The sequence below is a fragment of the Electrona antarctica genome (genome assembly GCF_951216825.1).
Source record: "Electrona antarctica genome assembly, chromosome: 14".
Lineage (NCBI taxonomy): Eukaryota > Metazoa > Chordata > Actinopteri > Myctophiformes > Myctophidae > Electrona > Electrona antarctica.
In genome coordinates this window covers 41,361,250-41,433,338 of record NC_136795.1, presented here as the reverse complement: position 1 = coordinate 41,433,338, position 72,089 = coordinate 41,361,250, and the positions used below count along the sequence as shown (strand labels likewise).

The 72,089-nt window shown below is 41.0% G+C and overlaps 3 protein-coding genes across 5 annotated transcripts; 1 reads left to right on the top strand and 2 right to left on the bottom strand.

Moving 5' to 3' along the window:
* Positions 1-25,317: 25,317 nt before the first annotated feature.
* ubfd1 (ubiquitin family domain containing 1) lies at positions 25,318-32,357 on the bottom strand. 2 transcript variants are annotated; one of them, XM_079520133.1, is made up of 7 exons: positions 32,227-32,357; positions 29,078-29,350; positions 28,753-28,961; positions 28,591-28,656; positions 28,298-28,403; positions 28,119-28,201; positions 25,318-25,737 (listed from the first exon to the last, which is right to left on the bottom strand). In XM_079520133.1, the coding sequence occupies exons 1-7, from the start codon at positions 32,240-32,242 to the stop codon at positions 25,627-25,629; spliced, it is 864 nt and encodes a 287-aa protein (XP_079376259.1). In that variant the 5' UTR covers positions 32,243-32,357; the 3' UTR covers positions 25,318-25,626. The 2 variants fall into 2 exon arrangements, 1 of the variants encoding a protein (XP_079376259.1); XR_013791509.1 differs by having other exon boundaries at positions 25,721-25,737; positions 28,287-28,403.
* A 3,955-nt stretch (positions 32,358-36,312) lies between these two features.
* Positions 36,313-49,051, top strand: LOC306936783 (UNC93-like protein MFSD11). Its single transcript, XM_079520399.1, has 13 exons — positions 36,313-36,814; positions 37,352-37,407; positions 40,123-40,230; positions 40,327-40,406; positions 43,182-43,278; positions 44,085-44,143; positions 45,247-45,391; positions 46,210-46,259; positions 46,482-46,547; positions 46,644-46,769; positions 47,345-47,519; positions 47,627-47,762; positions 48,041-49,051. Exons 1-13 carry the CDS (start codon positions 36,725-36,727, stop codon positions 48,191-48,193), a joined length of 1,341 nt encoding a protein of 446 aa, XP_079376525.1. The 5' UTR covers positions 36,313-36,724; the 3' UTR covers positions 48,194-49,051.
* A 786-nt stretch (positions 49,052-49,837) lies between these two features.
* kdm8 (lysine (K)-specific demethylase 8) lies at positions 49,838-56,300 on the bottom strand. Of its 2 annotated transcripts, none has more exons than XM_079519842.1 (8): positions 56,273-56,300; positions 53,528-54,016; positions 53,146-53,318; positions 52,763-52,895; positions 52,609-52,659; positions 50,971-51,120; positions 50,772-50,864; positions 49,838-50,501 (listed from the first exon to the last, which is right to left on the bottom strand). In XM_079519842.1, the coding sequence occupies exons 2-8, from the start codon at positions 53,990-53,992 to the stop codon at positions 50,337-50,339; spliced, it is 1,230 nt and encodes a 409-aa protein (XP_079375968.1). In that variant the 5' UTR covers positions 53,993-54,016; positions 56,273-56,300; the 3' UTR covers positions 49,838-50,336. The 2 variants fall into 2 exon arrangements, with proteins under 2 accessions (XP_079375968.1, XP_079375967.1); XM_079519841.1 differs by lacking the exon at positions 56,273-56,300 and adding an exon at positions 56,096-56,262.
* Between the last annotated feature and the right edge of the window lie 15,789 nt (positions 56,301-72,089).

The window sequence follows — 72,089 nt, the reverse complement described above, 5'->3', positions numbered from 1 at the left end:
CAAGCAAAAAAAAATTTTTTTCCGGAACAGAAGGGGGGGGGGGGGGGGGGGGGCTTTACAGAGTAAAAGCGGCCATGTCTTCCCGGCACCCCAGAGCTCCTATTTTGAAGGAATCCCGGGGCTGATTGTGTTAACAGGAAATAAGTGTAACTTAACATTGTGGGAGAGAGCAAGGCAGCGAGTGAGCGAGAGAGAGAGGGCCAAGGGTGGCGGGGGTTGACTGACACCTGACGGTCAGTCGGAGCTTGGAGGTTGGAGGCCCGTTTAAATTGAAACTGGTGAAACATAGCAATGGCCTCATATGCGTGCGTGCACGTGCGTGCACGTGCGTGCGTGCGTGGATATACATACATGGCCTGGAAGGCATCACAGCTAAATCTCTGAGTGCTGAGGCAAGACAGGTATGCCTTAGATACAAAGGGCAGGGAAGGTCTCAGTTTGATTAGGAACCAGAATTTTAAATAATCAGAATTCCCAAGGTCCTCTGGTCTGAAGCTGATTACAGGTAACGGTCCAACCAGGTTTGTAAGGTTTGACTGTCCTGTTGTGCCATTCTACGGAGATTGAAAAACATGGTTATGAATGCAGTGATCCTTTGAGAAGATCGAAAACTATCTACATTCTTTGTGCATTATGCTTCCCATTGAGAGGATTGGGTTTCTTACGGTCATTGGATGCTGCTGTGTTGAAAGGTTATGTGTCCTCGATAGTTCTAGGGTCAATAATCGCAGATTTTCTGGCGTGAAGTCCATATTAGAATGTGCCACACATTTTAGCACTCCAAGCAGGTCATCTGCATGGGACGGCTACGAAAAGGGAAATATGTTTAAAGCAAATATATAGTAGGGTTTATTTGTAAAGAAAAAAACAAAAAAAACACCCTCAATCCCCTTTCTTTAGCGTACCAGATGGGACACATAAAGCACAGGTGTTATCAACCTCATAATAGTCAACCTGGGACAACAAATTCACACAAATCAATTAAGTTAAATAACAAAACAATAATGAATTAAGAAAAAAGAAAAGAAAAAAAAGAATGACAACTGCTCAAGGTTGTTTTCTTCCTAATATATAAGACGTGTACAGACGTCTTGGGCACACCATGGGATAATTCCCAGGACGTCTGGAGACGTCTTGGGCACAAATTGAGTCGTACTGACAAAAGAGAAGTTTTAATGATTTTCAACGTTTTAGCTTCCAGTTTAAGATAAAACATTTGCCAAATGTACTGTAAGTGTATTGTTTACACAAAATTGGGATATATTGCACCATTGCTTCCTACAAAATAGACCACCACTTTACTATACCTTTTCACCCAATTTAGTCATTATGCTATTCCCTGTCACTTCTTGCTGCCACACCGGCTGGTCTCAGTTAGGGAGGGTGTGCAGACATTACAACCACCCACATGTCTCCTCTGATACACGTCACATTGCCCCACGTAATTACACTAAACATGTAAGCAATTTAAAACCTAGTAGGAATGTGATTAACCTGTTGCGCCAGGTTTTAATGCACCGGTGAAATATGTGCTCCACCCCAACAGAAACGCCTGCTGTTATTATAACAAAGGTGCCTTTCTTTTCTCTTCAAGTCAAACACTTCTCGGCTACAATAATACATGACTGATGAGGGACGTCCTGAGGCTTACATGGCATGTCTGATGAGTAACATCACAGGCAATCCCAGTAGCAGCTGCGGTGGAGAACGAATCAACGTTTACTGACCTGCAAAATGACAGAAAACAAAGTGGCAAACATCTTTGATTAGAAGATAAACACGCCCGGGCGGTTAGCTCAACCGTTTGGGCACCTCGGGCTGCCAAGCCAGTCGGACGGTGTGCCGTGGCGTGGGTTCGACTCCCGAGCGTGTGTCACTCACTCCCCATCTCTCTCCCTCTTTCTTGTCTATCTACTGTTTGCTATCAATAAAGGCATAAAAAGCCCCAAAAACAAATATTTAAAAGAAAGAAGATAAATGCAGTGCAACGGTTCCCAAACGTTTCAGCTCGGGGCCAAAAGATACATTTGGTGTCTCCCTGTGACCCACGTGTACCCAAAATGGGTCTGTTTGGGAGCCACTCCACATACTCCAAACCGCCCCCTAAGGTCTACCACTGCTGGCCTGCTCGCTTTGCCTAAAAAAATGACAACTAAAAAATACGGGGAAGCAGCTTTTTGCTTCTACGGGCCGACGGCGTGGAACAAACTCCCACTGTACCTTCGACAGGCAGCCTCTGTAGACATTTTTAAAGCTCAGCTCAAGACCCACTTCTACACCCTTGCTTTTAATTGATTTGTCTTTTAAAAAAAATAAATATTTATGTCCTCACTGTATTGTTTATGCCCTGCCTTTCTTTTCTTTTTTTGTGTAAAGCACTTTGAGCTGCATTTCATGTCATGAAAGGTGCTATACAAATAAAGTTTTATTATTATTATTATTATTATACTGTATCATGGCATGCACTGTATGGGGAAACTCACAAGATTTGGTGGAATACAGCTGTGACATTGTGAGGCATCTCCATGTTGTTTGGCATGAAGCACCTGACAGCCGGCAGAACAACGTACTGGAACCAGTCATCCATGCTGGAGATGTTGAAAGTGCTGACAGAGGGCGCTTGGCCCACCACGGTTTCATTTCCCAAGGAGTTGTTGTTAGATAAATGACCAGCCAGTTCTACCAAGGTCAAGTTCACTGTGGCCTCCGTCAGGTGATTCTAACGAGACAGAAAAATGAAAATAATGTCACCTTTTTTTCCCCCGTTTCACTTGGATATCCAACGAACAGAAGTGTAAACTCCTTTTAACTGCTCAAAGTACCTGATTGATGATGGAAACTACAGTATTGATAAAGCTCCACAGTGGCTTAAAAAAAGCCAGGAAGTCTTTGAAATCCTGTAACCACAATAGATATGAAACAGTCAGGGTCACAGCAAGTCTTACAAGTAATTATCAACATTGAAAAGACTCAAACAGATACTCACCCTCTCCCGTTCAAGTGTTTGTGTAGCATTATTTCCCGTCATGTTGGAGGCAGTTGCATTTGATGGTACGGTGGTAAGGTTATGGGTGGATTCGCGCACATGTTCATTGTTCATTAGAGGCGTAAGCAGGCTGAGAACAATGTGGCTGAGGGTGCAGTTGTTCATGTCTCCCATACCAGGGTGAAAGATCAACTCAGCCTTCTGCTCTGGACTGAGCAAAGGCAGGGCTTCCAACTGTGAGAGAGCATATTACCATTATGTTATACATAGTTGCACGGCGCGGCTGGCGCCTCACACCGGAAATAACAGATCTACAAGCTTGTAGATCAGCTAATTTCCATGCGTGACACAACCAAATATAAATTGGACATGGACCGTCACAATTATAACAATCGATAAGATATGAATCATTGTGACCTTTCCTTCATACATTGTACTTTCGTATAGTCCTTAGTTTGCACACTTACACCACTGAAATTCCTGTTCAGTGAAGAGAGTTCTCTTAGGTGGGCAAAGATGGAGAAACCTCTGAAGTTCTGCATTAGCCAATCCATACTGTTGGTTCCAGGACTGACACAACCTTTTAAAAGATCAACATCACTAACATTACTCACAAAGCAATATCACCATCTGTATCCAATATCCAGCCAACATGCAAAATTATATTTACCTGTGGTATCATTTCTTGCAAGAAAGCCACGTATGAAATGCATGTAGATCATTTTTTGCTGAGGTGGTTTCATTTCCTTCATGTGAGCACTCAATTCATTAACCCTGCAAATGTTCCAAAATAAAATGAGTGCAATTCCAAATTGTCATAGAGTTAGACTGTTGTATGTTTCTGTGATATCACACAACTGTATGATGCTGCTGTGTTTCACCCACATAATCTGGTAGGTTTGGCAGTTGAATTTGTCTGCGCTCAGACAGGAGAGGAACCGGTGGGATACAGATGCGAGGTGTGGTCTAAGCATGACATGAAACCACACTCTTGTGAAGTTGGCATCATGGAACCCCTCCCCTGTCCTGTTGAAGTCGAGCCCTTGAATTAACTCCAAGAGCTGCAAATCCTTGTCAGATCTCTGCACGGGTGAACAGGACAAATGTCTTCAAAGAGCAGCTCAAGGAGATACATTTGCAGCAGTTGATGTATGAAATTGTTTAATACAGTGGTTCCCAAAGATTTTAGCTCAAGGCCCAAAAGAGGAATTAGATTAGTTAGCCCGGGGCCCAAACTAGTGAAATTAATACAAAATACAATTATTTTGCTACAACCACCCACCCACCCAACATTGAAACATATCTAAACTAGAAAAAGTGCCCTTCCGGGCACAGGTCTCCACCAGTGTGTGTGATGTTTGGCAAAATGTGTAGGAGTAATATATAAACGTGTGTGTGTGTGTGTGTGTGTGTGTGTGTGTGAGAGACGCGGCTTGGCCTGTTGTAGCGCCACCATGAGGCTGATTCGAAAACTGTCAAGTGGCATTTCTTCCTCAGCCTAGTGGGAATATGCATGCAGTTTCAACGCAATCGGACGCTGCGTTGAGTAGTTGTGGCGATTTGTACAAAACGGGTACAAAGCGGGCTACTCCTGAAAAGTTTAGAAGCCAATCGTAGCCAATGAGGGTGGATTATGAGAAATCAAACAAACCCGTCTTGATCACATGACTATGGAGAACATGTGTACTGATTTGCGTGAAATTTGGATAAAATCTGAAGGAGTAATATTAGAAAATGTGTTTTACATATGTCGGCCTCCTGGTGGCGCTATAAAGAGCAGATGTGAAAAATTCCAGGCAAAGGTTTTTCCTTGGCCTCTAGGGAGTTGGCATACAAAGTTATCCACAGATCCATGCAGTTAGAGGTAAAAACACTTTTCGGCCAGTTATAGCGCCACCATGAGGCTGAGTTGAAAATGTTCATGTGGCATTTCTTCCTCGGCCTAGTGGGAATGTGCGTGCACAATTTCACGGAAATCACACGATGTGTTCATGATTTGCAGCATTTTGTTTGAAACTGAGCACTCCTGCGAACTTTGGAAGCCAATCTTAGCCAATCAGGATGGAGTCTGAGAAATTTGAAAGACCTGTTTCGTTGAATGGCTCTAGAGAGACTGTGTACCAATTTGTGTGATGTTTGGACAAAATCTGTAGGTGTACTGTCCAAAAACTTGTTTTGCACAAAGCGGCCTCCTGGTGGCGCTATAACAGGCCGTTCTGGAAAATGTGGGGCATGAGGTTCATCGTTGGCATCCAGGGAGTGTGTGTGCAAAGTTTGGCATCGACCGGGTTAACGGTGCCGGAGATTAGCTGGTAACAGACGGACGGAAGGACACACACACACACGGACACACACACACACACACGGACGGAGTGCAAAACATACTCTCTCCCCATGCCTTCGGCCTGGTGGAGACAATTACTTCACCATCAACAGCCTATCTAATAATCCAGTCTATCTAATAATCCATCTAAGAATTTAGCTAAAGCATGTGAGAGGAATTTGAGAGGTTTCAAGAGAGTATGAAGTAGTACGGCTATACTGTACCATAAAGGAGTATAAATCAAAGGCCTGGTGCATGACAACCATTAGCCTCTGTTGCTGTTCCACGTTGCTCTCAGACAGCCCTGAGCAATTCAGGAACTTGGCAAAGGTGGCCTAAAACACACAATTACATATTTTATTCAAAAAGTTGAATTCCAAACAGAACAAGACATGCAACTTATAGCACCATAATACCTACCTGATTCATACTTGTGCGATATGCCATGCACCGAAAATAACAGATCTACAAGCTCGTAGCCTACAGTAGATCTGTGAGCTTATAGAGCTGCTATTTTCGGTGTATATGACACTTGCACTCAACTATAAAAGTATAAATAACCCTGATGCCGATGACTTACGGGATCATACATTCCTGCAGCAGTACTTACGATAGTTGTAGTAGTATACGTTCCTGCAGAAGTACTTCCGATAGTTGTAGTAGTACTAGTAGTACTATACAATCCTGTAGAAGTACTTCCAATAGTTGTACTAGTAGTAGTATACATTCCTGCAGAAGTACTTCCGATAGTTGTTGTAGTAGTAGTAGTACAGTTAGAAGTAGTAGTTCCGTTATCAGTGCTATAAAATTGAAACACATCAATGCATTAATCCTTTGAATGCTAAATTAAAATAGAATTCTAGTAGCAACATATGGGAAATATTTGACAGTGGGTGCATGTGTTTGGTCCGACGTACTAACAGTCCTACAGTCATGAGTCCGACGAACCCAACCCTAAACCTAATTTCACAGGAAGCCACGGGTTAGTTAACCTGCCACGCATTTCGGGAGCCACGGGTGAGTTTTAACCCGCAGCACATGTCAGGAGCGACGGTGTTGTCAAAATAATGCCTGTCAGACTGTTAGTATGTCTAACCAACGTATATGCTCCCCTTTGACGGTGACGGGCATGTGGCATATGTCATTTAGTGACATACTGTACCTGCAGCCGATTCCCCCAGGTCCACATTTTTCTGAGACCTTAATTGAAAGGGAAAAAGCTCATATGAGGATATACTGTATGGTATTTGTTGTTGTAATGACTGCATTTTGTTGTATCTCTATAGTTTAACTTGTTGTGCTTTTTTTCTTTCATAAATTAATGCCCTACTTCATCAAATTAATACAGTATTACACAAAAGCAGCATTGCAACACATTTTGAGTCTAGATTGCTTGTTTTTGCTACTTTTGAATTTGAATCCTGAAAAGTAACAGTTTTGGATATGTGAGGTTTCCACCCGACAGCAACTTGTGTACAGCCGAGCATATGCTTCAAGGTGTGGCTCATGTGTCATTTTAATTGATGGTTTGCTTGTTTTTGTTTTTTTCTCCAATGAATGCGTCTGGGTGTGTACTGAAAACGCATTGTCACATTCTCTTTGTGTCTTGAGATGCATTGCCAGGGCTTATTCCGCAAGCAGCTACATTGACCAGCAGCAAATCTATTATGCATAATGCCACTCGGTGGCGCGCTATGAGCTTGTAGATCTGCTATTTTTCAATAGCTAAATTATAACATAATGTTTAAAACGCCAAAAGGGGTTCCCGCCCAAAATTGGTTAACTGTCCTTTTGTGCAGATCACGCAAAACTCAGCAAAAAGAAAAGGACAATATCGATGGCCTCCAACTGTATAAGGCATCAGATGAAGTACACAATAAAATATCACAGCCTACCTGTTGTGCTCTATAGACGATTAAACCTAGAGAAGATACAACATGAAATATTCAGTAAGTACATTTACTCAGTACTGCACTTAAGGTGGCCTTACACTAGCCGATAATCGGGCATTTTTGACGCTCGGGGGGTGCCCGACGGCTCAAAGCGCGATCGGGATCGGCCCGATCAACATCAAGAATGTTTGATATTTGCTCTGCCCCGCTCCGATTATCCTGTAGTGTGTGGTGCTATCAGATTTCAGATTGAAAAAAATCGGCTAGTGTAAGGCCACCTTTACAGTGTAGTATAATCAGTACATTTACTTCTACTCCATTACATCTCAGAGGCAAATATTGTACTTTTTACTCAACAACACTGTTACTGCAACATGTGGTGATACCATTTGAATAAACAATCACATTTCAATCAATCAATGAATACAAAATTAGGCAAAGAAATAGCCGATCTACACTACAAGTTAAAGTGAAAGTGGTTAAGTCTGTGTGTAAGTTTTATAAATATTGAGCCAATGAAAAGTATTAACAATAAATAGCTTGTGACTAAATAACACTGGCTCCATTGGAACACAGGTTATTTTGTCTTAAAAAAGCACCGGTTTTACAAGGTTTCTGCCCAACAGCGACGATATGCAACAACAATCAATAACTATAGTTAATTGCTTAATGTTTTGTGACACACCCATAGTGTTGCTTGCGACAGTGGCGTGCACAGACATTTAGAGGGGCAGGTGCTCAAGTGAAAAAAGGGCACCTTGTGCAGTGCGTGGAACCGGCCGGTTGCCTTAATAGAGCGTCGCCATGACGACGCCAGGCCCAGGAAATAGTTTCCAATGCATTTTTCCCATAGACATTTCAAAACGTATTTATTTAAAGACCTTATAAGCGTCGTACAAAGCCAACTCTTGTCGTGACAAATCATGACAACAAACACAATATTTTGGACCAAACAAATAATTACAAAGAAGAAAAACAACAAAATAAGTGTTGTAACCTGCCGTTTTCTTCTTCTTTCTAATTATTTGTTCAGCCCGAAAAAATGTGTTTGTTGTCATGATTTGTCACGACAAGAGTTGGCTTTGTCCGTGGCGTAAACGTCTTTAAATAAATACTTTCTGAAAAGTCTATGAGGAAAATGAACAGGGATTTATTTTCCGGGTCTCTCGAGGGGGCGGGACTGCGACGCTCTATAGTGTGAGATTTATAGATTGTGGGGCCTAAATAATATATTAGAAGCTTTTTTTTTTTTTTCAAAAGGGCACATTGCTGTCCAGAGGGCAAGGGCAGGTGGAGCTCTAGCACTCCCTAGTGCAGTGGTGTCAAACTGGCGATCCGCGGGCATTTTGCGGCCCGCGGAGCCGCCCAATGCGGCCCGCCGGCCATTTATATAAAAATTTAAAAAAATGAATGTAAAACGTGGGCACTCTGGGTTTTTTTTTTCTTTTCTTTTAAGTGGTGTGTGAGCACACAAAGTGTTAATTGCTTAACAATGAACAGCTGAGTACCAGGAATGTGTGTGTGTGTGTGTGTGTGTGTGTCTCCCTCTCTCTCTCCCTCTCATAGCAGAAAAAAAGAAAGCGTTCTCGTGAAACTATAAAGAAAAGTGTGTGTGAGTGTGTGTGGTGGGTCCTCCCTCTCTCTCTCTCTCTCTCCGAGTCTCTCTCAGACAATTTAACTCTCACATGGCAAGTGTCTGGAAACAGCATGAAGTAAAGTATTTTTGTGATGTTTTGAGCTGAGCCTTTTCTGTTGGGTTATTATTTTCCCCCCTTTTTTAAATTGATTATGCATGCATGAAGCATTGAGTGTTTTTATTGACATTTTCTGAATATTTCATTATTCTGTGAAATTCAATAAAAAGACTATCCTTTCCCCTCCATCAGGCTCCCCGGCTGGCCAGGGGGAGGTAGTTTTAGAGACCAGGATTACTGCATGTTTTTGTGATATATATATATATATATATATATATATATATATATATATATATATACAATGCTGTATGAGTGAATATGTGTGAGTGCGGGTCCGCAACTGGTTCTGGCCCACATCAAGTGACCTTTTGACCAATGCGGCCCTCACCCCAAAATGGGTTCGACAGGCCTGCCCTAGTGTCTACTGTCTACCTGTGCACGCCACTGGCTTGCGATTATATGCCTGCAGCCTTATATCCATCCAACCATAACACTTTTACTCACCTAATCTCACCATAGCTGTAGCGAGGGTGAGACAATTTAGATGTCCCATTTTGGCCCCCGGAGTAGCTCAACAGCCTCCCTCTAAATGAAGACACAAGCATACGCACACATGCTTATCATTCCACATTTTCACATAAATTTGGGTTCAAGTGGATCTTGAAATGAATATGTCTTATGACGCGTGTCGTAAAACATATTCACACACTCAAGTAGAACAGTGACTTCACGATTTTTCAAAAAAAATAGCAGATCTACAAGCTCATAACTACTATACTATAGTACTATAGTATAATAATTATCTTGTCCGGACGAGATAATATCTCGTCCGTACAAGATAATAATTATCTTGTCCGGACGAGATAATATCTTGTACGGACGAGATAATATCTTGTACGGACGAGATAATATCTTGTACGGACGAGATATTATCTTGTACGGACAAGATAAAATATATTTTGAATGCATGGCCATTCAGGGGCTCCGTACTAAGCACAACACATGAGCTTGAATGTATCTGCTATTTTTGAATAGCCATAAAATAATGCTTTTTAGCTCAAATCTAAAATGACACAGATACTTTCCCGGTCTTAATAGTTTAAAGAAACAAATTAAAAGAAAGAACTCAATCATCCTCATATTTGCCCTGATGAAGACCAGTTGCTAGTCAAAACATGTTGACTTTTAAAACTTTTTGTAAACATGATTAAATTAAAGTACCTTGATTTTACACCCTCTCCTCCGTTAATGAATGAATGCTCGGATCTCTCCTCTTCTTCAAAGAACACAAATAAATTGCACTACTGTTGCTGGAATGAAATAATTACAGTGATGTCAATAGTGATTTAAGGTGTTTGCATTATAAATACATATAGGCCTACAGTACATGCATTTACATTTGTTTTTCAACTGTATAATATAGAATATGTCTTCTGTGGAAAACAAATAACTGTATCTTAATGTCACCCAAATAACATATTCTAATGTATAGCATAGCCCCACGTAGTGAAGATTAAATTAATCATAGAGGACATCGTTTACCACAATAATTTGTCTTAAATTGTATCATAAATCGTAACTTGGATTCATGAGTTCATTCTATCCATTAAGCTTTAGAAAGATGGTCTTACCTGTCTCTACTCTCTATGCAACTGTGCTCTCACCAAAGTGAGCTGATGCTGAGGAGATGATGAATTAGGTTGGGTGTGGCATCACCACCACATTCATTCATGGCTGTGTGAAACTGTCACTCAAATCGTTAATATAATAGGAGGGATTACAATATTGCAACGCCTCCATCTCCCTGACATTGATTTACACAACAGGAATAACACAGCACATTCTGACCTCCTTAACAGTTCTGAACTTCTGGTGCCCAATTCATCATTTAGGTGGAGCCAGAGCCATATAGTGCGGCGGTTAAGCTCATATATGGAAGGTATTGTGCATTGTATGACTAAAGCATGAAACTTTCAGCATATCATCTACACACCCCAAGGTTTGATTTCAGACGTGGAACCACTTTCAGACTGACCTCTGGTGACCTTGAGGGGTCATTGACCTCAGAATTGCATTTTTGCACGTTTTGCTCCATTATTTTCCACTATAATAATTTATTATGTTTGTTAAATGGAAGTTTTGTTCTAATGAAAGACAACTTAAACCCCAATAGTCGGGTGAATGGTGAATCATGTTAACTTTTATGATATAAATGTTATGATATTGTTATAACATTAAAAACATCTAGGAGAGAGATTGTGCGGAGAGAGAGAGTGCGGCGGTTAAAGATGGAGTGTCACGATTGTTTGTGTCACGAATAGAGTAAGACAGAGTTACGACTAGAATCAGAGAAGTCACGATACTGTATCGGTATCGGGAAAAGTATCGGATCGGCCCTTATTTGTCATATCGGGTCATATCGGTATCGGCGAATATGCCAGTCTAACCACAGATCCGACACAGGGGTAAGGGGTTGACAGTGTCAACCCCTTACCCCTACACTTTTTTCATTTTATTTACCTGCCATAGTGTCAAGTTGACACTATGGCAGGTAAATAAAATGTTGGGACATGTGGAGTTTCGGATCGGAAGTGAAAAAAGTGTATCGGGACATCCCTAGTTACGACATTGAGGGGGCAGAAAACAGCCTGCTCACGTGGGTTCATGTACTCGTGCGAGCCCATAGACTCCCAATGCATTGAGTAAACTTCCGGTTGTCCCTTTTCAATAGACGTCTACAGTATGTAGAAGAGACTGGCCCCATGAAGTGAACGGAGTTGTCGTAACTCTGTCTTACTCTATGGCTCTGGGTGGAGCTAAGTATGACATGAAAATTATACAGGTTAGACTCAGAAGATTTGTGCCTTGCCAAATGCTGTTATAATTGTCATATTGCTGTAATTATGATTGATATACTGTATTGGAACTTCCAGGCACTATTGCAAATGCGCGCGCACACACACACACACACACACACACACACACACACACACACACACACACACACACACACACACACACACACACACACACACACACACACACACACACACACACACACACACACACACACACACCTGCTACTAGGTTGAACCAGTTTTCATACTGCAGATTCTACAGGACTACAGGCTTTGCAGATTTGTAATTTGAAAATGTGATTTTACTTTGTTTTATTATCACTGTTTTGTGCATTTTTACAATGACTTTTTTTAGGGCTGTCAAACGATTACAATTTTCAATCAGATTAATCACATTTTAAAAATGAATTAATGTGAACTATGTCCAAAATATGTCCCGTTTATATTGTTGTGGGAACCAAAATATAAGTGATGTGTCTCCATGTCTCTCACCCCGTTGTCGTGCTATGAGATTTGAGAAGCTGCCTATGTAAATTGTGCAGCCTTTTATGGAAATAACCGGACTTGTGTTGTTTCTCCATCCAGATAGGGCTTTCCAACTCGTTTGGATCTATCAGTAATCAGATACCAGAGCGATGACTAGTGCAGAGTGTATGGGATTATAGGATGTAGTATGGGGCTGGTCATCTAAGCATGCATTAATTGCATGCTTTTCGCCGCGAAAAATCCTGCTTGGGGCGCCAGATTGCTCAGGACCGGCCCTGATTGGCTGCCTTCTAAGCTGACACGCGCACCGCGGAAGTCAGCTTGACAACAGCGGCTAATGTTATGAGCTAACTGTAGAGCAGGAAAGCCATAACAAAACACAGTGATTTAACCAACAAAAGAACATTGCAAACGAACGAAAACAACGGCCGCGAAAAAAAAAGGGGCAGATGCTCAAGGGAGCGCTTAATTGTTTCACCTGTCATCATACCCTGAAGAAGGCAACTTGTTGCCGAAACGTTGGGAAATACTTTTTTATGGCATCGTGACTAAGAGCTGTGCGGCCTCTTTCCTTTCTTAATTAATTACTTAAGAAAGGAATTTTATCTCCTGCGGTTAGCACCTCCCCACTACTGGTATGCGCTCCTACCTTGTTGTTTGTTCGATCACCTGCCATCATGTCATCATTTTGTGTTTGTCTTTTCATTGTGATTTATTGTTGTGCCACTGTTGAGGAGGCACTATAAGAACAATAATGTTCTGAATGCATTGGATGTGCATGGCATGCATGTGCCAATAAAACATTGTTGGTATTAAAGGACTGGAGCAGCAGCATTCTGAATGTTTAGGGACACCTGTAAAAACGTTACAGTAGGTTCTTAGAGGCCAGGGTGCTTTGAAAGTGTATTTGGTGTAGAAAGGCAGTGAGAATTCAATATGCTAGAACAAAAAAGCATCGCATGGATGCACCTGGGACGTATCCTCAGTATCCCGACCCAGCCGTTGTGATCAAGTCCCGACTTACGTCCCAGTAGCTACCCTCGATCAGTCCCATTAGGGAAACACCAGGGCCACACAATCCGTTGCTCTCACCAGGTCCACTCCTGCTCTCACCATGGGGTCCACTCCTACGTCTCACCAGGTCCACTCCTGCTCTCACCAGGTCCACTCCTGCTCTCACCAGGTCCACTCCTACGTCTCACCAGGTCCACTCCTGCTCTCACCAGGTCCACTCCTACGTCTCACCAGGTCCACTCCTGCTCTCACCAGGTCCACTCCTGTTCTCCCCAGGTCCACTCCTGCTCTCACCAGGTCCACTCCTACGTCTCACCAGGTCCACTCCTGCTCTCACCAGGTCCACTCCTACGTCTCACCAGGTCCACTCCTGCTCTCACCAGGTCCACTCCTGCTCTCACCAGGTCCACTCCTGCTCTCCCCAGGTCCACTCCTACGTCTCACCAGGTCGACTCCTGCTCTCACCAGGTCCACTCCTGCTCTCCCCAGGTCCACTCCTGCTCTCACCAGGTCCAGGACCTGTGCGTTGCACCAGACTCCCTAAAACTCTACTTATATACACATTTCATATAATTATTTTTATTCTAGCATCAACCTGAATCATTCATCAAGAGATACTGGCCACACACTGGCCAGTGCCAGTGCATGGCCAAGAAAGAAAGAAAGAAAGAAAGAAACAAACAAACAAACAAACAAACCCACCCTAATGAATGGTAGGGCGAAATTCCAGTTGCGCCGTTGCTCTGTTCGATCTGCACCAAAACTGGCACAAATACGGTTCAGGGGTCTGGCATGAGGATAGTCACACTAGCGTGCATGTGTGGCGCCCAGTGGCACCATCAGGGGCCCACAGCACAGGTGCACTGTGGCTCTGATCTGCACCAAACTTGCTACAAAGTACAAACACTATATTCATTGGTCTGCCATGCAGAAGTCATACCAGTCAGGGGCCTCCGGGGGCCCAGGTGCACCACTGCTCTGATACACACCAAACTAGGCACAAACACCGTTCGGGTGTGGTGTCTGCCATGAGAATAGTCACACCAGGAGACACATTGTAATACCAAGCTAAACTTCTCAGGGGCTCAGCCTATGTCTTACAATTATTTGTCAAAAGAGCATATGTAGGTCCTACATAGTCAAAAGTGTAAAAAATAACTACTTGAAAAATGGAAAGGCCATCAAACAGTACTGTTGTGTTAAAATGACACTATACAAGAAAGACAATTGTTTATCCCATAAATGTAATCTCTAACGACCAAATGAAAATATGATACAATCACAGCTCAAACTAAATCCATTTCAGTTTTTTTGTTTGGAAGGACTAATACATTGTACGACCTATAACTTCAATGAAAGAAATGCCACTTAACTTACTCACTGTAGAGTAGTGGTTCTCAAAGTGGCGTCCGTGGATCCCCAGGGGTCTTTGGGGGGGTTCCAGGGGTCCCCCAGCAACATTTGTTAATACTCACAATCATTTTAACTAATATCCATATTTAATATGTTGACTATTAAAAAACTGCAGATATACATGTATTAAGAATATTTTAACACAAATCTTCTCTTCTGGGGGTCACTGGTATGCTCAGATGGGGGTACGTGGCCAAATACATATCAATGTGGGTGTCCTTGACATGAAAACGTTTGAGAACACTAAGAGTGTGAAACATTCTGATTTTTTGAAATGCGCAAATAATTTGTTTTACTACAGCGTGCAATGAAAGGGAGCGGTGCGGAATGTTGTTTATGATGCTCCCTCTCAAAGCCAAAATAAAGGGTGCGGAGATACATTGTCACCAGTATGAAACACAATAGCAAGCGCATCTCCTTTTGTGACAATACAATACCGTCTCAAAATTGTATGCCCGAATGACACCAAATAATAATGGGATTAATATTTTTCAACATTTAGTAAACAACGTGGATACATTGCCAGACACCATGGAGATGACTCAGAAGAAGACAACACAAAGTCTCATAGGGGAGCTATATAGAAAAACAAAGAAAAACAAGGAGCAGGCATAAACAAAAATAGTGGGCAGGCCGAGGTCAAATACTGAACATCAGAGATCAGAACGTCATACAGGCAAGGGTTTGGCAATAATAACTTTGTTGCCAAGAACACAGAACAAGGCTTGACAGCTTAATTGGCATGAACACATACGATATGGAAAAGCTTGAGTGACACGCAAAGCCTACTGTAAGGATACTGAATGCCTGGATTGTGCACAGGCTTGATTTGGGAAATATGAAAAATCACACCCGTGTGACTGTGAACTGAGTGGTGCAAATCCCCCCCCCCCCCACTCTCTCTCATTAGCAGGCAACAGTGCAGCACTATCTCTCTCTCTCCGTTTCTGGCACAACAGCGCCACGTTTGGTACTCATTGGTACTGGTGCTCATAGTCACACACAAACATAGTTGAACACGGACATTGCTAGTCACACACAAACATAGTTGAACACGGACATTGCTGTTCCTTGGAGTGGTTGCACCACTCAAAAAACAGGGTGAATGCACATATTACGCATGCACGCGCACGCACGCACGCACACAGTCACACACATCACAATTTAGGCATTCAGCAGACACTCTTAATCCAGAGCGATTTACAGTAAGCAAGAACAATCAGACTTTGAAGATATGGGGGTGCCATACCTTTGGTTGCTTTTGGCCATCATCAGAATTTTTGTTGTACTGTGCGGGCAGTAACCGGAGTAATGGAGGGAGCGGAGAAGGGGGGAGACGTGAGAATTTTGGCTGGTTGAAGACCATGTTGCAGCATTCTGCATCAATTGGAGGCTTAAGTGCACATGCTGGAAGGCCAGTAAGGAGAGTTCTTGGCTGTTGGAACCGAAGTCACCAGGGCGTTGTCTATGGGAAATAGTTAGCTCCTGCATGGGGGAGGACTTAGCTGAGAAGAAGAGAAGCTCAGTCTTATCTGGGTTCAGCTTGAGGGCAGTAGAACATCATTTTGGCCTGTTGATGAAATGGGGATGGGATTTTTTTATGTTTATGGGGGGCCCCATAAGCATTCTTGGAACCAGGGCCCTTGTGACATACTGTACGTATACCAGCTCATTGAAATGTCACCTACTGTACAAATGCCAATCCTAAACACAGCATCAGGTGGGTGTCACTCGCTCACTCCTAACATATTTTAACTCTTAAAGGGGAATTTCTCCCTAAACCTTTTTTTTACAAAAGTAAGTTGATAATTAGGTATATTGACCAAAAAAATAAAATAAAATAAAAATAAAGATATAGGGGAGCTGGGGCTGGGTCTGGAGCTGGGGCTGCTGCTGGGGGGGTCTAACATCAGCTCACGTAGACCAGGAAGAGTGCAGTGTCAACAATGCATGGAGTGTTGCTGTCACATCATCTAGAACAGATGTGAACAAAAAAAAAAAAAAACAATTGCGCGATTGAATAGGAGTTCTAGCGTTAGACCCCTCCAGCCCCAGCTTCATCTCCAGCTGCAGCATCAGCTCCCCTATATCTTTTTTTTTTTTGTCAATATACATAATTATCATCTTACTTTTGTACAAAAAAAAGGTTTAGGGAGAAATTCCCCTTTAACCTGTCCTCACTGTAGTGAGGACAGGCTAAGATGACGGTCCACTTCATGCAGGGAAACTACTATTACAGAGAGAATGCTTTTGGCTCTATATGTTGAACTGACTTTCTTCTAGAGACCTCATTTTACTATGATCTCAAAATCAATCATTGTCACTGTCGGGGTGTGGAAACCTCATCAATCAGGGTTGGGCCACCTTGATGATTCAGAGGGCCACTATGTTTCCAATACTCCAGAGGACCGTGTTACATACTGTCGGGCAGAAACCTCTTATCTCCCCATTTGAACTTTTTCCGTATTTAATGCCATACTTTGTCATTCTATGACACAAAAGTAGCAAAAATAAATCTTACAAGCTCAAAACGCATCATTGAATTATTGTTTTGTTATTTCAAAAGCATTTACTTTACTTATGCCAACTTCATGAACTTAAATACAAATACATTGAACATAAATTAGCTACTAATATAGACTGAAGTAATTAAAGCGGGTCATGCATGTTTGGAATTGTAACATCTGAAAATCAATAATATATCATTCCAATATTAACCTACACAGATTAATTGCAGGTGGCCACATGTGGCCCATGCATGTCATAAATGGACAAAACTGCCATGCAGTATGTCCAAAACGGAACCTGAAACAACATATTTTCAGATGGGGGTCGGCAGCCAAATATACATATTTTTGGGGTCTTTGCCATGAAAATGTTTGAGAAGCACAGACATAGAAACATAGGTTTTTCAGAAAACTGTCATGATTTAGAAGTAATTTGTAGAATCTGGTCTCAGGTCCCAAACAGACATGTTCATGTAATCACCTTTACCTGATGAAGATCAGATGTGGTCACATCTCCATGCTGGATACATTTCTGGACCTCTTTGCCAAATCGGGCATGCATTTGGTTTGATCCATCAATAAACTATCTTGTATATTATAAAATCTTATTAGACAACCTTTTCTGAAAGGAAGAAAACGGAGATACATTGTCACCAGTATGAAACATAATAGCAAGCACATCTCCTTTTGTGACAATACAATACTGTCTCAAAATTGTATGCCCGAATGACACCAAATAATAATGGGATTAATATTTTTCAACATTTAGTAAACAACGTGGATACATTGCCAGACACCATGGAGATGACTCAGAAGAAGACAACACAAAGTCTCATAGGGGAGCTATATAGAAAAACAAAGAAAAACAAGGAGCAGGCATAAACAAAAATAGTGGGCAGGCCGAGGTCAAATACTGAACATCAGAGATCAGAACGTCCTACAGGCAAGGGTTTGGCAATAATAACTTTGTTGGCAAGAAAACAGACCAAAACCCAGAACAAGGCTTGACAGCTTAATTGGCATGAACACATACGATATGGCAAAGCTTGAGTGACACGCAAAGCCTATTGTAAGGATACTGAATGACTGGATTGTGCACAGGCTTGATTTGGGAAATATGAAAAATCACACCAGTGTGAACTGAGTGGTGCAAATCCCCCCCCCCCCTCCTCTCTCATTAGCAGGCAACAGTGGAGCACTATAGGTGGCCTTACACTAGCCGATAATCGGGCATTTTTAATGCTCGGGGGGTGCCCGACCGCTCAAAGCGCGATCGGGATCGGCCCGATCAACATCCAGAATGTTTGATATTTGCTCTGCCCCGCTCCGATTATCCTGTAGTGTGTGGTGCTATCAGATTTCAGATTGAAAAAAATCGGCTAGTGTAAGGCCACCTTATCTCTCTCTCTCCGTTTCTGGCACAACAGCGCCACTTTTGGTACTCATTGGTACTGGTGCTCATTAACGTCACACACAAACATAGTTGAACACGGACATTGCTAGTCACACAAAAACATAGTTGAACACGGACATTGCTGTTCCTTGGAGTGGTTGCACCACTCAAAAAACAGGGTGAATGCACATATTACGCACACACACGCACAGTCACACACACAAACACACAGTCACACACACATCACAATTTAGGCATTCAGCAGACACTCTTAATCCAGAGCGATTTACAGTAAGCAAGAACAATCAGACTTTGAAGATATGGGGGTGCCATACCTTTGGTTGCTTTTGGCCATCATCAGAATTTTTTTGTACTGTGCGGGCAGTAACCGGAGTAATGGAGGGAGCGGAGAAGGGGGGAGACGTGAGAATTTTGGCTGGTTGAAGACCAAGCGTGTTGCAGCATTCTGCATCAATTGGAGGCTTAAATGCACATGCTGGAAGGCCAGTAAGGAGAGTTCTTGGCTGTTGGAACTGAAGTCACCAGGGCGTTGTCTATGGGAAATAGTTAGCTCCTGCATGGGGGAGGACTTAGCTGAGAAGAAGAGAAGCTCAGTCTTATCTGGGTTCAGCTTGAGGGCAGTAGAACATCATTTTGGCCTGTTGATGAAATGGGGATGGGATTTTTTTATGTTTATGGGGGGCCCCATAAGCATTCTTGCAACCAGGGCCCCTGTGACATACTGTACGTATACCAGCTCATTGAAATGTCACCTACAAATGCCAACCCAGATTCGGCACAAACAAGGGACTAAATTCTTTTCGCTCCTACCAACAGTCATTAAGACATGCGAATTCCTTGACTCCTTCAAAACCGCTCTCAAAGGGCACCTACGGATGGCTGCAATTCGAAACTGGCCCCCGTAAAATCTGAATCCCCCCCACCGCCCCCCCCCCCCCATTTTCCCCTCACTGTTTCTTTTCCCTTTTTACCTCCATTATGATGAATTCCTGTTCTGTTCTTTGTCTATATAGAAGTGTCTATTTATACGTCTCTAAATGTTTTGATGAATTGAACATGGTGGACCCTGTTGTAAACAAGTGTAATGCTTAATTGGGTCGTACACTCACAGTTAACAGCCTTTGTATTGAGTTTGTGCTTGAAATGTACTGTAATTCTGCAAACTGTTAATACAATTTTCAATCAATCAATCAATCCTAAACACAGCATCAGGTGGGTGTCACTCGCTCACTCCTAACATATTTTACCTCTTAACCTGTCCTCACTGTAGTGAGCTAAATCCTTGAGATCAAAATTGACATGAATGATGACGGTCCACTTCATGCAGGGAAACTACTATTACAGAGAGAATGCTTTTGGCTCTATATGTTATGTTAACAATATCCACAATGTATTATATTGTCAGTGTAGGCCTGTATTATATTGTCACTGAGGTGTGGAAACCTCATCAATCAGGGTTGGGCAACCTTGATGATTCAGAGGGCCACTATGTTTCCAATACTCCAGAGGGCCGTGTTACATACTGTCGGGCAGAAACCTCTTATCTCCCCATTTGAACTGTTCCCGTATTTAATGCCATACTTTGTCATTCTATGACACAAAAGTAGCAAAAATAGCCAATCTTACAAGCTCAAAACGCATCATTGAATTATTGTTTTGTTATTTCAAAAGCATTTACTTTACTTATGCCAACTTTATGAACTTAAATACAAATACATTGAACATAAATTAGCTACTAATATAGACTGAAGTAATTAAAGCGGGTCATGCATGTTTGCAATTGTAACATCTGAAATCAATAATATATCATTCCAATATTAACCTGCGGGCCAGATTAATTGCAGGTGGGGGCCGCATGTGGCCCCCGGGCCGCCAGTTGCCCATGCATGTCATAAATCAGGGGTGGGCAACTGGCGGCCCGGGGGCCACATGCGGCACCATCATCACTTAATGCGGCCCTCAGGTTAATATCAGAATACTGATATATTATTGATTTCAGCTGCTACAATTCCAAACATGCAAACATGACCCGCTTTTATGTCCAATGTGTTTGGATTTAGTTCATAAAGTTAACATAACTATAACTAAATTCATTTGAAATGAAATAAAAAAGGTAATTTTTCAGGATTTCAATTCAAATATAGCAAAAATAGCCGATCTACAAGCTCAAAACGCGTCGCGATGCGACACGTTTTGAGCTTGTAAATCGGCTATTTTTGCTACGACAGTAATATGCAACGTGGCCCTCTGGAGTGAGTGTGGAAATATAGTGGCCCTCTGGAGTGAGTGTGGAAATATAGTGGCCCTCTGGAGTGAGTGTGGAAATATAGTGGCCCTCTCCATCGTCAAAGTTGCCCACCCCTGTCATAAATGGACCAAACTGCCATGCAGTATGTCCAAAACGGTACCTGAAACAACATATTTTCAGATGGGGGTCGGCAGCCAAATATACATATTTTTGGGGTCTTTGACATGAAAATGTTTGAGAAGCACAGACATAGAAACATAGGTTTTTCAGAAAACTGTCATGATTTAGAAGTAATTTGTAGAATCTGGTCTCAGGTCCCAGACAGACATGTTCATGTAATCACCTTTACCTGATGAAGATCAGCTGTGGTCACATCTCCATGCTGGATACATTTCTGGACCTCTTTGCCAAATCGGGCATGCATTTGGTTTGATCCATCAATAAACTATCTTGTATATTATAAAATCTTATTAGACAACTTTTTCTGAAAGGAAGAAAACGGAGATACATTGTCACCAGTATGAAACATAATAGCAAGCGCATCTCCTTTTGTGACAATACAATACTGTCTCAAAATTGTATGCCCGAATGACACAAATAATAATGGGATTAATATTTTTCAAAATTTAGTAAACAACGTGGATACATTGCCAGACACCATGGAGATGACTCAGAAGAAGACAACACAAAGTCTCATAGGGGAGCTATATAGAAAAACAAAGAAAAACAAGGAGCAGGCATAAACAAAAATAGTGGGCAGGCCGAGGTCAAATACTGAACATCAGAGATCAGAACGTCATACAGGCAAGGGTTTGGCAATAATAACTTTGTTGTCAAGAAAACAGACCAAAACACAGAACAAGGCTTGACAGCTTAATTGGCATGAACACATACGATATGGCAAAGCTTGAGTGACACGCAAAGCCTATTGTAAGGATACTGAATGACTGGATTGTGCACAGGCTTGATTTGGGAAATATGAAAAATCACACCAGTGTGAACTGAGTGGTGCAAATCCCCCCCCCCCCCCCCCCCTCCTCTCTCATTAGCAGGCAACAGTGGAGCACTATAGGTGGCCTTACACTAGCCGATAATCGGGCATTTTTAATGCTCGGGGGGTGCCCGACCGCTCAAAGCGCGATCGGGATCGGCCCGATCAACATCCAGAATGTTTGATATTTGCTCTGCCCCGCTCCGATTATCCTGTAGTGTGTGGTGCTATCAGATTTCAGATTGAAAAAAATCGGCTAGTGTAAGGCCACCTTATCTCTCTCTCTCCGTTTCTGGCACAACAGCGCCACTTTTGGTACTCATTGGTACTGGTGCTCATTAACGTCACACACAAACATAGTTGAACACGGACATTGCTAGTCACACAAAAACATAGTTGAACACGGACATTGCTGTTCCTTGGAGTGGTTGCACCACTCAAAAAACAGGGTGAATGCACATATTACGCACACACACGCACAGTCACACACACAAACACACAGTCACACACACATCACAATTTAGGCATTCAGCAGACACTCTTAATCCAGAGCGATTTACAGTAAGCAAGAACAATCAGACTTTGAAGATATGGGGGTGCCATACCTTTGGTTGCTTTTGGCCATCATCAGAATTTTTTTGTACTGTGCGGGCAGTAACCGGAGTAATGGAGGGAGCGGAGAAGGGGGGAGACGTGAGCATTTTGGCTGGTTGAAGACCAAGCGTGTTGCAGCATTCTGCATCAATTGGAGGCTTAAATGCACATGCTGGAAGGCCAGTAAGGAGAGTTCTTGGCTGTTGGAACTGAAGTCACCAGGGCGTTGTCTATGGGAAATAGTTAGCTTCTGCATGGGGGAGCACTTAGCTGAGAAGAAGAGAAGCTCAGTCTTATCTGGGTTCAGCTTGAGGGCAGTAGAACATCATTTTGGCCTGTTGATGAAATGGGGATGGGATTTTTTTATGTTTATGGGGGGCCCCATAAGCATTCTTGCAACCAGGGCCCCTGTGACATACTGTACGTATACCAGCTCATTGAAATGTCACCTACAAATGCCAACCCAGATTCGGCACAAACAAGGGACTAAATTATTTTCGCTCCTATGCCACCAAAATGTGGAACGCCCTACCAACAGTCATTAAGACATGCGAATTCCTTGACTCCTTCAAAACCGCTCTCAAAGGGCACCTACGGATGGCTGCAATTCGAAACTGGCCCCCGTAAAATCTGAATCCCCCCCCCCCCCCCATTTTCCCCTCACTGTCTGTTTCTTTTCCCTTTTTACCTCCATTATGATGAATTCCTGTTCTGTTCTTTGTCTATATAGAAGTGTCTATTTATACGTCTCTAAATGTTTTGATGAATTTAACATGGTGGACCCTGTTGTAAACAAGTGTAATGCTTAATTGGGTCGTCCACTCACAGTTAACAGCCTTTGTATTGAGTTTGTGCTTGAAATGTACTGTAATTCTGCAAACTGTTAATACAATTTTCAATCAATCAATCAATCCTAAACACAGCATCAGGTGGGTGTCACTCGCTCACTCCTAACATATTTTACCTCTTAACCTGTCCTCACTGTAGTGAGCTAAATCCTTGAGATCAAAATTGACATGAATGATGACGGTCCACTTCATGCAGGGAAACTACTATTACAGAGAGAATGCTTTTGGCTCTATATGTTATGTTAACAATATCCACAATGTATTATATTGTCAGTGTAGGCCTGTATTATATTGTCACTGAGGTGTGGAAACCTCATCAATCAGGGTTGGGCAACCTTGATGATTCAGAGGGCCACTATGTTTCCAATACTCCAGAGGGCCGTGTTACATACTGTCGGGCAGAAACCTCTTATCTCCCCATTTGAACTTTTCCCGTATTTAATGCCATACTTTGTCATTCTATGACACAAAAGTAGCAAAAATAAATCTTACAAGCTCAAAACGCATCATTGAATTATTGTTTTGTTATTTCAAAAGCATTTACTTTACTTATGCCAACTTCATGAACTTAAATACAAATACATTGAACATAAATTAGCTACTAATATAGACTGAAGTAATTAAAGCGGGTCATGCATGTTTGGAATTGTAACATCTGAAATCAATAATATATCATTCCAATATTAACCTGCGGGCCAGATTAATTGCAGGTGGCCGCAATTAATCTGCGGCCCCCACCTTCACTTAATGCGGCCCTCAGGTTAATGTCAGAATACTGATATATTGGTTTCAGCTGTTTACAATTCCACAACACATAGCAAACATGACCCACTTTAATTACTTAGTCTAGATTAGTAGCTCATTGCTCAACACAAGTATAATTAAAGGCATTTGAAATTACATAAAAATGTACATTTTCAGGATTCCAATTCAAAAATAGCATAAATTCAAGATTTAAATTCGAACATAGCAAAAATAGCCGATCTACAAGCTCAAAACGTGTCGCAGCGCGACGCGTTTTGAGCTTGTAGATCGGCTATTTTTGCTACGACAGCAATATTATGGCCCTAGGGAGTGAGTGTGGAAATATAGTGGCCCTCTCCATCGTCAAAGTTGCCCACCCCTGTCATAAATGGACCAAACTGCCATGCAGTATGCCCAAAACGGTACCTGAAACAACATATTTTCAGATGGGGGTCGGCAGCCAAATATACATATTTTTGGGGTCTTTGACATGAAAATGTTTGAGAAGCACAGACATAGGTTTTTCAGAAAACTGTCATGATTTAGAAGTAATTTGTAGAATCTGGTCTCAGGTCCCAAACAGACATGTTCATGTAATCACCTTTACCTGATGAAGATCAGATGTGGTCACATCTCCATGCTGGATACATTTCTGGACCTCTTTGCCAAATCGGGCATGCATTTGGTTTGATCCATCAGTAAACTATCTTGTATATTATAAAATCTAATTAGACAACTTTTTCTGAAAGGAAGAAAACATAGTGTGCATTGCATTAATACATTATATGGGATATAGATTCTCAGAGCTAAAATATATACAACCAAAATACAAAAGGTAGAGCTTTCCAGAATAATAAGTACGTTTTAACACTCAAGGTGACAGGTAACACCATTACATATCCATTTATAAAGCCCTCAATGCAGTACTTTACCACTTTATGTACATATACACCAATATTCCCCATTAGTCACACCTGATGGTAAGAAGTTGAACCAAAAGCATATGCTGCCCTCTTCTGATAAAATAGATGTACTGCAGTAGAACATGTGTTCCAAAATCAATACACCATTCCGAGTTAAACCAACCTTCAAGGCAGAAATTATTAATCAAAATGATTTAATTAATATTGGTGTGGACCAAACATGGGATGGAAATATATATATATATATATATATATATATATATATATATATATATATATATATACACACACACACACACACATGCACACTATTTGCGAGTTGGATGGGTGGCGGGTCATTAAAGAGGCAAACAGGACAAACAAAGGATGTCCTACTGCATAATTTTCTTAAATAAGTTTTATTTCTTTAAGAATAACTGAGGAAACATGTTAGCAATTTCTGTACAATTGGTTTCATTGTTTTCTCTTGCATTTGCTGAAAACCTTGAATGATAAACTGGGTTGAGAAATACGATGTGGCCACATAGTGCACTTAAAAACCCAAAAGAATATTGATTAGTCCACAGGCATCCTTCAGTTTGCTTCTCTAATAAGCAAGAAGTTCCTTTAAGCCTCCTTTATTTCTCCAGTTTCATTTGTCATTGGCTCCTCTTCTCAGTCCCAGTTCTTCATCGTCAAAAATAGAGGCACATTAGAAATACTGCCATTTTCCAAGGACTGTGTCTTTGATTGCATCGACAAACTGTATAGGAACCCAGTAGACCCAATACTGGGAAGCTTCTGTTGGACCCAACTGAAAAGCCTATGAAAAAAATAGAAATGAAAAGAAAGAAAAACAGGAAAGCATATCAAATAGTCATGAATTCATTCAATTATATGCTAATTTAGATTACATTTAAAAGACCAGGCGAGCCTAGTTCAACCGTACCGTATACTGTAGCCGGCCCGACTTCCCTCTTATCTGTTCTGTTGACTTAAGTTAACCCTAACCCACACTGAGGTTTGATGCCGAAACATGTTTGCCCGTGCCTTTAATAAAAAAGTACCAGAAGGACTTCCGAGTGCTGCTGGCTATTCTTTTCATACGGCTCTGGTGCTTGAATTGTAAACTGGAAGTCAAGCGATTATTTCATATATAGAATACATGGATTAAAGACAAAATAAAATCTCACGACTGAAAATATCAGGTGAATAAAATCACAGATTGAGGCTTTAACCTTTTATTTTAAATTAAATATCCTGGGACTATTAAGATGTCATGGAAGATGTTTCTTAACATATTGCTAGTTTGACCACTTCAAATGCTTCAATCTTAAATAACTGAAAATAGCCTTCCATAGAAGACCTGCTGACTTCATGTGGCATTTTAGAGTCCAACCTCTGTTTTTTCTATTATAAAAGATTGACAACTTTCTTTCCAGTTGCTTGATGGGCAATTACATGATTTGAATTTATAAGAACTCACCTAGTAAAAGATATATGAAATGCCTGCATATCAGTGACTTACTGCACTACACACATTCCCGTGTCGGGTTTGTCAAGAGAAGCAAGGAAATGGGATACTGGCCTGGTACACTGCTGGCTGTAATCACTGCATGAGGGAGTGATTGTGGTGGTGCGTGTTTTAACAATGGGGAGTCAGTCAGTAACAGACACTGCCGATTATATGGCAGCTCCCCCTTCTCCCCCAAGGACAGGAAAATAATAATAATTGAGTTACAGCATTTTATGTAAGACCAGTGGCTGACCATCTATCCAAATAACACAGCCAATTATGTCTTTTATCCCTCCGTTTAACTCAGCTGTAAACGATTGTAGTCTCTGTGGTTCACATTACTACATGGGATTGTAAAGAACAATGAACAACTGAGCAGGGAATGAATGCTTGCTCTTTTGCTACAAAAAGTGCACCAGATGATTAACAGTTATGACAAGATTTTGAAAACTTCACACTGTAGCAGAGACAATGATTTGAACACTTCACACTGTAGCAGAGACCAGGGACTAAGAAACAATTTAAGCAAGATAAAACAAGACCTTTGAATAGTAACATTTCTTGTGCACTGAATTTGAATACCAATAACATTTCTAGGGCCCCAGTACTAATTTCATGGCTATACACAAAGCCCATATTTAGACCTGAGGCCAAAAAAGGCCTTCTAAATCCTGAGCTACCTGTAAGTTCTGAAAAACGTTTACAAGAATATTGTATATAGCAACAACTACACTCGGCTTGAAAGGTATAATAGCGTATAGGTGTTCCAGGTCTAAATGGGTTAACACAATACATCCCGTTTCACTAGGCGGGATTGTGAGGCCAGTGCCAGTCAAATGCAAAAAGAAAATATGAAATGTGCGAAATACCAAAGGAGAAGAAGAGCCCCCGGCAGCACCGGCCGGCGGTAGCATCAGCGCTAGCGTAGCTTGCTTTCAGGTATTAGAAGATCCTAAAGACCCCAGATTGTCTCATTTTGAGCAGAAAAAGGACAAATAAGCATGCGTGCGCGGCTGCGCGCGCGTCGGATCCGTATGTAGGCTGTCTAACATGTGAGTAAAGGCAAAATAAAGGGGGGGGGGGGGGGGAATTGCGAGACGAGGTCCCTTGTCTTGGCACAGGTGGGTCATGGAGAGAAAAATGGGGCCTTGCGTTCTTGGCATACTTTCTGTTAACTTAGCAGAGTCATGAAGCAATAGAAAAACAAGGCTTGTATATATCTCCCCAGAATGACTCAATATACTGTATCATCAAATCACGACAGAAGTATACACTTCTTATACTAGACTCAATATCGGACATAATTCAATTTGGTGGTCAAATTATTGATTATCAGACATACATTGTTTGATAAACAACCTATACCCAAAGAAGCCTTTTGGGCAAAACCTTATGTATGCATATGATTCTTCACAGCGCTTTTCCACTTTGCTGTTATATTGTCCCTTGAGCACCTTTGACTTATTTTCCACATATTTTGTTTAACAAGTTGTTGCTGAATTTCTTACTGTAGGATGAGACTGGTTGCATTTAAAATCTGGGTCCAAGCAAGATCATGAATGCCTCAAAAATGCCTGCCCTTATTTATGAATGATTCGGCCATTTAAAACAAATATTCTTACTTGGGTGTTGTTAACTTGTATTTCGCAAAGTATCATTCACATATAGTAAACAGTACGAAACGTTACCATCATGTGATAGTCGTCGTGGTCTTCAATGGGTTCAGTCACTACGTTTTTTATGGAGGCCATCGGCACCTTCTCTGTTCTCTCTGCAGAGAAGAAAACGGAATGATGACAAACACGTTTACGTCAGTATCTTTGCTCTGCAATAAGGTTAAGAAAAATGAGGCTGACCATCACCTCACCCTTAGTTCCAATCCACAACTGATCTTGTTCCAGTTTGAATGTGAGTCTAACTTTTCCACCGGATTTGTTAAACATTCCGGATAAAGGCACTGATGGTAAGCGTTCCTGTTTAACAAAATGAGAGAGCACTTGCTAGTCATTAGAGGACAGACAAAAGGGTTATTCATAGCATCTACTACTACTATATTAGATTTGACAGACTGTAAATATACTTTGTGGTATCAGATATGTGTTACAATGACAACATTATAATACTTAAAAACATACAATTATGGAGAAAAGTTGTTCTCACCTTTGTTCCTTTAACTGCTTGCATTATGTCTTCTGGTTTACCTTTGTCCAAAACCTTCCTGTGTTGCTGAAATAAAAATACAAGTTCAACAACATAACTCCAAAATGACTCCAAAAATCTAATAACTGTATGTTTTTTCCACATCAAGACAAAAAACCTTACCTTTTGTCTGCATAAAGGCTCTTTTTTGTCTTCTTCAGCTTTCTCCTCCTGCTTCATGACTTCTTTGGGTGTATTCACAGCTAATACATCATTTATTGTAGACCCTACCACCATTATTTTTGCACCATTGGTAATTTTAATTTCACGTAGCGTCTTCTCTTCGTGAAGTAATCCTTTGTACATCACTTTCTGCATTGATGGTGGAAGACCTAACGATAGTGAGAGAAAAACAGGTGGCATTGGGTACTTGTCTGCTGGCTAGATACTTCTTCTAACAATTTGTATCCTGTTTAAATGTATTAACATTGTATTAAGCTGCTCATACCAGTGAGTGAATGGATCTTCTCTTTCAGTTGGGCTCCTGTGTTATCGATGGGAATTTTGAGATCATATTTAATCTTGTTCCAAATGATCTTCAGATCCACCATCTCCTGGTTTTCATCTGTGTCATCTCCATTGCTAATACTAGAGTCCTGAGTTGTGGTGTTTTCCCCATCTGTTTGTGATACAGTTTCAGGGTCCACTTGGTCAGCATTTTCCTGTAGTGGTTCATCTTCGTTTGGCTTGGCCTCAGCCTCCATTAAAACTTCTTCGCTTCCTGAAACAGCGTAGAAACTTGTATCATTATAACTGCGTGCCAACCACACCCTAATGCTGCACCAGATAGAATGTGATACACTGCCATTATGTCGCCTGCCTGTGACTCTTTACCTACAATACTACACAGAGCACACAACATTTATATTGTGTTACTATAATTGTATGGTATTCCTTGTGTTATGTAAAACCACTCGACTGCATTTCACAGGCAATAATGATAATCTTCATGGCATTTTAGTTGAGGTACGAATTACTGTTGTGGCATTTTACCAGTCTTTTAGGCTGGCATGAATAGGCCGGTACGAATAGGCCCTTTTAACCCATTTTGAGCGGGAACCCCTTTTGGTTACATACATTATGTTATAATTTAGCTATTGAAAAATAGCAGATCTACAAGCTCATAGCACGCCACCGAGTGGCGCGCTATGAACTTGTGCCTCAAATCTTTCAGAAAATAGTCTGATTTAGAAAACTTTTTTTTTTTAATTTCGACGTCAGGCCTGAATGGGTTAAGTTCAAAAAGGGAAAAATAATACAAAAGGTAAACAAACAGCATGGTCCCAAAACAAACTCATGAAAGACTTAAAGCTGCTATAAGCAACTTTAATGACTTTGTTTTTTATTTATTTTGGTATTCAGACAGCCAGCAATGAGTAAAACGCTCCCAAAAAGAATTTAGTCTCTGTGACACATCTAGGGGCCACAATCAAAGATGTTCCTAGAAGCTTTGTCATTGGTCAAAATAAACCCGGTCGAAATGACTAACCAATCAGGAAGTAGACAGGCAAATCGACCAATGACAGATTGTGGCCCCTAGATGTGTCACAGAGACTACATTATTTTGGGGAGCGTTTTACCCATTGCTGGCCGTCTGAATACCAAAAACAATACAAAATAAAACGGTCATTACATTTTTGACATATTATTGCTTATAGCAGCTTTAAATAGAACAATTTGACAGGACAGAGAGACTGACAAACAGAATGCGGACATTGTAATGGGTTCCGTTGCCTGACAACTCATGTCAGCTTGGCCATGAGCCTAAGACAAAAAAACACCTAACCTAAAGCAGTCAAACACTGCACAACTGATTGTGACTCCTAACATATAGCATTAGGAGGACACAGACAGTATTATAAGTCTCAGGTCTAGTCATGGGACCCCTCTGTGAACTATTTTAAGTTAAAGCCATATCACAGACTCTACATTTTGACCATGTACATATTTAAATTGGGATTCAGTTAAGATATAAAACATCAGTTAAGATACAGCATGTGTTGAACATAATTGCAGAATGAATATATATATATATATATATATATATATGTGTCTGTCTGTCTGTCTGTCTGTCTGTCTGTCTGTCTATCTATCTATATATATATATTTATTACTGTGTCCCTGGGTCTGTCCCTGGCTGTGTCCGAGCACGAAAATAACGTTATAGCATTTGTTCACCACCAAGTGTCACTGTTGCACAGCCTAACACACAAAGACACACAGGCCAGGGAGGAGGGCATGTACAGTACAGTACAACTCACTTCAGACAGGTCTGATTTTTAAATATATCCTTGCTATTCGTGTACCAGACAGACTCAATTTAGAATTAATTTCCTCTGGTCTTGGTCTGGACTGGATAGTTTAGATCAGATGACAGCTTCATATATTAAGCCGCAGCGCCTAGCAAATAAATTAATATTCTTGAATGGTCTTTTGTGTCGCACACTATACACTTATAATCACTGCCGAACAGATGAGTTAATCATGCCACTGCCACCGAACACGATTGTGGGATAATTTAACTGATTTACCCAAAAGGTGATGAGTGCAAAATGTGCAATAGTTGGAACTTAAGCAGGTGAGATGGTTGTCAATAGGCAGCATGAGCTATATTTATCTATAGCAGACTAGCAGTCCACTCAAGTGAATCTAGTCCACCGACAACAGTTACTTGCCAAGATGTAACGTATAGCTTACTTTCCCTTGAGCAAGGTCTGTTCAAGACCAAATTCAAGTAACATAAGTATGTTAGTTATAGTTAAGGTTAGTTAACATAATTGGATATTATTGTATATTTAAATGTCTATGAATTGAATACACAGGACCACAATGTAAATAAGCCCTCAGGGCTTTTTGTGTTATCATTCTAGGACCATTGTATAATCAATACCACTGTACAATTTGCAAACTGTTAATAAAGTACCCATGAATCAATTAAAAGGTAATATTGGATATGGCTTCTTCTGTAAATGACGCAAGACATTACAAAGAAACCGCTGACATCATGATGGAAAACTCGAAAGCGCAAGTAAAGGTGACATATTACAGTCACCAACAACACACTGTTAGTTTAAGATTATTTAGGGTGTGAATGTACACAATATAAAATGTATGCAAGGACCCATACGTGACATGAGTGGACGTACAAAGCTATCTTACAGTTAGCAAGTACACTGTCAACATAACGGCTACATATGGAGCGTTACTGACAACAATGAGGTTCCTTAACACCATTTCACAATGGCTCTGGAAACTGCCACATCGCAACAAACATGCGACTGACTGGATTTATACGTTACGGGACGACATGACAACAGAAAGCAACGGTTGTTTTGTTGTTTTATTTTTTAATTTTCTGCTAACCTAGCTATATGTTGCTAACGATGCCGATCTTTGGTTGCCGTGTGATAGCAGCACGTACGGTGAGAGAATGTGTTCAGAGTGTAGAATTATAACTGGCATTAAACCCTACACGAAATCATTGGACAAAATATGTCGCCGTGTCCATTCTTGTCATTGTTATTTAACGGGAAATGTCTGTCGCGCAGTGTTACGATAGTTAAGAAGGAAATAAAACTATTTTCTCAATATACCCACCATCCTGGGTCGCCATGATGATTGTGTACAATCTGTTGTAGGCTGGCAGCTCAGTCTCGCGTTACCATGGGGTTACGTTTCCATTCCCATTATCTCCAATAAGCATCTGGTTCTGTCCACGCGAGATTAGCCTGCAGGAAAAGGAGTACGTTGAAAAAGGAGAAGTCACACAGAAGGTTCCAGGAGGTACAAGGTTCTAGAGGCACTGGCAAACTGATCAACTATACATGATGAATTCATTTTCATAATACATATTAAATACTACTGAATTATAATTGTAACCTTTGTCAATCGCTCAAGGAAAATATAAGACCACATTCTTTCTGATCGGATGTCTTCTTGTGCACAAACTGCACATTCTGACCTCTCCTTCAATATTCTCCTTGACTGCGCGCAGGCAGTCGCACAGAAGCTTGCGCTCATGTGCTCAAATAACCTCACACTGTACAGTGTAGAATGATGTTTGTTTGTCTGGGCCTATCTGTAGCCAGGCCTAGACCTATACGTTGCTGGAGTATTTGTATTAAATATTGTTGACACTATTTCTAGGAGGCGGCCGGGAGGGGGTGACGGACGGACATATCAATTAATCAATTATTAAGCTCTTCAAATATGATATAATTAAATATCTGATGATCTTGATAAATACAACCTCAACAGCGAAATTATAAATTGACTTGATATAGCATCAATATCACTCAGTTTAACCTGATATGCATCGGCTATTTGAAGATCTAGGCCTACGAGCTGACAAGCAAAGCCAATTTTAGCGCATTTCAGACAAAATTATTCAATGTGCTTTACACAAAACATCAGTGATGCGTTTTGAGCTAGTATCAGTAATTCTTTTGCAGATCTAAAAGTTCACAATGCATCGTCAATGCATATAATCGCATTGTGAGCAATATATATATATATATATATATATATATATATATATATAAAAGGGACACTAGGCAAGTCTATGTGTACAAACACACACACTCCCCCCTCCCTTCTCTGACAGGCATCAAACGGTATAGCTGTCTTTGATGCTTTCATTGATTAGAGAGAGCACTTGTGGCAGCGGTGGCCGAACGGATAGCGGCGCGGTCTAGATACCGGAAGGTTCCCAGTTCGAATCAGCCGTCCGACACGTTAAAATTACCACCGCTGAAATGCCCTTGAACAAGGCATCAACCACTACGATGAAATGTGTTCTATGAGCAGGGCCTGGCTGGAAACAAGTTCTTGAGCTTAGCCCAGATACCCTGGGTAAATATAGATTTCATTTCATTTCATTTCATTTCATTTCAGAAGGAGTTTGGCACTTTTATTGAAGTTCAAAGGATCAATTAAGAGCTCTGGCCAAGCTCCACCCTCCCCCCACAGAAAAAACACACCATGCTAGGGATGTGGACGACCAGTGGAACAAAACCAAAATACAGCCAGAGGGATGAATCTTTTTGCAAGGAAACACACCAGACACCGGCACAATAATATAGTCACAGTGGCTGATAGTGGGAAATTAGGGCTAAAATAGTATTTATATAGGCCTACGTACTATTAAAAAAAAATCACACCCGTGTGAACTGAGTGGTGTAAGGTCTTATATAGACTGATCAGCTGTGGTCTGACGTAATGTCTGACGTAATGAAATCACACCCGTGTGAACTGGGTGACCATAGCAACCATGCTCATTTTTTGGTACGAACAGACAGACAGACAAACTAACAAAGCCAGTTGTAGGAGTGGTTTACACCACTCAAAAAATAGGCTATTGTTAATTGTTTCTCTTTAAAAAAATCACAACTGTGTGAAGTGAGTGGTGCAACTCCGTGTGGGGGTCCCCGGAAGTTCCAGACCCACAGGAACGCGGCCAGGGTGCCAGCCCAGTTCCGGCGAGCCGCCCCGCGTCTGAAACGGTCGAGAAATGAAAGAGTGACCGTGTGGGGGTCCCCGGGCCCGGGGGGTCCCCGGAACATCCAGACCCCTAGGAATGCGCCCAGGGGGGCGGGCCGGTTCCGGCGAGCCGCCCTGCGTCCGAAATGGTTGAGAAATGACAGTTACCGTGTGGGTCCCCAGAGGGTCACTGTATTGTCAGTCTGTCACTGTACTATAGTGTACTGTACTGTATACGGTCACACCCGAAATCATACTACATACAGTTTGTGAACCTAACTAAGACTAAAATCATGATATTTCAAAAAAGATCCAGCCGCCAAAACCATCAATTTTTCCTAAATACAATCCCACTAGAACAAACAAAAAACTATACCTACCTTGGCCTAAACATCAGCAGCACAGGGAACTACAACCAAGCTGTAAAGGACCTGAGAGACAAGGCAAGAAGGGCATTCTATGCTATCAAAAGAAACATCAAAAAAGACATCCCAATAAAAACCTGGCTTAAAATACTGGACTCTGTGATAGAACCAATTTCCCTCTATGGTTGTGAGATCTGGGGACCATTAGCAAACCATGACCTTGAAAAATGGGATAAACACCAAACCGAGACCCTACACACAGAATTCTGCAAATCCATTCTCCGTACCCAGCGAAAAACACCAAATAATGCATGCAGGGCAGAATTAGGACGATACCCACTCATAATCAAAATAAAAAAGAGAGCACTTAAGTTCTACAACCACCTAAAAGAAAGCGACCTAGATGCACTCCATAAAAAGGCACTCACACACAGCGAAACTCTAGAGAGATGCCCCCTCAGCCAGCTGGCCCTGGAACTCCGGGCACAAACGCAAACAGAGCCACGAGATAGAAAACCCATTGGACTAAACCAAATTATAAAACAGCAAAAGGAAAACTACCTGACACATTGGAAAGAAGCAACACAAAAGCAGAGTAAACTAGAATGCTATCTGGCCCTAAACAGAGAATACGCAGTGGCAGAATACCTGAGCACCGTGACCGACCCAAAACAAAGAAAAATCCTAACTAGGTACAGACTCAGTGAGCACAGTCTTGCGATCGAGAAAGGCCGTCATAGGCAGACCTGTATCCCGAGAGAAGACAGACTATGCACCCACTGCACACAAAATGAAGTGGAAACCGAGCTACACTTCCTAACCATCTGTCCATTGTACCAAGACATCAGAGACACATACTTCCCACAGATTACAACCACACACGGAGATTTTGAAAACATGACCAATGACAAAAAACTCCCATATCTGCTGGGCGAAGTACAACAATGTGCAAACACAGCAGCAAGTTTTGTGAGTTGCTGTGATAGGAGAAGGATATCAAACGGAACACAACCACCCTAAAGACTAATCATTGTGTATATTCCTGCACTATACCTGCATCCAGTGATCTTGGTATAATATAGAAATTGATCTATTGAAGATTCTGACGTTCAAATGTACATATTTTTTGTTTTGATTGTATTGATGTATTGTGCTTTCTGCTTTGGCAATGTAAACGTATGTTTTCTCATGCCAATAAAGCCCTTTGAATTGAATTGAATTGAATTGTGTGTGTGTGTGTGTGTGTGTGTGTGTGTGTGTGTGTGTGTGTGTGTGTGTGTGTGTGTGTGTGTGTGTGTGTGTGTGTGTGTGTGTGTGTGTGTTAGGCTGCACAACAGTAACACTTCAGTGAAAACCAACCAAACGCTATTTTCGTGGGACACAGCCAGGGACACAGGCAGGAGTGGTTGCACCACTCAAAAACAATTTAATAGGCAAGGAACTAATTTGATAGGCCTATAGTTGCAGCCTTAATTTAAACAGTAAAGAATTCAATTTCTTAGGAGTCGCCACTGCTCACCAGCTTGTATAGGCCTGCCCTACACCACTGGCTCCAGCCCTTGAATCAAAAATCTGTCAGGCTGCACACACAGGCAATATTTTCAAGCATTCAATTTAGGTAGACCAATGAAGTCATCATTGTGTGAGCTTGCAGATGCTATTTTTAAAACATCTATTTTTAAACATCAATCTTGTAGGCTATGGGGTCCCTGTCCCTCGGTCAGATACATTTAGTTCACTGCAACATTACAAAAAAAAAAAAAGATTTACATTCCCTTGCATCACCTCTGGCAGGCAGCAACGCCCACTGTCCCACGATTCCCAAAGAAGAAGAAGACGAAGTTGGAGAAGCAGTAGCAAGAGGATGAACCGTCGTTTTTAATCAAAGTCACAAGTTGTCATGCTATCAGTCAGACAGAAGGGAGCTGAAGCCACATATACACTGGATGTGAATATTTCAAATTCATGCCCTCTATTCAGCCTTTTTCGCGTAGTCTCTTTAGTTTGTTGTAGGATAGCAGCCTAGTCAGCAGGTTGAACTTTATATGCGCTCGGCTGCATGCGTCCAAACCTGGATGGCTGGATCTATTATGTTGTTGTGTTTACAGCACCGTGCTGAATGAAAATATCACACCCATGCATGGGATGGGTGTCTCTCTACGTTTTGTAGCTCAAATGCCTCTTCCACACAACGTATTGGCAGCAGCAGCACCCACATATAGGGTGTTTTGGTAAGATATCTAAAAGCCACCATGTCCGACAGGAGAACTTTCAACGTTGTGATTTTAGGCGTGGGGTTTTTGTTCATTTTTACAGCCTTCACGACTTGCGGAAACATCGAAGTAAGTCACAAAACTTTGTATCTATAACAGGCATATATCTCTTATAACAGTGTAACAATTAAGTTGGGTATGATTGGTCACATTTTATAATCAGGGCCTTAACTATTTGTGAATGACAGGCCTGTAGAAATTAGTTTTCTGACAGAGCTGTGGCACCATTTATTATTGTATACAGAAATGGTTTTCCAATACACGACAGAGGATTTTCAATGTGACAAAAATGATAGCAGTGTTTTCGGAAATCTGGCTAATATAACAACCAGTCCATGCAACTGTGACGGTGAGACCCTGAGTCAGGCGCGTCTCGTGTTTCTAATTTTCGTCATCAGTCAAATAAATTATCTTGTCAGACGACCCTACTACTCGTGATCATCCCATCCCATTCCCATATAATCCCCCAAAGATTTTGGTTTTCAGCTATAGGATTGATTCCTGCATTTATAGTTATTTCTAGTAAAATGTGATCAAAAGTCTATAGTGATATCGGCTACATGTACTTTCAGCTATAATGATTCCTTGCTGCTAATTTCTTTCTAGCAAACTGTGATCAAAAGTCTGGCGAATGATACTTTCACTGGAAGTGGCTACCACAGGTATGTCAGTTTGATGTCCTTGAGGGGGTTCCAGGGGGGCCCAGCAAAGAGATTGATATACCTTATGCTTATTAGAACCAAATGGACCCTCACAGGTCTGTAAAGAGAGAGTGCACATTTTGTATAATGCATAAGGGATGCTGAACAAATCAATGTAATCAATTATAAAAATATATATAGGCTAATTGATAATCAATACTTTAATAAAATAATCGATTCATCATTGATCCCTATTTTGGGGATGTCTTATAGGCAAAGTTTCAAAGAATTTAAATTTTAAGAATAGATGCCTGAAGTAGACCGAAAGCTTGCGAAATAAATACATTAATTGTGCACAGATCTGAATGTGCCGAGCTTCCCTTTATTTTTTTAGTAAAAAAAAATATCTGAATCGATACAGTAACTATTTAGCACATACATTAAATGTGTGAAACTTGTGGATAGTTCAGGTTTTTTAAGGGAAAGATTCATTATTGTGGATATAAATAAGTAAACACAGTGATTCTCTGGCAAATAGATGGACTGTATGGATTGTATTTGAACACATAATGGACAAACCCACACCTTGACATGAACACAGAGAATACACACATTTTTCGATAGAACAAAGTACTATAGGCGAATAACATTTTAAGTCCAAATGTTATTCTGACCCCTCCACGCAAAGGCCTAGCTGTCCTGACCCCTTATCCATCATTTATACATTATGGATAATTAGTGTGGACTTATTCGTCTATAGTAGCCTACTTGAAAAATGTATCGATAGAATAACCGCTAAGAAAATAACTGATGGCGTAGTAGCCACAGGATAATCTAAGCGGTGGATATATGTTAACGACATGACTTCAGCTTGTGACTGCAACTTGTTCCTGTTCGCAGATGACTCGGCACTGCTAGTCTCGGACAGGAACAAACTGCAGGTTGAAAAGGCCCTCAGCTCTGAACTCGGTAGAATCTGCACCTGGCTCGCCGATAACAAACTATCTTTACACCTGGGAAAAACTGAATCCATTCTCTTTGGCTCTAATAGTAATCTCAGCAAGGCAAATGGCTTCTTGGTTAGAGTGGGTGACAATGTTATCACACGTAAAGATGAAATTACCTACCTAGGTTCCATCCTGGAGGATAATCTTTCCGGTGATAAAATGGCCACCAACGTAATCAAAAAGGTCAACCATAGAACAAGATTCCTTTACAGGATCTCCTCACTGGTCAACAAAAACACCTTGAAGACCTTAACAGGAGCCCTTGTACAGGGTTTCTTTGACTATGCATGCACCTCCTGGTACCACAGCACCTCAAAGGCCCTTAAAACCAGGCTCCAGACTTCCCAAAACAAACTGGTCAGGCTCCTACTTGACCTCGCCCCCCGAACCCACCTCACCCCTGCCCACTTCGACAGGCTGGAATGGCTTAGGGTCGACGACAGAGTACAGCATCTTGCAATGGGTCTGGTCCACAAGATTCGATACACCACCAAGATACCCATGTACCTGTCTAGATACTTCCTTAATGTTAACGAAGTCCACACCCACAACACCAGAGGGAGTGCAACGAACCATGTACAACCCAGATTCGGCACAAACAAGGGTCTAAATTCTTTTCGCTCCTATGCCACCAAAATGTGGAACGCCCTACCAACTGTCATTAAGACATGCGAATCCCTTGACTCCTTCAAAACCGCTCTCAAAGGGCACCTACGGACGGCTGCAATTCGAAACTGGCCCCTGTAAAATCGGAATCCCTCAAACACGAACTCAAGGACAACACAAGAGACGGTCGCGGCCACACAGCCAACTCAAGGTATGGCCACTGAGCCGACTTGGGGACCCAACGCAAGGACAACACAAGAGACGACGGTCACGGCCACACAGCCAACTCAAGGTACGGCCACGGAGCCGACTTGGGGACCCAACACAAGGACAACACAAGAGACGGTCACGGCCACACAGCCAACTCAAGGTACGGCCACGGAGCCGACTTGGGGACCCAACGCAGCTCCTCCAAGGAAAACAAACAAATTAACGGAGCTGAACGTGAATCCCCCCCACCCCTTTTTTTCCCTCACTGTATATGTTTCTTTTCCCTTTTTACCTCCTTTATGATGAATTCCTGTTCTGTCTATATAGAAGTGTCTATTTGTACGTCTCTAAATGTTTTGATGATTTGAACATGGTGGACCCTATTGGAAACAAGTGTAATGCTTAATTGGGTCGTCCACTCACAGTTAACAGCCTTTGTATTGAGTTTGTGCTTGAAATGTACTGTAATTCTGCAAACTGTTAATACATTCTTCAATCAATCAATAAAAAAAAAGGATATTGCTCTTGTCTTCATGTCTTTATGTATGTAAATTGTCTTGTTCTTTGTGTTATGTCAAATGTGTGTACGTATATGTGTTCTGCATACTTGGCTGCTGTGTCGCAAGACAAATTTCAGTGTGAACTGACAATAAAGTACTATATCATATCATATCATATCATATATCATAAGGTGGTGGCCGTATAGCTTAATTAGTGGGTAGAGAGAGAGAGAGGCCATCTGGTAATAAGAAAGTCACTGGTTTGCTTATCTGACCTCCAGCTATTGCAGATGTATAGTTATAAATGTATTAACATACTATTAGCGTACACTACAGATTGGCTAAAATCATTCAAGTAAGTTGCAGCTTTAACTCTGATGTTATGTTCAAGGTTTTTTCCCTCTCCTCAACAGCCTTGGAATCATCTATGGAGTTTTTTCGTTTTCAAATCTACTTGCTCCTACGGTTGTTGCCGTACTTGGACCACGGGTTTCCATGTTCTTAAGTGGTCTGCTTTACAGGTAAATAAATATAGGCCTACTTCCCATGTGAGATTTTCCCGCACATTTATAATATTGGAACATGGTGTTATTACTATTATCCATCTTGTCTTGTAGTGGTTATATAGCTGTCTTCATCATCCCATCGACATGGTCCTTCTACTTCACCTCCGTACTAATTGGAATAGGAGCTGCCAGTAAGTTCAATTTACACTATATGTGCTCAACAGGCTCACTCAAACACTAACATTTAAATCAAGATTCCCCATAACTCAGAGAGAGTGCCAATAATGGAACCAAATGGACCTGTATTTGTACACCCAGAGTTTACAGACCTATAAGGGTCCATTTGGAACCCCATCAAGGAAACCTGAGGGTCCCTGAACACCACTTTGAGGCTTTATTGTGTTTTTTATCACATTGACATATTGTACAAAGATATGATGCCTACTGGCGGGGCTGTGCATGTATTATTTATTTATATAGTGTATATCACATCTTTGTTTTTATATTGAGCATAAAAATGTCAACGTTTTAGGAGTCACCTATCTCAAAATATTTATAATGTGTACATACATGCAATTGAGAGATATACTGTAGCTCTAAACTGTTGAAGTCACAGTTTTGCTTTAGAAGCAGTTTTCATGGTGATATACAGTATACATAACTCCTTTATTATCATTATGATTATTATTATGTTTTCTCCCCTGTCTGTGTATTTGTCTGTGTGCAACTATCCCAGAGACCAATTAGCATCAAACATTGCATGCACACTGCCAGTAGGCCAAGGAACCCCATTTTGTTTTAAATCACTTTACCAGGCTGCTTTACATTTTATTTGTGTGCTTTTTACCCCCGTTTAATTTAATAAGTATGCCAATTAATTCCTGCCCACACACATCCTGTGTGTTAACTCTACTGTTGTAACCTACTGTCACCCGAGCTTACAACTTTACATTTTGGCCGATAATTCTTCCCCTAGATTTATCGGATCATGACCCAACAACCTGTACAAGCCATGGCCATTTCCGCCTAACAAGATTTTATGCCATTTAGCATTTTCTTCAAAACACTTTTGCTTACTACTACTAGGCTCTTCCTGGCTTCTCTGTCAAAGTGTCCTTGAGCAAGATACTGAGCTTAACGGCTCCCGGTGAGGAAGGTAAAGGATGAAGGCGCTAAAAGAAATGCAGCCCAGTTTATTTACCATTCTGTTCACAGTGATTTTGCATGCTGTGGGAGCTGTGTCTGTCTGAGCTTTAAATTATTAACCATGTTCCCAGTTTTATCTTTGAGGAGATAAAGTCTAGTGGAAAACAACTATTGCCGAAGGTATCTACATACAAGTACAGGAATTACAGGGAAACATGTTGCCCAGTCTTACCGGAACCTCCTGTAGCTCTGTACTTCCAGTACAGAACCAGGACACAATATTGAAAGTCACAGTAGGACACTTTCAATTGGTGCTCAGTACACTACTCGGAGGTGAAATAATTCAGCATGTAAACTCAGTGCTTATGTGGCAATGTGGCATATTTCCCCAGACAACTAGTTTGCCACTACAGAAAAGATCAAATAGTATCTGCTTACACAGCAGCGGCATGTTAAAATCCTATGGGGGTTAGATAATGTATTCAGGGCCTGCTGGTTATACTTTGATGAATGTTCACAGCATACTCTAATCCTCTGCAATGACATGAGACATATTGTTATAGTAATTTATTTTATGTATTCATTTTTAAATTAAGCAATGTGTAACCTTGTTTGATAAGTGCTTTATTGTCTCCGCCAGGCCAAAGGCGTGGCCAAGACTGTTTTGCACCCTGTCTGTCCGCCGTGTCTTTCACATCGGTCTGTCATAGCGCCACCAGAAGGCCGATCTTTGCAAAACACATTTCTTGATATAAGTTCACGCACATCGGTACACATTATCTCTATAGGCATGGGATCTATCCAATAGAGGGTATGCACGTGACATCATCATCAAACCCGGAAGTTATGCAGGAATGCCCACTGAGTGGCAAAAAACTACTTTCTGGCCTTGACAGCCCATACATCCAAACAGAAAAGTCCTATCTGACAACGTTAAACAATGTTAAACTCATTTTGCATGTTGCTTTGCCACTCGATTTGCCACTCGATGTGCCATTCACTTTAAGCATGCGCATACCCTCTATAGAGCGTCGCAGTCCCGCCTCCTACCCTGGACCAGGAAATGAAACCCAATGCATTTTCCTCATAGACATTTCTTAAAGTATTTATTTAAAGACGGTTATGCCGCGGACAAAGCCAACTCGAGTCGTGACAACTCATGACAACACAAACAATATTTTGGACCAAACAAATAATTAGAAAGAAGAAAAAAAACGGCAGGTTACAACACATTTTTTGTTGTTTTTCTTCTTTGTAATTATTTGTTTGGTCCAAAATATTGTTTGTGTTGTCATGAGTTGTCACGACTCGAGTTGGCTTTGTCCGCGGCGTAACCGTCTTTAAATAAATACTTTAAGAAATGTCTATGGGAAAAATGCATTGGGTTTCATTTCCTGGTCCAGGGTAGGAGGCGGGACTGCGACGCTCTATTGGCTAAGATTGGGCTTGCAGGAGTGGTCCGTTTTGAACAACATTCCTCAAATCATGAGGCTCTCAGTGATCACACTTGGGTTTTCACCTGATTTTCAGCCTATTTGTTTCCGGAGATAATGTCATAATGTCAACCATCTGTTTAGTTTCTATCCCTAAATTGCAAGAATGTATATCTGTCCTTTGCATCAAGTGAACCGTGCAGCCAATCACATTCACATTTGTGTATTGTTTGTTGACGCCCTGAGCAAGTGCAATGTAAAAATAAATAAAATGTGGCATAAATCATCTTCAGCCTGGAACTGTATGAACTTAAAGAGGTAATCTTTAAGGTTTATTCTTGGAGATGCGGATTCATTCTTTCTTAATTTTGATTTGACTCATTGCAGCTCTTTGGACAGCTCAGGGACACTTCCTGGTAGAGAACTCGGAGGCATCCACTATCAACAGGAACACAGGAATGTTCTGGGCTCTCTTACAGTGCAGGTACAGTACAGTACAGCAGCCTAATTATTTTTGTAGACGGCATAACAATCACAACATAGTGTTTCTATTTTAATGTTTCGCATACTTTCTAATGACCATCCATATCGTTGCTGTAAGGCAGAAACCTTGTATCTCTATATTTCAATAAATCAACACCTACATCATCAAAAAAAGCTGATCTACTAGCTTACAATGCGTTTCAATGCGTTCATTGCATTGTGAGCTTGTGGACTGGCTTTAAAATTAAATAATTATACAAAAGGAACTGTTTTGGACATGCAAGGTTTCCACCCGACAGCAATGTTATAATACACCCACCAATGAAACGGAGAATATTTATGAGAATGATGATCTGTATAATTCCGGCTTAAAGCTGCTATAAGCAATAATATGTCAACATTTTAATGAACTTTTTATTTTTATAGACAGCCAGCAATGGGTTCCAAAAAACGCTTCCAAATTTTTTTTAGTCTCTGTGACACATCTGGGGGCCACAATCTGCATTCAAAGATTTTCCTAGAAGTTTTGTCATTGGTTGATTTGCCTGTCTACTTCCTCATTTTTACCGGGGTTTTTTTTCCGACCAATGACAAAGCTTCTAGGAATATCTTTGAATGCAGATTGTGGCCCCTAGATGTGTCACACAGACTAATTCTTTTTGGGAGCGTTTTACTCATTGCTGTCTGAATGCCAAAAAATATATAAAAAACAAAGTCATTAAAATGTTGACATATTATTGCTTATAGCAGCTTTAAGTATTTAAATAAGCCAAAAGTGTAAATTAATTATACATTTTTCATTTACAGCATGGTGTTTGGCAATCTGTACATTTATTTTGATTGGAAAGGAAGCATGGAAATATCAGGTAGGATTCAATCAAAGAAGCAATGGCAAATTATAGGCCTACTGCCAAATATGATCATTTTGTCAAAGATATAAAGGAGTATTTTACACAGTAAAATACTCACTGTGCATTAAAAAAGTTAACCTTATGGGACTAGAAATGAACCCTAACGACTAACGTGCAGTGGTGGACAAAGTACTCAGTACTTTAGTCAAAGTAGATACTGCTGGTCAAAATAATATCATTACTCATCTACAAGTAAAGGTTGCTCTGTCAAATGTGTACTTGAGTTAAAGTAAGGCTTTTAAATACTTCCAAATAAAAGTACATTCTTTTAATATCAATCCATTGATGTATTGAAATTTTGACATTTTCCAACAAAAACAAAAAAACAAAGCTTTTTCCAAGAGTTTTGAAAAAGAAAACAGTGAAAATAGCAGGTCTACAACCTGGTTAACTCCTATTATAGACTACTTTATCCCTTCTCAGAGTAAAATGTACAATATTTGTCTTTCTAGTGTAGTGGATTATAAGTCATCATAAAAAAATAAAACTCAAGTAAATAAAAATAATTAAGTACAGTATTCAAGTACATCTACTACGTTACTGTCCACCACTGATTACGAGTCATTTGTACGCTCTCTGAATTACAAATGGACATGTTAACATATTACATATCACATACTGTGTACTAGACATGCTAAGTAGTTAGTTAAGTTGTTAAAGGACCACTTTTCAACCTATCTTCATATAATTGGTCCTCACTAATGATCAAGATAAAATACCACAATTTTTTCTACTCAGTTTGTGTCTCATAGGAGGGCTGTGGGCAGTTCAGAAACACCATTGATGGGGAATCCTAGCTAATAGAAACGGCAGGCTTTCTATTCCTGAAAAGTTGCAATGCAAAATGGAAGCCACCATTCTCACGATAATAGAAATCTAAATGTATATATTTTTTTAAATGTTTGGGTTTCTGAACTGCCCACAGCCCTCCTATGAGACACAGACCGAGTAGAATTTTTTTTGTGGTATTTTATCATGAACATTTAATAGTGAGGCCCAATTATATAAAGTAGTTAAGTGGTCCTTTAATCACCCTTAGTCGAATGCTTCTCTTTCAGACAGGAGCAGGAAAAAGGTCTTTCTATCTCTGCTGGTCACATCAGTGCTTGGTACACTGAGCTTCCTAGTACTGAGGAGGCCTTATCACCAGGACGACATGCTCTCTGAGGACGAGGGACAGTCTTTACTCTCAGTCCCCATGATGTGAGTGGATGTTTGTATTATTCCGTAACAGTGATTTTCAAACTTTCATTGCAAGGACACCCAGTTTGATATGAGTTAGGCAACTATTAGTATTTACCTCTGGTACGCCAATCTATGCTGTAAAATACCTCTGTTAATTTAACTCTGAGTGGGGTTCCATTTTGTGCAATTGGAGGCAGGCTCCATTTGGTTCTTAACTATCCAAACTAGTCATTTGACTCATTTAGCTGGGGACCCCTGAGGGAAGTGCCGAATCAACCCCTGCGAGGGCCCTGGAGGTGCACCAAATCAAAAGGCCCCATGCACGCGTTACATTTTTCGACAGAAGCAACACGAGTACCTATATGAAATAGTCTCGCACAGGGCCCTGCAAACTGCGGGCCCTGGAGCTTAAACTCCACTAAACTCCATTGTTAATCCGGGCCTGCCTGAGGGTCCCGGGACCACACTTTGAGAACAACTGGTGTTAATTAGTGCTGTAACACACATTCTGCACAGTAGACTGAGCATGGCAACACAGAAGGTACATTAGATGCCACTGAACACAAATGCAAAAAGGCTCCACACACACTACAGTACCTACTGTATACAGGTCTTTTGAATTACTCTTAATGGTTGTGTTTTGTAAAGCACTTTGTCAACAAAGTTACCATTTTATGATTATCATTATTATGATACAACAGCAAGTAGAGCTTAGTGAATACTGCCAACCATATAAGTATTGTGTGTGTGTGTGTGTGTGTGTGTGTGTGTGTGTGTGTGTGTGTGTGTGTGTGTGTGTGTGTGTGTGTCTGTGTGTCTGTCTGCACGTTGTATAGGTATAAGCAAAGAGCAAACACTGCTGTAAATGATGCAAAGTCAGAATTCAGTAAGTTGGATGGAACACTTCACTAATGATGATATACAAAGAATTTTGACGTTGTACCTGGAAATACTAAGTCGGCTGTATTTGAATGTACTTACAGATGAGTGATGTTGCCCCACACTTGATACATTAAACATCTTGATCTGCACTGCAATTATACTGTATATAGTTAGATTTGATTATTAGCCATTGAAAACAGTGTCCGATATTTCCGTTTATCCTCAGAGACAATCCTACAACTTCTGAAGTCTAAAACAATACTGCTCCTGGGCTGCTGCATGGCCTACAGTGGTAAGAAAGAAGAGTTCTTAACAATAAGTCTGTTAAATATTTTAACATGATCCCAAAAATGTTTGCAGCAAACAGCATGTCCCCTCCATTCTGTAGGTATGGAGTTGTCTTTTTACAGTGGCGTGTATGGAACTTGTATTGGGGCAACTACAGATTTTGGAGAGGACGCTAAAGGCCTGATTGGGATCTCTGGTATTGTGGTAGGAGTTGGAGAAATAGTCGGTAAGTTGATAGATTTAAGTTAAGGCTACTTCAGTGGATATTATGCAATGATTGAAATCCTGGAGTCTCGTCTTGTGTTGCCAGATGACCAGAAATCTCTGCCTATTGATGTGTCTCATGGCATTTAAGTTCAATGCAGTTGCTTCTACTGGGTGGAAACGTGACGTTGCAGTGGCACCTCTCTTTGCATAGATACATATAAAGATGCACAACGTACATGGATATTTTCAAGTACCTCAAGTGTGCTAGTACCAACAAACTTTGTCATTCTATTACTGCTATTCTTTAATTATTCATTGTTATGTTATTGTTTACAGAAGGCTTATCGTTACTGCAACAGCTACAATGTCTGAGGAACCAGAACAAAATATTTGTATACTGTACTTACATAATCGTACACAAGATGTACCAATAAAAAAACATACTAGGTATAGGTCTGTTAGCGGCTATTCTCACCGCTGTTCTAGAAACTACCTTACATTCACCATAGGTAGGTGGAGACCTCCGATCATATGGCAACGCAAGACTTAAAATCCTGAGTCTGACAGTTTTGATTTTGTATGTATCCTCATCAGGCGGTGGGCTTTTTGGACTCATGTGCAAGAACAATCGCTTCCGACGGACCTCTGTGGTCTTTCTGGGAATGGTTGTCCATTTCATTGCCTTCTATTTAATCTTCCTCAACATACCTGACGACGCCCCAGTTGTGTTCAAAACTAGCACACAGCACCGGCCGTATCTAACTCCGAGGTTTAATTCTCAAATAGTTTTGTCAATTTATGAAGTGCATAATTCAAACTACAGTAAAGCCATTTCCTTTTTTTTGTTGCTTTAGCCTGTGATCTTTTCTTTCCTAGTGTGTCCATTGCTATGCTGTGTAGCTTCTTGCTTGGACTTGGAGACAGCTGTTTCAACACACAACTGTACAGCATCCTGGGCAGAGCATATGCCGAGCAAAGTGCACCTGCTTTTGCAATCTTCAAATTTATCCAGGTAACCCCGTGTTAGTAACATACTGTTTTTTGTGAATGGAGAAAATGGCATTGATTTGTAGGTCTGCCAAGTGCTTGAGTGTAACGCTTATGTGTTGTGAGCTTGTAGACTAGCCAGTGTCTGTGAGTGACACCGTTATATGATGAAGTATAAATTAGGCTGTAGCAAATTCACCTTGATTACTCCAAATGTAATGACTAGAATAATTGCTAAGAACCTGCAGTGACTCCTGACTCCTAACCGAATTATTTTTCTTCTGGTCCCTCCTGTCCCATCAGTCCATCTTTGCAGCGGTGGCGTTTTTCTACAGCGGCTATCTGCTCCTGACATGGCAGCTCCTGTTCATGGTCGTCATGGGCTTCACTGGAACGCTGTGCTTCTTCCTGGTCGAGAGGATGCAAAACTCCTCCATAGATCTGCAAGATTATTAGCTTATATTCACCTTCCATGTCAGTTCAGTGGAACGGATAGCACGGAGGAGAGAAATCCACAGAGAGATTTCTGTTCAAGTGATTTTAGATCCATTTTATCTCAAGGAAAACCCATAACTCAAGGAACCCCGTGGGTCGCTGGACCCCGTTTTGAATTTGAGGAGCAGTGTTTTAGATTATTAACGGCAGTCAATACTTTATCTACATCAACACTACCGATGTTTAGGATTGACTACATCAATCATAATATCAAGGTGGAGTTGCATTGTTATACATTTCAAGACCCGATTTGAAATTTGCACATCTGTTCTACACTACTAATGATAATTAACATTGTTTTCTACTCTGGTTTTGCTGTGTTTTGTTAAGATTCTCATGTTATCTCTCATTGCTCAGGGACTGACACTGTTGATGCAAATGTGTTGAATCCCTTTGAATTGTATGCTGTTGAACTGTTGAATTGTAATTTGTGACTTAAAAGAAAAGTAGCCTATACATCAAGGATGTTACACTATTAACCACTTCAGCCCTGTAGTACAAATAGTGAAAATAGCCAATTAAAATAAATTATATATAGGATAGATTATGTCAGTTGTTCAATTGTAGAAATGAGGAAAATGTTTGACAATCACTATACTTTTTTTGTGTATATTTTGCATATCAATGTATTGTAAGTTTAAATTGCCACTAAAGCATGTGTTTTTCTACAGCCTAAAACGTTTTATAAATAAATCTCTCAAAATGTATATATTGGATATTGCATTTGCATATCACTTTTGATGACATTTGAGTTATATTTGCTATTTGTATCTCTACAATACACATATAGCTCAGATGATGGCGCTCAGAGACAACAGTTTGCACCAAGACCCCTGCTTGAAATGATTTGCAAATTCTGCAAGTAATTCATTCTAAAATACACAAATCAATAACCTTTCTTCCAATTAAATGAAGTTACTTAATACATGATATTTGAGCACTGGATCAAATAAAGAGAACTATATATAAATGTAATAGCTTTCAGAGCACCCATTATAACCGGCAATATTTATTATTATTATGCTGCTCTAATCTACTCGATGTAGTCTGTATTTGACAGATTTATTTCAAGAATCGGGAGTCCATTAATCAAAGAAGCCTTAGTGGCACAGAAAAGGTTATAGGTCCAGAGGTACCACATGACTTCTCTGGTAATTGAGTATTGATTGCATTATAATGAGTAAGCAGTTTTGTGTCAATTGTGCCACTTAACCCATTCAAACCGGGAAAGAATCTGTCATTTTAGATTTGAGACATATTTTAAACTTTGGCTACTCAAAAATATCAGATATACAAGCTCATATCGCATCACTTAGTTCAGAGATATGTAGATCTGCGTATATACTGTATGTATATATATATATATATATATACATACATACACACACACACACACACACACAATAAAAAATAAAATAAAGCAAAGATTTGTAACTCAAAACTTTGCTTCTGGGGGTCCCTGGAACAAAATATTTTGAGATGGTGGGTCTGCAGTTTTACAGAATCACAAAACATTTGTAGTATCAGCCTCGGGTCTAAATGGTTTAACTGACAACAAAGCTTTGAGGGTGTAGCTTAACATAAAACATTTACTCACACTGTATAAATCATCGGCATTTGCTTTATTAAGGATAACTAGAAATTAACCATTATCCTGAGATCAGCATGTCTAACACAAATCGTAATGCCATCACCAAGCAGTTTCCTCAACCTCTGATGTCAACACATGCACAGTATGGAGCCTGCTGCTGACTCTAGAAAGCTGTGAGGAAGCATTTGCTATATTTTATTTAGGCAAGAAAACTGTAATTGGAAAATATGCAATTTACACTTCGAAAAATGTTGAACATGTAAGTCTTTGACACTTGAAAGTTGCAACATTCTCAATGTAGTGACCCTAACCCGACTTTAGTTCACTTTGATTTTCTCATTTAGTTTGAAAGTCAGATTAAATGTGTACTCTCGTCCAGATAAATTTGAGTAACTGATCATATCTATGTTATTATCGCTGTGCTTGATTGTGAGATAATCTAGAGTGGTCAGAGTTCACTTGACTCCAACACGTATTCAAATAGTATGACACGTTCTAATATTTCGACTACCTTCAGGACCACCAGAAGCTCACAGAGAAGCTCAGTTCTAAGGAGCGTACATAATGCCAGTGGCGGGCAGGAATAAACAGCACATCCCCAGGTCGCAGCACACACTCCAGGTAGGGAGCTTTAACAAACTCTGGGAACTTTTCCTCGTCTGGACTCTCCGCCTCCACCTGCATTGAGGACATTGTTGTCGTTACATGTCATTTTGGGTGGAATCCTTGTAAAGTCCAAAAAAATGTTACTTTTCATTTAACGTAGTTATTATAGTCACAAACTCTTGTTAATGCTTTTCGTTGGTTCAATATTTATAAAATGGACAGACAAATCAGTGAAAAAAGAAAAAAAATTGAAATATGGAGAATGATACGGTATTCTGCCTGATAGCAACGATTTACAGTCCAACTGTGTACTGTAAAGCCTTTACAGACAGACTGTCCTACCTGACTAGTGTTGTGAAGCATCAGTGACTGGTGAGGGTAGAGCATCTCTGTGTGCTCTGGAGAATACAGGCGAATGTACTTGCTTCCAACCACCTGACGCATACAAGAAAATGGTCAAACAGAATCCCCCACAATCCCCAGACGAATCTTTGACGTGACATGTTTTCATGAAGCAGAGTTAATGCAGTAAACATATTACCTGCGCTAGGAAGTTCTGTTGCGGATCGTGGTGGAGGGGGGACACCGTACCATTCGGCCCAAACCATGCGTTTATAGTAATATCATCATCGTCGCCCTCACCGAGACAACAGTAATCAGGGATGCAGATGTCATCTTTCAGCTCTGGTACCTAAGATGATATCACACAGATCAAACTGTCAAGCATACCACTTTTAAATAGACAATATGCGCTTCTGCTAAAATAAGGTTAATTGGGGGAATCAAACAGACAAGTTTTCTTTTTCCTTTTTTTTGTAACAAACAAATGCTCTGGAAAGCTGCAAGCATTTTGGCTTCTCATGAAATGTTAAACCTCATAGGGGTTTACGGCTTGTAAAACTAAATCGCTCATCCCCTCTGCAACACAACTTTTAAATGCTCCGTTGTTTAATTTATTCTTCTTTCTTATTATTTTTTTATTATTTTTTACCTTTTGGGAATGTTTAAGATAATTGTATTCCACATTTAGCTCCTTGGAGTATTGTTTGTATGTTACTGTGTTTCTTGGTGAATAAGCAGCTCAAAACTAATTGCCCGTAGTGGGATTGATAAGGTTGTTGCCATGAATTAAATAAGTAATTTTGTTCATTTCTATGGGCAAATTATCCAAGACAAATTCACTACAATTGTGGCAAAATAAGTGGTGTACAGATCTAGCTTGGTTTATTAATATAAAATACAATTAAGAGATCATATTCACAACACTTGATATTCTTAAGAATATCAACATTGTTTTGAATTCATCATAACTGATGTGATTACATGTTTTAAGTTCATCACTAAATTGGTACAGTATTTCTCCTAGCTTTGCAAGAGATATGAATACTAAAACAATGTATGGCTGTTATTACATAACTAGGGGATTATTAATTAGGTATGAGCAGTGGTGTCTGTGTGTCCTTTTTTAACATATTGGTTAAGGCATAAGGCATGCCCTATTTTAGAACTTTCCTGCATTTGAGCATAAATTAAATAAGTAATCCAAGAAATTAGACAAAGAAAACACTAGCATTCTCCTTTGTTGATCTTGTTGGACTCAAATCATTTACAACATGGATGTACAAACAATGCCATTAGTTTTACATAGAACATGGACTTAATTCTAATTCTCTGAATTTGCTATTCCTGTATTGCGGCATGTGGACTGAAGGCAGCCCAAAAGAAAAAAGGTTTGAGAACCACTGTTGTGGAGAGCCAGCCTGCCGATCACTCATGTGCTGTCAACCCTGGATGCAACCTGTACACCTATGTATGTATGTATGTATGTATGTATGTATGTATGTATGTATGGTAAATGGTGCATTTATATAGCGCCTTTATCCAAGGTGCTTTACATAGATTGTGCATTACATTCACCCATTCACACACACATTCATACACCGATTGCGGCGGAAGCCATGCAAGGTACCAACCAGCACATCGGGAGCAATTTGGGGTTCAGAGTTCAGTGTCTTGCCCAAGGACACTTCGACATGTAGACAGGAGGAGCCAGGATTCAAACCGCCGACCCATGGATCATTGGACGACCTGCTCTACCTCTTGAGCCACAGTCGCCCACAGTATGTAATGTATGTATGTGCAACACATGCAAATATTTCAACCTGGTTGCACACGGTACCTGGTCAAATAGCTGATGTTGAGCAAGATATCCTGAAACTTTCACTCCATCCTTTTATCCACAGAAAAACAGAACAAAATAATGTTAAAAAATAAATAAACGAGATACATCAATACCAACTGAGCGAGAATAAACTAATATGGATGTACTTTACCTTTGTTAAAATGTAGCGATCAATGAACTCATTCACAGTAAGGAGTGTCTGAGACCATTCTTCATCAGTATATCTTGATCCCACTTCAACAGGTACGGTCCGACAGCCAGCCACAGATCGTATGTACTCTAGGCTTTTCAGCAGGGAAAACAGAATATGACAATTCATATATTGCACAATATGTATTTACTTTATAATGTATACTGACACAGTATCATACCCAGGCCGCTATACAACCTAAGATTCTGTTAACTGGCTAGCTAAGGCTAACTGTAGCTGTTTTATTATTTTTAGTAAGTCAGCTAGGGCACCATGACTGTAGGCTATGTAATGTAATGACACCCTGAAACTGAAGGTGAACAATGCTTGTGTAAAAGAAATACCTCCAACGGTGGTCCCTGAGTGCTGGCCAGTGGTCTATAATCCCTTCTAAAATAACTGGTTTTGAGGGGAGCAGGTAATCTGACTTGAATCCCTCCAGTGAAGGACAGCGTATCCGGGGAATTGCCATTGTTTGGTCAACTACAGGAACAGGTGTGCATGCAAGCTTCAGTTTCTGTTATGGAAATAAGATAAGATAACATTTAGAAAGAATTGGCACAAAAGAAAAATAATCTATGTTTGAGTTGCCATGGTTAAGGACTTGAGCTCTTTATACTTTGTCCTAGAACAAATTAACTATATTAACCAAGCTCATGTTGTGGTACTGACTACTGGGTAAAATGTGTCGTGTTTTTTGTCAGAAAAGATAAGAAGAAAGGGCACCTTGGCATGAAAGTGTCCATTTTGATCATCTTCTTTTGTTGTTTTCCTAAATGTCCTTATTTCACTCTGTATAGTTTGGACCAGGACATGAAGGATATTGTCCATGATGGCTGCACCCATGAGTAAGCCCATGTCACAAGTTCTAATGGCCTGTTCGACCACTTCTGCAGATGGCTCCTGGCGACACAAGGCTGAGACTTTGAACAAGCAGCCATAGGAATAAACACGCCTCCACTCTTTGTCCACATCACGCCATGTTCCCGTGTTGAGTTTCTCCCAAGAATAGTCCATTATGATCTGAGCATTTAGCAAACAATCCACGCCCGAAGTGTCACTGTACAGGTGCTGCCTGGATCTTTTGAGCAAATCCACCACACTTGACTCCACTTTCTCACTGAACTCGAGTAGAAACTGTGTCTCAACCGGCGGCAAAACAGCAACAATATTTGACCAAAGTGAAGTCATTGATTTAGAAGGTCTTTATCTGTCCTGTAGAAAAGAGAGTAAATGTCAGTTTATAGAACATGTACACGCAGTGGCACTGACAACTAACTAACATGTTCCCTATATAATATATTCAGACATTTCAGAGGTGACAGGACTTAAGTGGTAATTTACTTGACTAAAACCATTTATATTGATCTCTGAATTTGCTATAGAGGGTATGCGCATGCATAAAGTCAATGGCAGATCGAGTGGCAAATCGAGTGGCAAAGTGAGTGACAAAGTGAATTTAATGTTGTTTAAAGTAATTCAATGCAATCAAATGGGACTTTTCTGTTTGGATGTATGGGCTGTTTTTTGCCACTCAATAGGCATTCCTGCTAACTTCCGGGAATGATGATGATGTCATGCGCATACCCTCTATTCCGGCATGTGAACTGAAGGCAGCCCAAAAAAAAGTCTGCGACTGGCAGCTGCAGGGGTGCAGACAGTGGTGGAAAGTAACTAAGTATATTACTTAACATAAGTGCAGTACTGATACTTTTACTAAGGTTTTATGACATTAATTACACCCACACAGCCTGAACTTTAACCCATTTAGGATTGAGGCCGATATATTCTATATTCTGTAATCTGTACCAACAAGAACGGCGTTCCCGTCCTGAATGGGTTTAACATTCGTGTTCTGAAGCCTTTTGAGCTGCAATGAAAACAGGAAAAATCCCTCAACATCTGCTGGCAAATTGTTATGGCATATATAAATGGGATTTGTGGACTGTTATATCACAGTCCACAGGCGCTTGTTTGAGCCAGAAAACCCCAGACCACAGAAAATCTACTGAATGTTAAAAGTTCAGGTTTTTTGGGTGCTTTTGGGAGCTCAGAAAACGTTTTCCACCGCAGGGTGCAGGGTTGGGATTCGGTATGTTAGTTATATCTTCTCTGAGTACCCAGGGAGAAGTTTCTCTCTCCGTCCTGCTGTCTCTGTTATTCTTCAGTCGGAAATACTCTTATCAGTATTGGATGGTTATCAGTGGTGCAATATAGTGGTGCAATATAGTGTTACAAGTAAATACAAGTAAAAGTCCGGAATTCAAAATGTACTTGAGTAAAAGTAGAAAAGAATTGTCTTCAAAATGTACTTAAAGTACCAAAAGTAAAAATACAAATTATACAGAAGGTCCCATCTCAAGTTCTCAAATACATAACAAATCTTTTGAAAATAGCAGATCTACAAGCTCACAATGCGTCAGACTTTTGAGCTTGTAGATTGGCTACTTTCAAATGGCCAAAGTATAGGTCGGAACTGATTAATGTATGTTTTGAAATAATAATAAAATGTAACTAAAGTTTCAAATAAATGTAGTAGAGTAAAAGTACAATATTTGCCTCTGGAATGCAGTGGAGTAGTAGTAAAAGTATTGGAAATTGGAAATACTCAAGGAACAAATACCTCAGAATTGTACAGTACTTTACTTTGTTACTTTCCACCACTAGGTGTGGGCCATGCATGACCAGATAATAGCCTGTGTTAAAGTGTCATTACTGTCATGTAATAAAGTTGAGTAACAACTAGTATGTACATTCAATCACACAAGCAGTCATTAGAGTACAATTAGGCCTACTACATTAAATACTTTATTGCAACTGTTGCAATAAATACTTTTACAACATTGCTTTACCACCCCCATTAACAAATCTCACTACACTGGAGCAGGTGTAGCTCGATAATATTATTTCCAACCTGGCAGATAAGATGGAAGAGCAGGTGAAGGAATATTGAGCCAGACACGTTAGAATCGCACATTGCACAGTGAGCAAAGAAACACTTGGCTCACTCTCACACGTCCCAAAAGTCACACTGTTGATGTTTGCCACAAATGTAATTGTGTCATAAACGCTTGGGCAACTGCACTGGAGTGCTGTGCTGTTAACTCTAGTGAACTCTAGATCAGAAATAGTTATATTCATAGTCTTGATCCAAGAAGGCTAGCCCAAAATGTGAACTCTCGTAGATGTATTTATCGATTCTGACATTTTGGTCAGAATCGATAAATACATCTACGAGTGTTCAAATTTTGGGGCTAGGAGAACTAAGAAGGCTAGGAGAATTAAGTTTCAAACCTTAGCGGGACAACGCAGGAGCAATTACGATCCGTATTCAACCTCTGTGTTAAGAGTTTTTATACAAATATTTAATTTAATAACTAACATTAGAACGCGCACTCTTCCGAAATATGCTAACATGCTACCCCAATGCAATGCAATGCTAGACTTGTAGGTGGGCCAACAAAAACACACCGTAATGCAACCAGGCTATCGAACGAATGGTTCCCGCCCGGTTGCTCAGGCACTGCTCGTCAGAGCAAACAATAAACTAATGATAAAATAAATAGAAAATACTAATATGAAAGGATTTTTAAGATTCATATTTTTTATGTTTTCTGCAATACATCGAGGGTAGGTACAATATAAGGTTATTCGAAGTTGATTTTTGTTGAATAATAAGTAGTCAATTAGTTTAAGGATTCATTCACTCACTCACTCACTCACTCACTCGTGTATTTATTTCCCTTTTTTATGAAATCATTAAAATGAAGGGAGTGAGTGAATTGTGAAAGAAAACTGAGTGTAATAGAAATAGGCCAATCTGTCTGCATTGACTGCACACTCCAGTAGAGGGTGGTAACATCTAAACAATAATCTGAGGAATTCTGCACCTGGCACAAATCTCAGTGGTGCTACTATAGTACTACTACTAGTCTACTACTAGTACTACCACACGTTTAATTTACAACTGAATGAAATTTCATGAAACATATTTTTTGGTCTCATTAATAGTTTTGTTTCTGGTGAGTCTTCCATGACCGAAAAGAGCAAGACATTAATGCTACGCCTGTTGGTCCAACATTGCCAGTACCCTGCTGTGCATCCTGTACACTACTAATCAACTCACATGCTCTCCCATGCAGACACAGCTGTTCACAAACTCTCAGAGGCCTTATTGCTACAACCAATCCATTTCTCTCTGTCAGATTGTGATGTTCAAAGCCTGAACAAACTGAACTATAGCTTTAAGCTTATCAAATATTTTATAAAATAAAATAAGAACTACAGCTCAATATTTAAAAGGGTAGTGTGTACAGTGTGTAATCAATGGCAATATATATAACTGCCTTACTGGATAGTGTAGTGCAGTGAGAGTATTGGGAGGTAGTTGACACTAGGGTTGTCCCGATCGGATCGGGTGATTTTCAAATGATCGGAATCGGATCGGGAGCCAAAAAACGTGACCGGGACATCCCTAGTATCAATATTATATCCATATCATAATTTGGAATATAGTACTATTGTGATATGGCATAAACGTGTTCTATAAAATATAAATATCAGATCAGGAAAAAACAGTATCGGCAGATGCTCAAAATCAAATGATCGGAATTGGATCAGGAGCAAAAAAAACGTGATCAGGACATCCCTACATGCAATTATAGTTATTGAACCAATTTTGAGCCAGCACACATACTGATCGACCACATATTGCAAAAACAACAATTTCCCCCACAATTGCTTTATTTTTTAAGATGTTATTTAATCATATTCAATATGAACATATAGTCTAGCTAGCTATAGGGTCTTCAACGTTTTCAGGGCAAGGTCCCCTAAGCTGAGAAAGAGAGATGAAGCTCACGTCTAGTCGTTATGAGCTTGTAGATCTGCTATTTTCTTTTTTTTATGAGTTCAATCAAGTGGTTAAAAAATAATAAAATCACACCCATGTGAAGTGAGTGGTGCAACTCTGTGTGGGGGTCCCCGGGGGGGTCCGCGGAAGTTCCAGACCCAAAGGAACGCGGCCTGCAGGGTGTCGCCCCGCGTCCGAAACAGTCGAGAAATGACAGAGTTACCATGTGGACTGTGGAGGTCCCTGGGGGGTCCCTGGAACATCCAGACCCCCAGGAATGTGCCTAGCCACCCGTTTCCGCCAAGCCGCCCCACGTCCGAAACGGTTGAGAAATGGTGAAAACCAACCAAGCTATTTTCGTGCTCGGACAGACAGACCCAGGGACAGACAGACCCAGGGACCCAGGGACAGACCCAGGGACACACATACGGTATAGCTGTGTAATGGAGTGGTTGCACCACTCAAAAAAAACTATTGCACAAAGATTTGGCTGCCCCCCTGTTGTAACCCTGAAGAGCCCCTGTTGAAGACTCCTGGCCTAGCATATATGAAATGTTTGTCAATCAATGCTAAAACTCACTAGCCTCGCGTTGCGATACTAATATACCACTGCGCTGGGCTAAATCCGACTCGGGATATACGCATTATGCAATAGGGGCGGGTTTAGTGTGGCTGCGCCAGGCTAGAAACTCACTGTATTGTTAAAATACTTCGTAAAGACGAATTTTGAGTGACAGCACTTAGAAAATTGAGAAATTAGCCTATAATATATCAATGTGCATCTCTATACATTGGCTTGTCTAATTGGAATACCTAGGTCGGTGCACAGGCAATGTAACAATGTAAATCGGGAAGGATACGTTGGGAATAAGTTGGGAATGCATGCTACACATTTATGCATTGTCCGTTGTAGGCCTACACATTGCACCCATTGTCAGAGTAGCCACCCATGTGGCTACCACAACCGATCGACCAAATATGGACCCATAGTCGTAGCCGTCTGGGCACCTTGGCTGGTAATCCAGTCTGGCAGTGTGCCGCGGGTTCGACTCCCGATCACGTCGGCCTTTACTGCATGTAACCCCCCCCCGGCCCCCCATCTCTCTTCCCATTGCCTGTCAGCCTACTGTCACCATATCCCTCTATAAAAAAATAAAGGCGAATATTTAAAAAAAACGGTCAGCCCCCAATCCCAGCTCCGGTCAAATCCGACGACCTCGGAATGGTCAGCAGTGGCACCATATGTATTGTAGTGGTCAACAAAGAGTTTGCGGTGATTTACGAAAGTTTGTAATTCAAACTAGGCTCTCTGGGGCCGATCGTTCCGCAGAAAATAATCGGGCCAGCCGTTCCGGTTACTTCAGGAAATCCTGCTGATGTCAGGTTGATGACATGCAGTACGTGGGCATGAATGGGAGACAGACAGACAGACACGCAGAGTTCCATGAGTTGTTATAAGTGAGATGCTCCGATAATCGGCCAGTGATCGGTGATCAGCCATATCGACCGATATTCACTCTGATCGGTAATCGGCATTTACCCTATCTGTGAAAAACCTGATCGGAGCATCCCTAGACCTAACACTTATATGGTGAAAAAGCAACAAACGTGATGCATAGGTCGGCCCATAGCCATAGAGTAAGACAGTTACGAGTTATGACAACTGGAAGTTTATGGAATGCATTGGAGTCTATGGGCTCACGCGAGTACATGAACCACGTGCCAGGCTGTTTTCTGCCCCGTCAATGTCGTAACTCTGTCTTACTCTATTGCTCTGGGTCAGCCTATCGGTGAATCCAGAGTAATCATCTAGTAAGAGAGTGCATCGGCCATTCTTTTTTTTTTACAAAAATATTTATATCAATTATTTTAAGCCTATAGAATCCAGCCATCCAGGATCATGGTGAATCATGACCATAACACCTTTGATTCTGTGAATAAAGAAAAATGAAAACCGCTATACAAAAGGTATTTATTACATTTTGTATATCATATCATTAATTATTCATTTTTTGTTTATTATGGTCATGATTCACCTCTGTCTGTCTGTTACAAAATGTAGACCTACAGTATAGCTCTACTAAAGTATACACTGCATACATTACAGTAATCGTTTTTTTGGTGAAGACAGGGGCAATCTCTGTAATGGCTATAGAAGTCAGAATTAGACTGGTATGATCCTTTAAACAAATGTGGTCTGATCTCTCTGATGTCATGCAGAGATGTTTGAGGTTTCATATTCAATTATCATTCATTGCATATTGGATAAGCCTGAGGCAGACTTGAGAATCTATCTATGCAACGCTATTGTGGACTGTCAAACATCCCATGAAATTGAAATAATCTCAGAGCAAACGTGGAGATATTCTTATGTAAAGCAGATGGAAACAAGAGATCTCACGTTTGTGGGAATAACAGGGGATTTCAAAATGTTTCGTGCATTTCTATTAATTTTCACAATGCAAACACCAGAATTCAAAAAAATGTGTGCCGCTGTTCACTTGTGTGACAGCAAAAAGAAGTAGAGTACCAATAATGCACTCAGTCTGCAACATGTTTCCCACTAAATCTTTGATTATTATTTCCCTTTTTGACGTTCCAGTCAGCAACGTAGTGAATCACAGATTTTATTTTTTGTATGTGTTTTTTTGTGGATTTCGCCTTTATTTTTTATATTTTTTATGGAGGGACAGACAGTAGGCTGACAGGAAATGGGGAGAGAGATGGGGGGATGACATCAAGGGGCCAATGAGGCGCTCCAACATTGAAGCACTGGGCCCTAGTGGTAGGAGGAAGGACTGCAGGCGGACCTATCATATGGATTCATGACGAGGAAACCCCGTGCAGCTGGCCTTTAACATTGAGCGCTCGGTTGCACTTCCGCATTTGACCACCAAAATTTGGTGGTCAAATGCGGAAGTAGACGTTCTGAGACGGTCCTTCCGGGTGCTTCAAAACGCCACTGGGCAACTTCCACTGACATGAATATCGGGGGGGGTGGAGCTTCGCGCCAGTTCAGTCTCTATCCTTCTTTATACTATGGATGACATGCAGTAAAGGCCGTCGGGATCGGGAGTCGAACCCGCGGCACACTGCCAGACTGGATTACCAGCCAAGGTGCCTGGACCGCTGAGCCACGACCCAGGCCGTGAATCACAGATTAAAAAGGAGAAGATCAAGATCACGCAAAGATATAATTACCGGTATGTCTCGGCCAGCAATAGAGGGTATGCGCGTGACATCATCATCAAACCAGGAAGTTATGCAGGAACGCCTACTGAGTGGCAAAAACGTCTTTCTGGCCTTGACAGCCCATACATCCACGCAGAAAAGTCATATCTGATTGCATTAAACAACATTAAATGATGTTAAACTCACTTTGCCTGTTGCTTTGCCACTCGATTTGCCACTCCATACAGCTGTGCTGTGGCCATAGGCAGGGGCATGTTTTGGGTTGTATCCGTCCATCCCTCCGCCAGCCCCCCAAAATGGAGGATGTTTAATTTCTGTAAAGATGTTTCAACATGCAATCAACTAATGGCAGAGTTGGTAAATAACTACATTTGAGTGTTCAGGATATATTATTAACATCATCCCAAGTCATTGGATAAGATATGGTCCAAGTATCTGAGCAAAGGAAACATTTGTAGATGAGCTGGCCTCATCAGCTGCACGTGTGTGTGTGTGTGTGTGTGTGTGTGTGTGTGTGTGTGTGTGTGTGTGTGTGTGTGTGTGTGTGTGTGTGTGCGTGCGTGCGTGCGTGCGTGCGTGCGTGCGTGTGCGTGTGTGTGTGTTTGTGTGTGTGTAATGTAGTGCTGTGGGAGACATGCCTCATACTATGATGCGGATGCCATATTTGTTTAACTGTGTGTGTGGCTGTGGTGGGGGGGGGGGTGGGGGGGTAATCCTGCCAGGAGAAGAAGGGAATGTATTATTCAGATATGTCTCGCTCTGTGGTTGTACGAGGGCATGGGGTATGCGCTGAAGGTCGGAGGCCCAGCGATCTCCCCATGCTGTCAACATCGTCTTCATGTGCTGCCTATCCTGCCAGCTCTTCTTCGGCAGGGGTTAGTGACCTTTCTCTGGTTTACATGGTAGGTAAGGGAGATACCTCTGTGTCTTTTTCCTCACAGGGACTTGTTAGCCGGTGTCACTCACAATGTTAAAGGGTTTTATGTTTTTACACAGCGTGCATCCTTTCCTCCCCCCCTTTCTAAAGACAATTTGATACCTCTCGAGCCCATGACCCAGCGGGGACTATATAGCTGCATGCCCAACATTCCACTTTACCGATGTTTGCATCCTTAATCCAATAATGATACTTTTTCCGGCAATTATGTGCTTATTAGATAATGATAGCAAATGCTGGTATTTAGTTACATTACATAACATAAAAGCTAATAATTATGCCAGGAGTAGTATCATCTGTTTCAGATGTACCGTTGTACAGAATATTCTTTATTTGTGCATTAAACAACTTCATTTTGTGGTAACGCCTGGAATTGAATTGAATTGAATTGAATTGAATTGAATTGAATTGAATTGAATTGAATTGAATTGAATTGAATTGAATTGAATTGAATTGAATTGAATTGAATATATTTTTTGGTTACTCCCTTCAAAACTGGGCTCAATCGTTTCACCACCAGAACAACAGCAAAAAAGTAGCACAAGCTCAGGCAGGGATGCTACTAGCCAAACCAGGGTATCAGGACAGCATGGACCGTGACTGTCAGCGCTGCATTCTCAGGGGGCCAGTAAAAGCCAGAAGACGGATGTATTTACCCCCATTATGGCCTACACAGTAAAACCCTCAGTGTTAAATCATCATTTTTTACACTCTTGGGGTTAAATTAAACACTCAGGATTTTACGGTGTTGTAGGTGCTGCTGAAATAAAAGAGGGAAACAACCCGCGGTGGTGTTGCCACGGATCAAAATCCAATTAAACACTGTTTAGCTCTATACAAACTGCCAGTCGTAGCCTGTTGACTCATGAAATTAATGCATTGTAGAAGTACAAAGAAATAGTTGCAACGGAACAGTAGAGCGTGACCTCAGGCAGTGCAGCCAATGACACCGCTGCATACTTTAATGATGCAAATATCACATTTTAATAATTGGGTTGTCAGTTAGTCTGTATTACCACTATACAGTGTATAGTCTAAAGACATGTTCTTCTGGTGCCCGCACGCACGCACACACACAGCAGCCCCAGTGATCATGTTTTACTTCTTCTTTTTTTAAATGTTTTTTTTTTTTCGCCTTTATTTTATATTTTTTATATTTTTTTATGGAGGGACAGACAGTAGGCTGACAGGAAATGGGGAGAGAGATGGGGGAAAACATTAGAGTATATATATGAATAGAGACGGCACCCGGATGAAACCCTGAGGCGAAATGGACATAGTGGCCGAATTTGATATTGCAGCGTGGGCCCAAACACATAAACGTGCTGGTCCGTTGACTATCATTGTGCACGTTCACGATGACACGTGAACGCTGAATGCCTGCAATGATAGTCAGCGGCAGCGCGTTCATGTGTTTGGGCCCAATCCATCCCAGAATGCACTCTGTTCCTACCCAGAATGCACAGTGAAATCGCCTCATGCGCTTTTGAGCAACTTAATGCAAGTGGATGGGAGGAGAACTCGGGTGCTGTCTCTATTCATATATACTCTAAGGGGAAAACATCCAGTAAAGGCCGTCGGGATCGGGAGTCGAACCCACGGCACACTGCCAGACTGGATTACCAGCCAAGGTGCCTGGACCGCTGAGCCACGGCCCAGGCCCATGTTTTACTTCTTTAGATGTAGGCCTAGTGTCAATAACCCTTTGGGGGTTACCACCACGTTTATTTAAAGGGTAAATTATGCATGCATTAAAAACCAGTGGAGGTTAAGGGTCGCAACATTCCGTTGGTTTAGACCCTTTTTTAATGGACGCCTGCATGGAAACACCCCTGAAGATGTAACAAACGAGAGGTGTAAAGTTAAATGTCCTGTGAAATCACGAGGAGGAGGTCTGAAACAAGGCAGCCATTAATAGCCTGGGGGAGGATTTCCACGGCCAATTATCTCGGGCACACCCCAGCCCTTAGCTCAGCGTGACCAAAGGTCCGCATCACAGCCTTGTTCACTTACACATGTTGCCGCGGCTCAAAGGCAAAGAGATGACTGAGCAGTCCCCGGGGTCATTCAGGAGACATACAGTATAGTCTCGCCAGCTTGGCATGACTCCACTCCACACAGTAGTGCAGTGCCTTTGCTTGCTTGCTCTCGCGCTCTCCACGCAGGTGCTCAGTTCCAGCGGCCTAATGTGAGACGCCAGAGTGCAGGCAGTCCGTCGAAACCACTTTGGATCAAATTAATGCAACCAGGTGTGCCCCTACGGTTGGGGCTCAGGTGACACCTGCTACTTCCCTTTAATTAGAGATAAAACAGCTGTTTCAGGGTAGTCAACGTGAGAGGGGGGGAGGGCGTCCCAAGTTAGTCTGCTGCCTGATTCAAGGGTTTAATAACGTCTGATTATTGCCGGGCAATTGGGACATAGCATATATGCAAATATATTGCAAAAGTATGGAGAAATGCACTTTTTGATATACTTTTTCTGTAAGATGTTGAATAAGTATGAAATATACTAACACGACAAAGGCATTTGCCATGCTGTGAGTTGGAGCGTGGTGAGCATGGCATTTTGGCAAGAGAAAAAACCCACTGGTGAGCGAGTCTGCTGAGGAGGTGGAAAAGCAGAGGCAATCAGTTTTCACCTGGCTTGTCAAGCTCTGTGAAGAATCTTCAGCAGGCTGCAAGTGGAGAGGAGAGTTTAAGCTGCTTTGATCTTACCCACATGAGTAATAAGCATAGCATAGATGAAGTGTGAAGGTTTCCCCTCGAAGGAAGGTTTCCCTTTGGGTTCTTTAATGACTTTGAAAAGGGGTAGGCGGTCAGTTCCAGTGGTTATGCTTGTAAATCCTAGCCACTGACAATGGGACCTAAGTGGGCCAGCTCATCATAAGAATTTGTCATTGATCCCATTTTTGGGAGTTCCTTCCAGGCGGTTGGGTTGCTCGTGAATCATTATCACTTTTGATTCCACATTCCTACTGTATGACTTTCCTAGTCTTATATAATCTGTAGCGCACACACTAAAGCTGGATAATCTTTTAATGTCTTTTCATGACTTTAATGTATTCTTCTAATCTAATTTTGCAGAGTAGTTAGCTAAACACCCTATTGTATTCACAGCAAAACACAGGCTGTATATCCAAGCTAAGTGCATTTAATAGTTTACAGCAAGTATAGTGAATTAAATGTTTTATCCTTATCGGTCTGGCCTGGTATACCCTGCCACTTTCCCTCCACACCTCAGCAACTGGTCCCTGAAAGCAAATTAGGAGGGAGATAATAATTATATTGTGTCACCTATTGTAAATTATAAATAATTTATCTTGGGAAAGCCATTGTTTGTTTCCTATTTAATGAAGTGATACAATATTAACTCTTGCATGGATATATATGGGCTTTTGTTTAGAGTTTAACATTCATCCTGGAACAAAGTTTTGCTAATGCCACAGCGATTTTAATGTGACATTAACAACTAATTTTCTGCAAATATCTTCCACAGTTCAGGGTCTATTTTACATACAGTAGAAGAATGTAGTGAACCAGCAGAGAGCAGTATTGTGGCAGCAAAATGGCTAGTGAGTGACTCAACACCATGGTTAAATATATGCAACATAGAAAGAGAAACAGGCCACACAGTCAGAACTCAGAACATTCATCGTTGACAATGTTTTGACCGCAAAGGCATTAATCAGGCTCATTGCTATGAGACCAGTGCTGTAGTCATCATAGAATGAATGTGGAGACATCATGAGGAGAGATGAAGATGCCATGGTAAAGAGCTCAAAAACACTGTCAAAAGACAAAAAGGTATGCCTGATGTCTTATACACTATAGGCTTACAAAAACCTGGTATTTAGAGAATGCCCCAATAGTACCAATATGTGGGATGATGACATAAGTATAGGCTATTGTTTTTGTGTTGTTTTGTGTGCGTGAGTGCGTGTGTGCATGCGTGCGTGCGTGCAAGCGCGCGTGCGTGTGCGTGTGTGCGTGTGTGTGTGTGTGTGTGTGTGTGTGTGTGTGTGTGTGCGCACGCAAAGGAATTAGTAGAGCATGACACAACAGTAATTAATGAAAATGTTAATCATGGCAAATTACCTATAGCGAGACTCCTCATATAAAGGTTAAAATTAACCAATGAATCCATGGTTGCATAACACAAAATGTATGTGAAAATATTTGTAATAAAATTAAACTAAACATTATGAGTGGTTATTGCACATCATATTTTCACTATGGCTTATGTAAACCATCCGGGAAACTTGAAATATAATATTCTGAAGGAGCTCCATTACACAAAGAAATTACAATTCAAAAAGAAGGTGATGCAATATTAGCTGGGAATTAATAAATAAAGAAATGTGACTGAACATCAGAAAATATTTCAGAAATGAAACACTAAAGGCCCAATTTATACATGCATACAGATCCCAACTTTACAATACATAAAAGAAGTTGGTGACCTGAAATCGGTCGAGGTTCATTGCATGTTATGCTCAGCACTTTAATGTGTCCATCTTATTTCATTTGTTTCCTGTCAATTACATATTCACTACATATTTTAGTGATGGATTGATTAGTTAGTAGTACTAGTATAGTACCCATTGTTGTCGACAGACAGACAGGTAGTGGACAAGTTGCAATTTTTAGTTTTACTGTTTGGAGGAGGCAAGATTCATGTACTCATTGGCCAGGCAAGATTTTGGAATAAATACATAATTCCAGATTTTTGCCTTTTATGGTTATTTTGTAATTTTCAGTTACAGATATTGTGATATATCATTGATGCAATCTCTTGCAATATATTGAATATCTCAATATATCGATTATCGTGATATTATTGCTAAGCATGCAACGATACACTCAACTCACGATACGATACGTATCACTATATGAGGTTCACGATACGATTTTTCACAATATTGTCAACACAATAATTTTGAGGACAAATGACCGAAAAATCTTTTTTTTTTAATGATTTATCTTCCCCCCAAGCTTTTTTCACAATTTTTATTTAACTACATTGCAAAAGTAGCATTACTTTTCATGTAATTACTTAATTTCTGTGCAACAACTGTAAACATGCTTTCATGTTTAAACCTAGCTCGAGTTAACATGTAAAAAAAAGTTTTCTTTGATGGCATCTTAGGATAGATGTAGACCTATTTGACAGTGCAGAAACATAATTGCCTTCCTTGATGTATTAATGAGCATCAATAACGACCATCACCTGGGCACAGTCACAGACACAATACAGCTCCCCTCTTGCAGGACTCTATATTGAAAGTGACTGCATGGAGTCTCATTTCTCTCCAAAAGCATGTGAATATGATGGAACATGATTACAGCTCACATTTCATATCACACACTAGCCCCCCTAAAAAGAAAAAAGAAAAAGAAAAAATATGTATTTATTTTGAAAATCGATTTAAGAAAAAAATCACACCCGTGTGAACTGAGTGGTGCAACTCCCCTCTCCCCTCCCCCCTCCCCCCCCCCCCCCCCCCTCTCTCTCTCTCTCTCTCTCTCTCTCTCTCTCTCTCTCATTAGCAGGCAACAGTGCAACACTATCTCTCTCTCTCTGTTTCTGGCACAACAACGCCACTTTTGCCCCTACTGGTACTCATAGTAACATAGTCACATACATAGTCACATACATAGGTTAACACGGACATTGCTGTTCCTTGGAGTGGTTGTACCACTCAAAAATAAATCGATACATATCGTCGGGATATAATATCGATATATATCAATATACGATATATCGTTACATGCCTAATTATCGAGGGCCTAATATCACCACAGATATTGTATCGTCAGGTACCCATATCGTCCCACCCCTAATACAGATGTTTGCCAGTATCGTGCACCGCAAATAGCAGATCTACAAGCTTACGTTGTGTTGCGCTGCATGTGTCACATTGAAACCAAGTACAACCATGTGTAAATCAGGCCTAACAAAACGAGTCCTTCATGTACACCTATACCCGGAGTCAAGTATGCCCTTTATGAACAAAACAAACCTGTGGGTGTATGACCTTGACACACACGACGACCGTCCTCAAACTGGGTCAGCAGTCACCTCTATGGTGAAGAGGAGACTATTCTTCTCTTCAGCACAAAAAAAATCTAATGCTCTGGGTGAATGCATCCACAGGTATATGTCAGCATGTGGGAGGGTAAATGTTTGCACTTGTTTTCAGTGGGAGAAGAGGACGGTTAATTTCTGTGGCACCTGTGACCTGTCACTGTTTCTGTCACAACAACTGCCAATTGAGCAGGGGAAGAGAAAGGAAATGCTATGCGTATAGCAGAAGAGTCTAGCTATAGCTTCATGGTCCTCCGGTGGACTTCCAACCCCAAAAAAACCCCAACCAATGTCACTGCCATTGATTTGGAAACGCGGGCGAGTTACATCGTGATGATTTCAATTCCAGAAACAATGAGCTTCACTTTGCCACTGTGCCTGTTTCTGCGTGTCTGACAGTGATGTTTCCTGACTTTAAAGGATATACTGCCCGACTGTGTTTTGTTGTCGTCTATTTTTTTATTATTATTATTCTTTTCACATTTCGTTCCATAGCCCTAATCCATCATTGTCAAGCGTCAACGCATGGATACAAAAATACAAATAAAAAACAATACCAAATATTCATTTCTAACTACTTTTACTGCAGGAAAAGGGTACAACTTGGCTAAAGGATGTATCAACAACATTGAACAATTTAAAGTGTATTATACTTGTTTTTGGAAACGGTAAATCATCATCGGTATGATGCCATTTCCATGACTTTCCAAGCGTCACAATTGGTAATTGGTTTGAGGCTATTAGAATAGACACCCATTGTGCAATCGACAAACGGCAAATGTACAACACACAAGGGAACACACAATCTACAGGTTGGCAATGAACACTTCTCCGTGGATGATCTGAGAGGAACCAGGAATGGCTGCATATATATACGGACCGGTATAAGGTAACTTACTGTACTCGGCAGACAATGTGCCATCAGGCTTTAAGGGGCTATTATCCCTGTTACAATTTATCTGGGAAGTGCAGAACAATATCCCCAGTGCTCTGGGTCTTATGCGCTTCATGTGTCGCCATCCACTCGTAATGCGAGTACCGGTTCCATTTGTGGCATTCATTGAAATGCAATCCGCCAAGCCGTTTGAATGCAAAACAATTCCCACAGACAGAGTTCAGATGTTAGATTTTAATATTTCCACAGTCCACAGTCACAGTCAACTACTGTATATAGGGAATGTAAAATCAGAGTCAACATGCTCCAGCTGAGGCGGGATAAATTCACCAGCCTTAACATGATTTGATTTCTGGATTTTATTTATTAATTTATTTTTAAAAGCACCAAATCCATCGTGATGACACGCCGTCTGAATATCCAATATCAGAGCGGCATTAACTCCCCAAAGCGACACTGTGTATTCTAATATCTCTGCAACTTGTACCGGCGCCATGCGGCACGCTCTCTATCCTCACCCCTCAGCAGTAACTACATTTACTTAAGTAATGTACAATTTTGAGGTATTTTGTACTTTACTTGAGTGAAATCCAATTTCCAATACTTGTACTTGTACTTCACTACTTCTCAGAGACAAATATTGTACTTTTACTCCTATCCACTACATTTATTTTTGGTTTTCAAATTATTGTACTGGAGTAAAAGTACAATATTTGCCGCTGAGATGTAGTGGAGTAGAAGTAAAAGTATTGGAAATGGGAAATACTCTGGTAAAGTAAAAAGAAAAAACCTAAAAATTGTACATAAGTACAGTACTTGAGTTCCACCACTGGGCATGACAAAACTCCCTCAGGGGGGAAAACGTAGTCTTCCTCATGCAGCTATTGCCTGGTGGAGACAAAAAAATGCTCATCCTAACAGTTTCCCAATAGTCAATACACAGAGAGGAATTGTCTGCTTTAATGTGGTGCAATGTTTGTCTTTTTAGCCGTTATAAAGTATTGCTTCATATTTTCTTTACTGATCCACGTTTTGACAATGATGGATTACGACTATCGAAGCGTAATCCATGGAACCAAATATGAAGAACCCCCCCCCCCCCCATGGTATCATTTAAGCCAAGGGCTTCATTTGCATCTGTTCCATTGTTTTCTAAGTGATTTCCCCCATATAGTATCTATCATGTCACTGTCATGACATCTGCAAAAGGCACAAATTAACATAAATTCTATTGCTTCTTGAAGTAAAGAGCAGTGTTGTAACATGTCATGATAATATATAGTCTATAGCCAGTGAGGTATAGTCTCTCCTTTTCTCTCATCAATCCACACACGCATGCACGTATGCAAGCATACACGCATACAGCACACACGTGCATACACACGTGCGCACGCACATACACACACATGCATGCACCCCACTATGCTACATTACGGCACGCACGCACCCCACGCGCACTACACTACATTATGGTACATTACCAAGACTAATATACAGGACGATGAGAGGCCATGATGAGATCCAGCCCTCAAATGGATCACGATCCATCATCCACCTTTTATGTTAACGCAGTGACTCGCAGCTGAATGGAGGGTTTAATCAAAGCAAATTAGTTGGACGTTGACAAAACCTTTAGCAGTCTTCATCACTGAATGTTCATCTTTCAGAATGTGAAAGAAGGGGGTGGACCCTTTCTGTGTTAATTTAACTCTGAGAACTCAGAGTTACAGTTGGGTGCCACCGATATTGTCCCTTATTATTTGACCCATTTAGGCCTGACCTCAAAATAAATATTTTCACGATTTTTCAAAAATAGCAGACCTACAAGCTCGTAGCTTGTAGCTTGTAGATCTGCTATTTTTCAATAGCTAAATTATAACATAATGTTTAAAACACCAAAAGGGGTTCCCGCCCAAAATGGGTTAACTGTCCTTTTGCGCAGATCACGCAAACCTCAGCAAAAAGAAAAGGACAATATCGATGGCCTCCAACTGTATGCAAATGGACCACCCGAGTGGCGCCTCATCCTACAGGTGGCAAATCATCTTCGTTAGGCATTACGGTGCACACTACACTACACGGTCACATTTCCTCACTGAGTGAACAAACATTGCAGAAGGGCTCGCTATACGGGTCCATTTGGTTACAGTTGTACAAATGGATAACAGTGTGTTGTTAACAGTTTGACTGCGGAATTAATTAAATCACAATGCCTGGATTTCACTGACCTTTGAAGAACGACCGCGCGGACATCATCGTTCCTTTTTATGAAAATCTGCTTTAAAATGGTGTGATCGCTTGTCGTAGTGTTGAAAAATAATCCAAAGTGGCGATCACAACAACAGAGCGGAAGGCGAACGCGCCCGCTGCGCACCACTGAAATGCATTGAAATGCATTGGGCCACAATTTCCCAGAAACCTTTGCATGCCAGTGCGACGGAAGAAGGCGTCACCTAGGCGTCAGAAGGCGTCACCTATCCCACTCTGTCCGATGGAAACCCTGTAAGTCTTAAAACTTATTAAAAAAATCACACCTGTGTGAAGTGAGTGGTGCAACTCTGTGTGTGTGGGGGGGGGGGGGGGGGGGGGGAGTTCCAGACCCACAGGAACGCACCCAGGGGGCCTGGCCCGTTCCGGTGTGCCACCCCGCGTCCGAAATGGTTGAGAAATGACAGAGTTACCGTGCGGCGGTCCCTCTACTGTACCCTCTACTGTACTGTACTGTACTGTCACTGTACTGTACTGGGACACCCGAAAGCATCATATACAGTATACAGTTAATATGTGCGTGTGTGTTTGTGGGTGCATTAGGTTGCGCACAGGTGGTGAAAAATGTTGTTTTCGTGCTCATACCCAGACACCCAGCCAGCTAACCCCACCCACCCACCCACACACATAGCTCCGTAAGGGAGTGGTTGCACCACTCACAAAACGCAAATTAAACAATGAAAACATCACTTGTGTAACTCGTTACTGGGAGGGAAGCTGTTCTACAATCGTTTAACTTGTGTAACTCGTGAATGGGGGGGAAAGTGTTAAAGAACAGCCAATCTGGGAACCCTGCAGGCCATTCGGTAAAAAAGCTGAATCTGTTTTGAGAGATTAAAGACCACCAAACAAGGATAAATGAATACACTGGCCGTGTATTGTATTGTATATGTACTGTATACTATACTGTATGTATTGTATATGTATACAGTACAGTACTCAACCTTCAAGACAACATATTAACCTGTGCTATACTTTGATCTAGATTTGACTTCAATTTATCAACTAGCACTAGCTTGTTTCCCATGCAAAACCAATTCACTCCTAGGTCCTGCTAGG

Excerpts from the sequence above, each read along its gene's own strand:
- ubfd1 (XM_079520133.1), bottom strand. Across the intron at positions 28,962-29,077 it reads GAAGATCCATTCACTCACTG|GTCTTCCACCATCAATGCAG; the intron begins GTATGAGCAGCT and ends CACTATCGTTAG. Across the intron at positions 28,657-28,752 it reads AGCCTTTATGCAGACAAAAG|CAACACAGGAAGGTTTTGGA; the intron begins GTAAGGTTTTTT and ends TTTTTATTTCAG.
- LOC306936783 (XM_079520399.1), top strand. The coding sequence starts at position 36,725 with ATGTCCGACAGGAGAACTTTCAACGTTGTGATTTTAGGCGTGGGGTTT. Across the intron at positions 40,231-40,326 it reads TTAAGTGGTCTGCTTTACAG|TGGTTATATAGCTGTCTTCA; the intron begins GTAAATAAATAT and ends CTTGTCTTGTAG. Across the intron at positions 44,144-45,246 it reads AGGAAGCATGGAAATATCAG|ACAGGAGCAGGAAAAAGGTC; the intron begins GTAGGATTCAAT and ends CTTCTCTTTCAG.
- kdm8 (XM_079519842.1), bottom strand. The coding sequence starts at position 53,992 with ATGACTTCACTTTGGTCAAATATTGTTGCTGTTTTGCCGCCGGTTGAG. Across the intron at positions 52,660-52,762 it reads ATCGCTACATTTTAACAAAG|GATGGAGTGAAAGTTTCAGG; the intron begins GTAAAGTACATC and ends TGTGGATAAAAG. Across the intron at positions 50,865-50,970 it reads AACAGAACTTCCTAGCGCAG|GTGGTTGGAAGCAAGTACAT; the intron begins GTAATATGTTTA and ends TGTATGCGTCAG.